Below are 72,089 nucleotides of genomic sequence, written 5' to 3'. Positions count from 1 at the left end.
CTATATTTTTGCCCTACTCATGTGTACTTACAGAAACATTTCAGGATGAAGTGACATCAACACAAAGATCCGCGAGCAGTGTGGCATGGCCGTTACCGAATGATTATGGATTGGAATTGGAATGTGCTGATGTTCTCAAGCATCAACTAGAGGTGGCAAGACAACGTGTACAGGATTGTCAACGTATAATCAACAAGTTGAAACTGGACATGCATGTATTAGATGTAGGAGTCAAAAAATGAAACAAGACACTGAGGTAACCATGAAGGAATTGGAGATTTTGCAGACTGAAATTTGTGCTATATGAATCCGGCCAATCCTATTTTCTGAAGAGATTATAGTTCAAATGGAGTTAAGTTGATGCGCGTCCATGATGTATGAGCTATATTTGCCCAGTGTATGTAATTTGATGTTTGTGTATGCTTTATTATCACCTGTGCCGAACCATAATGCCCAATGGTATCATCGGCTATAATTTCTTTATTGTATAGTGTAGGATTATTCTACCTTTCTATGCCTTGATCTCTTTGCAGTAATAGTGTAGGCTTCTTAGAGGTGATAGTATTGAGTAGGATAATTCTTTGAATATGCTATATCGTTCAAACGGGGGCCAATTCGCCCGACCATGGCCCTTCACGGGCCGTCAGATCCATGGGCCTTGTACGTCTCGTAGGATCCATGGGCCTTGTACGTCTCGTAGGATCCATGGGCCGCCGGCTCATTTATGGGTCTTGTACGGGCCTTTAATGGGCCATAGACGGGCCTTTAATGGAAATCATACATTTTAGGGCTGACCATAACGGGCCGTATTTGGTGATGCTATGAAAATGGCCCAACAGACTAACGGTCCACAAACGGGCCGACTGTAACGACGGGCTGAATTTGGCCCACAAACAGAAAATGACAGTAACGGGCCGTAAGTAACCGAATGCTGGAAATGGGGCCAAGAATAAATGGGCCCTTAGAAGGCCGAAAGTTAACCTGGGCTGGAAACGGCCCAACGGAATAACGCGCCGTTAATGGGTATAAAGTGATACACTGTTCATTACGGGCCAGTTTCACCAAGGGCCGTTAATGGGTGTAAAGTAATACACTATTCATTACGGGCCAGTTTCAGCACGGGCCGCTAATGGGCCAAGAGTTACAAATGGCCTCATATGGGCCGAAAGACGTCATGGGCTATACATGGGCCAGAAGTGAAAACAGGCAGGAATCATATTGGACGGCCCAGATGACGCTACTAGGCCTAATTCGGATAGGGCATAATGGGCCTTGGGTTAGCGGGCTATAAATGGGCTATATGCGAACAGGCCGTTAACAGGCTTTCCATGGGCCGGTCCGCCAGCTTTTGACCAAGTCAAATGGGCCGGCCTTTTCACAGGAATGGGCCACTGTTGGGTCGTGCCACGCGTCGACGTATCATAGGCGCCTTCTGTCCAGTGAGTGGATGACATCTGTCCCAACGATGAGCCGACACGTGTTTCCTCTAGCCAATGATGATTTTACATGTGGAAAATCCCCATTGGTCGGGGCTGTTAACGGGTTATCGGATCCAAAACCCGACCCGATAGCTTAACGGCGTTCCGTTACGGTGGATGCCACGTGTCGGTCACCCTTGACGAAAGCACTTCTGTGATGCGCGATTTATTGTCATGGAAGTGGACACTTCCGTGATGATAATTTTGGTAATGTCATGGAACACTTCTACGACAGCACAGGTATGACTATCTTGATTCTGTCATAAATTTGTCATGGATGTACATGCATGACCAAAAAAGTGACCTATTATGACTAACACGTATCATCACGAAAGTGTATTTTTTTGTAGTGTAAGTGACATGCTTTTCCATATACCATTTCATACGGAGACATACCCATAGGATTTTTATATGCAGTTCTATAGGCCCATAATGCATCATTAAGTTTCTTGGACCAATTCTTTCTGGACCTATTGACAGTCTTTTGCAAAATTAATTTGAGTTCTCTATTACTCAATTCTACTTGACCACTAGACCATGGGTGATACGGAGATGCAATTCTATGATTGATGTCATATTTAGCAAGCATTTTATGGAAAGAACCATGAATAAAATGTGAACCACCATCATTCATTAAATATCTAGGGACTCCAAACCTCGGAAAAATAACTTCTTTAAGCATTTTAATAGAAGTGTTATGATCAGCACTACTAGTGGGAATAACTTCTACCCACTTAGTAACTTAATCAACAACAACTAAAATATGTGTGTATCCATTAGAGGCAGGAAAAGGTCCCATAATATCAAAACCCCAAACATCAAATGGTTCAATAACAAGTGAATAATTTATAGGCATTTCTTGACGTCTACTAATATTACCAATTCTTTGACATTCATCACAAGATAGGACAAACTCACAGGCATCCTTGAAGAGAGTAGGCCAATAAAAACCGGATTGCAATACCTTATGTGTAGTTCTATCTCCCGCGTGGTGTCCTCCATAAGTTTTGGAGTGGCACTTGCATAGGATCTGTTCCTGTTCATGCTCAGGTACACAACGTCTAATAACACCATCTACTCCTTCTTTATAAAGATGTGGGTCATCCCAAAAGTAATGTCTCAAATCATAGAAGAACTTTTTCTTTTGTTGGTATGTGAAGCTAGGTGGTATGAATTTAGCAACAATGTAATTAGCATAATCAGCATACCAAGGAGTACTACAAGAAGTATTTATGACATTTAATTGTTCATCAGGAAAGCTATCATCAATAGGTAGTGGGTCATCAAGAACATTCTCTAACCTAGATAAGTTGTCTGCAACGAGGTTCTCAGCTCCTTTTCTATCAACAATATGCAAATCAAATTCTTGTAGCAAGAGAACCCATCTAATAAGTCTAGGTTTAGCATCTGTCTTCTCCATAAGATATTTAATAGCAGCATGATCAGTGTGGATAGTTACTTTAGAATCAACAATATAAGGTCTGAACTTATCACAAGCAAATACAACTGGTAAAAGTTCTTTTTCAGTAGTAGCATAATTTCTTTGAGCATTGTCTAGGGTCTTACTAGCATAATGGATAACATTTAATTTCTTATCAACTCTTTGCCCTAGAACAGCACCTATAGCATAATCGCTAGCATCACACATAATTTCAAAGGGTAAATTCCAATCAGGTGGCTGAACAATAGGTGCAGAGACTAATGCTTTCTTAAGTATTTCAAATGCTTCTACACAATCATCATCAAAGACAAATGGTATATCTTTTTGTAATAAATTAGTCAGAGGCCGAGAAATTTTTGAGAAGTCCTTAATGAACCTCCTATAAAATCTGGCGTGACCAAGGAAAATTCTTATACCTTTGATGTCCTTGGGACATGACATCTTTTCAATAGCATCAACCTTGGCTTTATCAACCTCTTCAATACCCCAAGACAATACCTTCATTAACCATAAAGTGGAACTTTTCCCAATTCAAGACAAGATTAGTTTCTTCACATCTCTGCAAAACTCGATCAAGATTGCTCAAGCAATCATCAAAACAAGATCCATAGACGAAAAAGTCGTCCATGAAAACCTCACAAATCTTTTCACAAAAGTCAGAGAATATAGCCATCATGCATCTTTGAAAGGTAGCAGGTGCATTACATAAACTAAAAGGCATACGTCTATAAGCAAAAGTACCAAAAGGGCATGTAAAAGTAGTCTTAAATTGATCTTTAGCCGACACAGGTATTTGAGAGAAACCAGAATAACCATCTAGAAAGCAGTAATGTGTATGTTTGCATAATCTTTCTAGCATTTGATTGATAAAAGGTAATGGGTAATGATCTTTCTTAGTGGCCTTATTTAATTTGCGGAAATCAATTAGCATCCTATAACCTGTAATAATTCTTTGTGGAATCAATTCATCTTTATCATTAGGAACAATAGTAATACCTCCCTTCTTAGGGACACAATGAACAGGACTTACCCACTGACTATCAGCAACGGGATAAATTATACCTGCCTCCAGAAGCTTTAGTATTTCTTTTCTTACCACTTCTTTCATTTCGGGATTCAAACGTCGTTGAGGATCACGAACTGGTTTGGCATATGCTTCGAAATTTATTTTATGTTGACATAGAGTGGGACTAATGCCCTTAAGATCATCAAGAGTATATCCAATAGCAGCATGGTGCTTCTTCAGAGTTTTCAATAATCTTTCTTCTTCATGCTCTGAAAGGTTAGCACTAATAATAACATGATATATCTTCTTTTCATCAAGATAAGCATATTTAAGATTATCAGGCAACGGTTTAAGCTCAAACACGGGATCACCCTTAGGTGGAGGGGGATCCCCTAGGATTTTAACAGGCAAATTGTGTTTCAGAATAGGTTCCTGTTTAAAGAATACTTCATCTATTTCCCTTCTTTCATTCATAAACAAATCATTCTCATGGTCTAGCAAATATTGTTCTAAAGGATCGCTAGGAGGTACGACAATAGAAGCAAGACCAATAATTTCATCCTTACTAGGCAATTATTCTTCACGGTGTTGTTTACTAAATTTAGAGAAATTAAACTCATGAGTCATATCATCTAAGCCGATAGTAACAACATCCCTTGTGCAATCTATGGTAGCATTAACAGTATTTAAGAAGGGTCTACCAAATATAATGGGACAAAAGCTATCTTGTGGGGAACTGTAATGCCCCGAGACCGATGTGCCAGGTGTCTTCCAGTTATTCGCTGTTGTTGCCTTGTCTTTTGCTTGTGTGTCATGCATCTCTTATCATGTCATCATGTGCATTTCATTTGCATAAATGTTCGTCTCATGCATCCAAACATTTTCCCCATTGTCCGTTTTGCAATCTGGCACTCCTATGTCATCCGGTGTCCCTTTCTATCTCTTTTCACGTGCGGGGGTTAAACGTTTTCGTATTGGACCGAGACTTGACATGCAGCCTTGGTTTACTACCGGTAGACCGCCTGTCAAGTTTCGTACCATTTGGACTTCGTTTGATACTCCAACGGTTAACCGAGGGACCGTAAAGGCCTCGTGTGTATTGCAGACCAACACCCTTCCAAAGTGGCCCAAAACCCACCTAAGACCTCTCCATCATCTAGGCCGTTCGATCACGATCGCTTGGCCGCAAACCGCACCTCATTTGGAGCTTCCTAGCTCCCTCTACCTCTATAAATAGGCCTCCTCTCGAAAATTCTGGGTCAAAACACCCCTAAACCCTAGATCCGCTCCTGTCCAGCCGCCGGACACGTCCGGAGCCTAGCCGGACACGTCGCGCCGCCACCGCTGACCAATCAAGTGTCGCCACATGGCGCCCGAGCCCCACATCGCCGTCCCGCACCCGCCGCGGCCCGCGGGGCCCGAGGCCGGCCCTTCCCGCCGCCGATCCGGGCCGCCGCCTCCTCACGCCCGCGCCGTCCATCGCCTCCAGCTCCGGCGACAGAGCCCCGCGCTGGCCACCACGCGCCATCGTCGGCGCCGCGCCCGACTCCGACGTCGCGCCCGCGTCCGCCCCTCGCCGGCGTCACGCCGCGCCACCGCGCCAGGCGCCAACTCCGCCCGCAGCTCCGGCCACCTCCAAGTCCAGCGACGAACCTCGCTGCTCCGGCCGCCTCTTCCGCCCCGGGTGAACAGTGATTCTGGCCGGCCATCCTCGTAACCCGTGCCGGATCCAGATCTGAGATTTCCCCCTCGGTTGACTTTTTCGTCCCTAACCCTAATAATTTTTGCACATATTCATCGCATCATAATTTCCTCATCGTGACTCCGATTCATGCGTGTAGCATATCAAAATGTTCGCCTCGACGAGTACATCATTTCATCTCATTGCATCATTCTCATTTGAGCGCATCTTGATGCCCGAAATGCTATTTGAAGAGGGCTATGTGATGATAGTTTCTGATCTGTTTCAGCAAATGCACTTTTGTCATTTTTGCCATGATTAATGTGTGCATGCTATGATCCTGAGCTCTACATGTGTTTTGAAGAATGCCATGCCATCTTTACATGGGTGTATGCCATGTATTTTTGTGATCTTTGTGGTGACTAGCACAAGCATGCAAAGTAGCTTACTCAATGTTGGTGATTTCAGGGACTTAGAATTTCACTAAGTCCTTGCCCTGTAATTATTTTTATGCCATATGTTCATGTTGTTTCCTAGTGATCCGTGCCTCTTTTGAGCATGATCAGTAAGGATGTTTTGTAGATAATGTTGTGCTCTATCCATCCATGTCTTTGTTTGAAATTATGGAGCACCCTAACTTGAGTCAATCGAGCTCTACTTTTGCTATAAAATGTTCCTGGCAGATTGTTAACATGTTTAGCAATTTTGCCGAGCTTGTTGTTGTTGATCCGTGAATGCTATGATGTTGTTCTTGCCATGTCTAGCTTCTATGCCATGTCTAGTTGCTGGGTGTATGCTTAGTTTATCATGCAATGCCTCATAGTGAGTGCATCGAGCTCGTAAACATGCCTACTTGTTATCTGTTTTGCCATGCTCCAGTTTTTCACTAAGTCTGAATCTGTTTTCATTAATTGCTATGTTCACATGCTTGCAATTGTATTTTCTGATCCCTTTTGGCTCATTGTCACTAAGGGATTTTTGTTATATGCTTTGAGTAGCTTCATTCCATGCCTTGATTTGCCATGTTATGTTCCTATAGCATGTAGTTATCATGCTCTGAACATTGCTTCCTGATGATAAATTCCTGACATGCTGTTAATTTCACTAAGTCTGTAACTTGTTATCATTTGCACTTTTGCCATGCTTGTTTGAACCTGTTATTGAGTGAATTAGCCGTAGCTCAGTGTTGATCTTTTGTTAAGCATTATGAGTGGATCCCTGCCATGTATTTTGTTGCCATGTTTGAGTGCAGTAGCTTATTTACCTTGATGCATTTAGGAGGCTACTTGCTGTTTATCGCAGACCGGTGCCATATTTGTTTTGCTTGTCATTTCCAAACCGTGCATCCGATTCCGGTGATCTTTATATCGATTTCGACCAAAATCAACTCCTCTTTCCAGTGGCACTCTTGGTTTTCCATGTTGAGGCCAGGTTCAATCATTCCTTTCCAAATCATGCATATGCATCACATACCGCATCCCGCATATCATGTCATGTTCACGTGTTGGTTGTTTACTATGTTGTGTGCTTCTTTCCGGTGTTGGTTCTTCGGGTTGGTTCCGATAACGTCGCATTTGTGAGGACCTGTTCGACTATGTCCATTTGTCTTCTTCATGGACTCATTCTTATTCCTTGCGGGATTTCAGGCAAGATGACCATACCCTCGAAATCACTTCTATCTTTGCTTGCTAGATGCTCGCTCTTTTACTATGCGTATGCTGCAATACCTACCACTTGCTTATCATGCCTCTCATATTGTTAAGCCAAGCCTCTAACCCACCTTGTCCTAGCAAACCGTTGTTTGGCTATGTTACCGCTTTGCTCAGCCCCTCTTATAGCGTTGTTAGTTGCAGGTGAAGATTGGAGTTTGTTCCATGTTGGAACATGGATATTTTGTTGGGATATCACAATATCTCTTATTTAATTAATGCATCTATATACTTGGTAAAGGGTGGAAGTCTCGGCCTTATGCCTAGTGTTTTGTTCCACTCTTGCCGCCCTAGTTTCCGTCATATCGGTGTTATGTTCCCGGATTTTGCGTTCCTTACACGGTTGGGTTATAATGGGAACCCCTTGACAGTTCGCTTTGAATAAAACTCCTCCAGCAAGGCCCAACCTTGGTTTTACCATTTGCACTAACAACCTAGTCTTTTCCCTTGGGTTTCGCGGACTCAAGGGTCATCTTTATTTTAACCCCCCGGGCCAGTGCTTCTCTAAGTGTTGGTCCGAACTGAGCTGCCTGCGGGGCCACCTCGGGGAAACTTGAGGGTTGGTTTTACTCGTAGCTAGTCTCATCTGAGTGTGCCCTGAGAACGAGATATGTGCAGCTCCTATCGGGATTTGTCGGCACATTCCGGCGGCTTTGCTGGACTTGTTTTACCATTGTCGAGGATGTCTTGTAACCGGGATGCCGAGTCTGATCGGATTGTCTTGGGAGAAGGAATATCCTTCGTTGACCGTGAGAGCTTGTGATGGGCTAAGTTGGGACACCCCTGCAGGGATTTGAACTTTCGAAAGCCGTGCCTGCGGTTATGGGCAGACGGGAATTTTTTAATGTCCGGTTGTAGAAAAACTGAAACTTAACTTAATTAAAATGCATCAACCGCGTGTGTAACCGTGATGGTCTCTTCTCGGCGGAGTCCGGGAAGTGAACACGGTGTTGGAGTTATGCTTGACGTAGGTTGTTCTAGGATCACTTCTTGATCATAGTTTCTTGACCGTGCTTTTGCCTTCTCTTCTCGCTCTCATTTGCGTATGATAGCCACCATATATGCTAGTCGCTTGCTGCATCTCCACCTCATACCTTTTCCCTACCTATAAGCTTAAATAGTCTTGATCGCGAGGGTGTGAGATTGTTGAGTCCCCGTGACTCACAGATACTTCCAAAAACCAGTTTGCAGGTGCCGATGATATCGTGCAGGTGACGCAACCGAGCTCGAGGAGGAGCTCGATGAAGATCGTGATTGTTATGTTGTTCATTTTCCAGTTGATCAGTAGTGGAGCCTAGTTGGGACGATCGGGGATCTGTGTAGCTTTCGGGGTAGTCTTCTTTTATTTTGGTTCCGTAGTCGGACCTTGATTGTATCTGGTTGATGTAACGCTTTATTCATGTATTGTGTGAAGTGGCGATTGTAAGCCAACTATGTATCTCTTTCCCTTATGTATTACATGGGTTGTGTGAAGATTACCTCACTTGCGACATTGCTTACAATGCGGTTATGCCTCTAAGTCATGCTTCGACACGTGGGAGATATAGCCGCATCGTGGGCGTTACAGGAACCAAGAACAAGAAAATCAGCAGGATATTTAGTTTTCCCACACAAGACTTCAACATCTCTAACAATTCCCATTGGTGAAATAGTATCTCTATTAGCAAGTTTAATAGTAACATCAGTTTCTTCTAACTCAACAGGTGCAATGTCATGCATAATTTCTTTGTATAAGTCAATAGGTATTGCACTAGCACTAGCACCCATATCACATAAGCCATGATAACAATGATCTCCTATTTTAACAGAAATAACGGGCATACCTACCACAGGTCTAGGTTTATCTGTATCACGTGGTTTAGAAATTCTAGCAGTTTCATCACAGAAATAAATAACATACCCATCTATATTATCAGACAAGAGATCTTTAACAATAGCAACATTAGGTTCAACTTTAACTTGTTCAGGAGGTATATAAGTTCTAATATTGCTTTTACGAACCACAGTTGAAGCTTTAGCATGATCCTTTATCCTAACAGGGAAAGGTGGTTTCTCAACATAAGAAGTAGGAACAATAGGATCATTATAAGTAATAGTCTTTTCTTCAACTTTAATAGGTGCAACTACTTTTTCTTCTATGGGAGGATGATATTTAAACCACTTCTCCTTAGGGAGATCAACATAAGTAGCAAAAGATTCATAGAAAGAAGCTACTATCTCAGAATCAAGTCCATATTTATTGCTAAACTTACGGAAAATATCGGTATCCATAAAAGATTTAACACAATCAAACTTAGGTGTCATACCTGACTCCTTACCTTTGTCGAGATCCCAATCTTCAGAGTTGCGTTTAATTCTATCCAATAAATCCCATCTAAATCCAATAGTCTTCATCATAAAAGAGCCAGCACAAGAAGTATCGAGCATGGTGCGATTGTTTTCAGAAAGCCGAGCATAATTTTTTTGAAGAATTGTTTCTCTTGGGGCATGAATATAACATTGATTTAAGCCTCCCCAAGCTTGAGCGATGCTTTCTCCTTTGTGAGGCCAAAAATTATATATATAATTGCGGTCACGATGAACAAGATGCATAGGGTAATACTTTTGATGAAATTCCAATTTCAATCTTCTATAGTTCCATGATCTCGTATCATCACATAGCCTATACCATATCAATGCGTCTCCCTTCAAAGATAAAGGGAAGACCTTCTTCTTGGCAACATCATAGGGTATACCTGTAAGCTTAAATAGTCCACAAACTTCATCCACATATATTAGGTGTTCATGAGGATGCTTTGTTCCATCTCCTGTAAAAGGATTAGCTAGCAGTTTTTCTATCATACCCGAAGGATACTCATAAGGAATTTCATTTTCAATAGGTTCAGTAGGTTGAGGAACAACTCTTTGCTCTACTGGTCGGGGTGAAGACACCCCGAACAAGCCCCTCAGAGGATTACTTTCCATAGTAACAAGTGACAGTAAATTTCAGCACACTATATAAATTTTTCCTTACCAAATTCCACCTACCAAAGGCGCTTCACTCCCCGGCAACGGCGCCAGAAAAGAGTCTTGATGGCCCACAAGTATAGGGGATCTATCGTAGTCCTTTCAATAAGTAAGAGTGTCGAACCCAACGAGGAGCAGAAGGAAATGATAAGCGGTTTCCAGCAAGGTATTCTCTGCAAGTACTGAAATAAGTGATAACAAATAGTTTTGTGATGAGATAATTTGTAACGAGCAACAAGTAACAAAAGTAAATAAAGTGCAGCAAGGTGGCCCAATCCTTTTTGTAGCAAAGGACAAGCCTGGAAAAACTCTTATATAAGGAAAATTGCCCCCGAGGACACATGGGAATATCGTCAAGCTAGTTTTCATCACGTTCATATGATTCGCGTTCGGTACTTTGATAATTTGACATGTGGGTGGACCGGTGCCTGGGTGCTGTTCTTACTTGAACAAGCATCCCACTTATGATTAAACTCTATTGCAAGCATCCGCAACTACAACAAAAGTATTAAGGTAAACCTAACCATAGCATGAAACATATGGATCCAAATCAGCCCCTTACGAAGCAACGCATAAACTAGGGTTTAAGCTTCTGTCACTCTAGCAACCCATCATCTACTTATTACTTCCCAATGACTTCCTCTAGGCCCAAATAATGGTGAAGTGTTATGTAGTCGACGTTCACATGACACCACCAGAGGCTAGACAACATACATCTCATCAAAATATCGAACGAATACCAAATTCACATGACTACTAATAGCAAGACTTCTCCCTTGTCCTCAGGAACAAACGTAACTACTCGCAAAGCATATTCATGTTCATAATCAGAGGGGTAATAATATGCATAAAGGATCTGAACATATGATCTTCCACCAATTAAACCAACTAGCATCAACTACAAGGAGTAATTAACACTACTAGCAACCTACTAGCACCAATCCCGGACTTAGAGACAAGAATTGGATACAAGAGATGAACTAGGGTTTTGAGATGACATGGTGCTGATGAAGATGTTGATGGAGATTGCCCTCTCCCGATGAGAGGAGCGTTGGTGATGACGATGGCGATGATTTCCCCCTCTGGGAGGGAAGTTTCCCCGGCAGAACAGCTCTGCCGGAGCTCTAGATTGGATCCGCCAAGGTTCCGCCTCGTGTCGGCGGAGTTTCGTCCTGAAAGGTTGCTTCTTATTTTTTTCTCGACGAAAGACTTCATATAGGAGAAGATGGTCATCAAAGAGCCACCAGGGGGCCCACGAGGTAGGGGGGCGCGCCCTAGGGGGCGCCCCTGTGACACCACAAAATTTTGACCTTGTTTTATTAAATAAAATTTTGCCAGGAAAACAAAATTTTTATTTTCTGGATTTTCTTTTGATTTCAGAACCATTCTTTTCTTTGTTATTATGGAGTTTTTACCCCAAGTGAAAACTTTCCAAATATATTGTTGGACTTGTATACCCTCTCTAGAAAACATTTCTTTTATCAGTGGAATTAATTATATAATTATTTTCCTGATCTTTATTTCTTTAAAAATGGTTTCCCATGGTTTTAGGGTCCCATTTGAACTACAACCCTTTGATAAATTTATTTAAAATTCCAACCAGAATTTGGGGATGTCATGTGATGTTTTTAAATAACTTTTATGCAAAAATATCTTCTTTTCATTGGAGATTTTGAGCTCTACACCAAATTTTCAAATCTGGCCCAGTTGGCAATTTTGCACTACAACCTATTTAAATATTTCTTTAAAGCTTCCACCAAAATTATGGGATGTTAGTAGTAGTATAGTATTCAACTTTATGCAAAAAACCCAGTGATGTTCTTTGATAAATTTGAGTAAATCAACCTCATCTTCATTCTGGTCCAGCTTGGTGGTTTGTACTGCAAACATAATTTAACTTGTCCTTTTAGCTATGATTCTATTTCCTGCTTATAGTCCACCCTACAAAACCCTTAAGTCCAGGAGAGTGGACCCATTGGAGGGTTTTAAGTACATGCAATCATGCCTTTTTCTTTCTGCCCAAAACTGAAGATTTGCAAAACTTGCACTAGCAAGTTTCTGGTTTTGCCCAAATGACCTTGCCAACCTCTTCATCATCTAAAGAGACTAGGATCTGGAGATTTTGGCCACCCCAAGAGTTACCTAGATGCCCTTGGCATTCTGTCAAACACCCTGTGTGCATAGCCAGTTTTGGCATGGCTTTTAGTTTGCATTATAAACTTGATCCCCTAACCTAACCACCATGTCCATTAATCTCCTTGCAAACTCTAACCTAGTCCTGTTAATTGCCAGCCTCGCTTAAACACTCTAGGCCACCCTGGCATTCTGTCGAGCATGTCGCGTGCGTGCTCTAGGTGCGCCCAGAGCGCACATTTTGGACGCGCGCGCGCAACCGAGCCGCCGCGTCCGCTACCGCCGCGCCCCGGCCTTTGCTCGCCTGTAGAGCCACGCCCCGCCCTCGACCACTCGCCAGAACACTCCAAGCCGCCCTGGCGCCCTACAGCGCCGCCGTCAGGGCCCTCTTGGCGGCACGCCGGCGTCCACAGTGCGCCTCTGCCATGGATGGTGCCGACCGAGCCACAACTCCTCGCCAGCTGCCCTCGTGAGCAAGCCATCCTTATCTCCAAGCCCGTCCGCTAGCACCGACCCTACTCCGGCCATCGCCACGTCGCCCTGCCGCAACAGAAGTGGTCAGCTGACGATCTTATCCCCAACAGCGGCGGAACCGACCTTCCCCGGCTATAAATGGACCTAGACCTCGCTTGAGCATCCTCGGGCAAGCCGTAGAGTGCACCCACCGCTCAAATTCTTCAGAAACCACCGTCTTCCCCGCCTCCGGCAACATCGGCCGTCGTCGTCCCTCGGTTAATTTCGCCGTAGCTGGAGCCCCCTAGTCCTTCCAGTGCCACCATACGACTTCCCTCGACCTTGCGAAGCCGCTCAGGCCCTCAAACACGATCGGGAACCACCATAGTCCCGACCCCCAAATCCACCCGAAGCCATCCCCGCCGCGGAGCTCGCCGCCAGCGACTCCCACCATCCCTGCCAACCTAGCAACTACCGGGAGGACCGCCCCAGACTGGCGGATCCATCCCCACCCTTATAACCCCGCGGGGAGTCACCGTTCGATGACGGCGATCGCCGGAACCCTACCCTTGCGCGGACAGAGGAGGAAGAAGGCGCGGGCAACTGGTCAAACCTGACCAGTGGACCCAAGGGACCCACTGTCAGTGACTAGCCCCGCCGCAACGTGTTTTAGTGGAGGCGTAAAACCCCTGAAGTACGTCTCCTCTACCTCGAAAGCGTATTCTCCCCGAAATGTTTTCTTTTTCTAGTTTTATTTAAAAACAGAATGTTGACTAAACTTTGACTGGCTATAACTTTTTAAATATAAGTCCAAATGACTTGATTCTTTTTCTATTGTTCCTCAAATTTGGTCTAGTTTATTTTCATATTTATTTGAAAATTTTCCTAACAACTTTTTGTACTATTTTGAAAACTATGTCTTAATTTCAAATTTTCTTAAAATAGGATTATGGAGAGAGAAGAAAACTTTCAAAAAAGTTTTGGAATGCACCCTGCCTCTCCACAACTTGAAGGCAAGCATTCTGAACCCGGGCATAATATTTTGTGTGTTGTTTGATACGGTTACAACACCATCGTGACACGGAGTATCCGTTATTTTATGTGAGGATATGATCATACTCATGAGTGCATATTGATGATCTCATGCTATTGGAGTTTGATATGTTTGCGATAGTAGTCATCCTCGCATGCCTTTCATGCCTACTGGAAGGCCGAGAAAGTCTCTGTCTTGGGTAGACACGAGCTTATCTTTGGTTCCTCATCGAGATGGTTGTGTCCGGTAGGGCATGATGAGGTATGAGGAGTGGTGATTCTGTCCGTTGGTTGAAACATATTCGGTATGCTAATCATGCAGGGAATACTTAAACCTCCTGAGTCGACCGTAGATCAAGTCTTGTTCCAGTAACCCCCATACCTGTTTCGTGCTACCACTTGTCCCTGCCATAGGTAGGGTACGGTTCAGTAAATTGTCAACCCCTATCCTAGCACACACTATACATAGAGGCCATGGTGGAAGATACCGGCTGCATCCGGTAGGCATACCACATGGTCCGGGGGCATGGGTGTTTCCGGTTGGGACCGAGAGGGGGGCAACCCCTTAGAGCGCGTGATATAAGTTTGATCCCATGCTAAACGAGGTTGTAGCTTCCCCACTTAGAGTTTTGCTTGACGGGTGTCGTGGATGATTCCAGACACCGGTAAGTTAGGCTGGTGTGTGCGGTCAGGTGTGTTTTCGAATGAAAGACCGTAGACGAAATTACTCCCGATGGACTAAAGGAATCCGTTGCTAGTGGGTAAAGAGTACACCCTCTGCAGAGGTTATATCTATTCGAATAGCCGTGTCCATGGTTAAGGACTACAGTCTGGGATGGGTCAAGTGTCGGTCTTAGTGTCGGTCTTCGGAGGAAAAACTACTAAACCAGAACCTTGATTATGACCTGTGACATATGATGATTATGATTACTATTATCGTGGACTAACCATTTGTATTATTTGAATTAATGAGTATCCCTAGGACGGTTCTACCTCCTGGACATTCACTGTGATTATTCTTAGATAAGCCCTTTATGTGGTGTCGCTCAGACGCCCGACTGTGGCCTGCTTGTCATTTCAATTACTTATAAGCCCTTTATGTGGTGTCACATAGACGCCCGACTGTGGCCTGCTTGTTATATCTTTTATATATAAGCCCTTTATGTGGTGTCACTCAGACGCCCGACTGAGGCATGCCTTATATTATTATCCTTTCGAGGCATCGCTTCAGACACCCGATCGGTGCATTCTATTTCTACTCTCTGATTGAATACTCATATTTGACATGATTAACCTACTTGCATGCATCATGATTTTTATTTATGACTTACATAGTGATCATGGCATATTTCAGAGCATGATTATCTTTTGTTATATTATACATGTGTTCATAATGTTTGTGAGTACATTCAAAGTACTCACTGGCTTGTCCCTGGCTATTGTGTTGGCCAGATTTCATGCGTGGAGAGGAGCATTGCGATGACAGCCCCGGAACCTACGCCATGGTGATAGCAGCCTCGCGAAGATAGGAGTTATCCAGGTTAGCTGTTCCTGTGGGAAATGGAGTCCCATAGACGTTGATGATCCACAAACCGCTTCCGCCATCAACCACTAGAGACTAATTGTTGTACTCATAGGCCAGAATGGTCTTGTACTACAAATCTTGTATTTTGCTTGGAGTTTCTGTATCAAGTAGGTGCCTCATCAGCTAACAGTAATCCTGGGGCTGGTGAGCACAAGGGCCATTTTCTGGGAAAATCATATCCCGAAAATCCGGTCTTGACAGCCCCCCACCCTCATGGGAAGGGTGTGGCCCCCCTGGTCTTCATCTATGGCGAGGATTTTTCATTATTTATTATAAGGTATTCCGTGGAGTTTCAGGACTTTTGGAGTTGTGCAGAATAGGTCTCTAATATTTGCTCCTTTTCCAGCCCAGAATTCCACCTGCCGGCATTCTCCCTCCTTATGTAAACCTTGTAAAATAAGAGAGAATAGCCATAAGTATTGTGACATAATGTGAAATAACAGCCCATAATGCAATAAATATCGATATAAAAGCATGATGCAAAATGGACGTATCAGCCATTGACCAGCTCATTTGCCAACACAATTGATGTTGTTCCTATCTCAACCATGCCATCAAAGGACCTTGTTCCTTTTGATGAAGAATATGTGATTCCAAGTGAATCCGATGAAGAGAATCCCTCTGCTGCTTCATCAGAGCAGTTGGATGAAGAAATTGAAGTGGATGAAATCCCTTCAACCCCAATTATCTCATCGCCCATGCCTCAGTTCACTGCTGAAGAGGACATCATTGAAGAAATCGATGAAGAAGTCGATGTGGACATTGGATGCACCACGCTAGTGCTGAATGATGACTTTTGGGAAAGTCAGCACCCCAACTCTCCTCTGTTCACACCTTTTCAACAAATTCCTCAGTCCCTAGTAACTATTGAAGTCCAAATTGAATCTGAAGAACCTCGTGCAACTCCGTCCATACATGAAGAAATTCCAGCCACTAGTGTTGATGAACATGTAAATGAAGAATTGAAGTCCCAGGCTGCCACTGAAGAAGTACCTGAAATTCCTCAGCCTGTGGAACCTGAGATTGAGATCCCTAAGGTTGTGATGCAATTGACTGACACTCCTCACCCCAAGCCAAAGGATCCCTTCTCGAAGAAACAAAAATTCAAGGCTGATGACTTCTTTGGTGAGCATGTATTCTTCACTGACTACAATCCTTATGACTCTGCTCGTCTTAGGAGGAAGCACTTCTGGACTGCCAGGCACGCCAATTTCTATTCTTTGCTGCTTTTCAACAAGGACAAAATCTTCTACCATGAGCATATTCCTCATGTGGACATGGAATCATTGCCTTGTTTCACTCCTGTGCTCAGTGTGCTTCATGACGCAGGCCTCCTCAACTTTTGCTCCGACATTGTTGATTGGAATGAAGAGCTTATTCTTCAGTTCTAAGCTACACTACATATCACAGGTGATCCTAAAGATATCAACTCCTGGGTCTTGGACTGGATGACTGATAATACTCATTATAAGGCACCAGCCTCTGAATTGCTTCACGTCCTGCCCATTAGTCCACCCTGTGAAGGAGCTCGCTGCCTGTACCAAGAACCTGAACTCACTGCTCATTACATGCAAGTGTTAATGAAGCCTCTGAAGCCCGGACAAGCCCCAAAGACCAAATTCCTCATAAAGGACTTACTCTATGTGCCCAGAATAGTCTATCGCATTCTGACGAGGACAATGAGTCCCATCAAAGGCCACGACTCATCTGATGAGGAAATAGTTGGCATCATGAAGAATCTACTATTCAACATCATTCATAGCATTCCAACCAATTATTATGATTTCTTCATGAGGACTCTGGCAAATGTTGCACTCTCTCCGTTTGAGTTGAAGCCTTATGCTCCTTGGATTATGAGATTCCTCAGAACAAGGTCTTCACTCAACTGCAAAGCTGATTTTCAGAATCACCTCAGCTACTTGCCCCCAATTCAAGTCCTCAAGGAGACTTTTACTTCAACTGATGAAAAGGGCAAGACACCTCTTGTCATTGATGAAGGCATTCGTCCATTGGATGGTCAGTTTCGCAAAGCTGCATCTTACTCCACCAATGATGACTCTGCCACTCATGATTCTGCTGCCAATGCACCCAAGTCTACTCCTCAAGCCACAGCTCCACGTGTGGGGACTGACCGTGAGCTGCTTCTTAGTCTTCACCAGAAGGTGGATCGAAATCATAAATGGGTTCAGCGTCAGTTTGGTTCTATTCTTCACAACATGACTGCTAACATAATGCAGTGAAGAAAAACCATTACTACCTCCATGAAGTCTTCGGTCGCACCTGGGCTGTCCTATCACATCTGTATGGTGAAGAAGATCTGAAGAAAATGGGTCTCAAGGAAGAATTTGACTGGTCTTCACCTCCTCCGAAGAAATTCAAGAAGGTCAAAGTTCCTACCTTGGTGGCCAGCTCATATTCTTCATCCCGCGACACCGACAAGTATGAAGACTTGGACGACACTGCTGCAGGCCCTACAACGACAAACGACCCCAACAACGCTGGCGCTCCTCCATCAACTTGATATTCTTCAGGGGCGTTAGTCCTCATTTTCAACCCTTTTGGTGATTCGATGACAAAGGGGGAGAAATTTGAGTTAGTCTTCAAGCGGGTGTACTTTTATGGACGTTTTTTTTCCGAAGTTACAACTCTCGTTCTTTTGAAGACTTTGCTGGATCGAGTTGTAATCTTAAACTCTATGGTGACCTGATACTTTTGCTGTGCTTTCCTGCATGCTTATTCCTTATTAATGTTAATGCACGCATGCTGGATTACATCAGTCACCATATTTCATCATGCATTTCAAATTCTTCATATTATATGTCAATGCATGTATGAATTACAAGATATAGGGGGAGATCTCCATGATTCTACTCTTCAAGTGTGCATTGCTTCAAAAGAAAATTCCTCACTATGCACATCTTCAGGGGGAGTTCTTCTATATCTTGCAATCAAATTCCTCAATTCCAGTATTTACACTTCATATGTTTATCCCTAAGGATGGCAATTTTACCCATGGGCATGGGTACCCGACCCGAATGGGCAGGGTATGGGCATGATTTTGTGCCCATGGGCAGCGCCCGAACCCGACCCGATTAATCATGGGTAGGGCATGGCCATAATTCTTTACCCGCGGGTATACCCGAACCTGACCCGATAGTCTGACAACCTTCCTTCCCTGCCCCATTAACTCTTTCCTTGTAGCCACGTAATCACATTTGTTACCTAAAGAGTATAAGGAAACTAGATCAAAAATAAAGGAAAAAGAAATTACTCTGCCGTAAATTACTCTACCAGCCCCGAGTATATGCTACAACATGATTTTTTCCATAGAATCGTTGACAAATTGACGTCCTCGTCTCCTCTTCTCCTGGTCGTCCTCCCAGAACCTTCCCTTTTTCTCCAAAATCTCCATCTGTCCCAGGCTCCCAGCAATGAGCCATCTAAGTCGCCGCCCGTGGTGACCATCCCTGCACGGGGCTGCGGCGAAGGCGAGGTAGGCCACAACGACGAGGCGGGCCGCGAGCCAGTACCATATGGCAGGGAGCAGGACTGCTCCGATGACGAGGCAAAACTGCAGATGTTTAGGGTATGAATCTTACCTATTCGTACAAAATGAGTATGAACTGATTCAGTACTAGTGTATATCGAATGAGTTCTTGTTCATTACTACTGTACGTCAAACTGATGGATATTCATATACTAGTGTACGCACTACATGGATGTATTCGTGTGTGTGCACTATTGTGTTTGCCCGTTTAATTAACAAGTTAATATCTATAAGCTTCCAGTTAAGATTCTTCTGTTGCATGTTTTTGGTGCGTAGAATGCTAAGTAGTTACTGGTAACTCTGATTTTAAATATTGCTATTTAGGGATCACAATATTTCAATTTTTACTGAAACTGAAAACTATCTTCTATATAGTTCAGAAACTTGGTTGTTTGTATTCTTGTTAAAAATAAAAGAAATTGAATACACAAAGCATGGCTGAACCACAAACATACTTTTATGATTTTAGATTCAAGTCATTATTAAGAAAACACATAATTCTCATTCTTGGACCGAACGCTATCAGATTCCTTAAACAGACTACTAAATATCAATTTCCATGCACGGCTTGCGAACCTGCACCTGCAGTTTTCATGGTCAGATGTATCATGCATGGCATGAGTGAATGGTACCTCAGTCATGGCCTCATGTGACCCTGAAGAATATATGTAGATGAAACCAAGTGAAATTTATTTGGCTAGTCTCTATCAAGTTCATGCTATACTGACAAAAAATGCCATGACTGAATTTCAGTGCATACTATCGTCCACCAAAATGCATTTTGAGCAAACTGTTAGCTTCAACGATCAGGGTAGGTGCGACAGAATAGAGTCTCACAATTATCTTAGTCCATGATTATAACTTCTATACATATTAATATAATCTCTATATGCTTTCTGCTCTAGGTAATAGTACGTGCATGCGTGGACAGTAGAAAAGGATTCCTATACTAGTGTATGCCAAACTGAATAATAGTCTTATACTAGTGTATGCAGTACATGTATGTATTCCTGTGTGCACTATTGTGTTTTCCCATTTGACTAATTAGTTAATATCTATAAACTTCCAATTAAGATTCTTCTGTTGCATGATTTTGGTGGAAAGAATGTTAATTAGTTACTGGTTATTCTCATTTTAAACATTGCTATTTAGCGATCACAATATTTCCGATTTTTACATTTTAAAGATTCTGTACCTTGGTTCATTTTTACTAAAACTGAAGACTATCTTCTATACAGTTTAGAAACTTGGTTGTTTTGTATTATGTATAGTTTACAGGCTTCTCAAGATGAAGCACAAGTCTCAGCCGTGGCAAACACTGAAAATGTGAACTCAGCTGGTGCCCCAGCATCTGATGCTCAGGCCACTCCAATATGTGAAGCTGCTCCATCTCAAATTGCTACTGCTGGTACAACAAGCAAAGTTGGTAGTAAGAGGAAGCTCACATCAGTAGTATGGGATGAGATGGAAAAGAAACTTATTGATGGAGTATGGAAAGCTGAATGCAATTATTGTCACACAAAACTTAGTGCTCTTGGTACACATGGAACCAAACATTTGCATGCTCATTTGGCCTCTTGTCCTGCTAGGCATGTACCTATGGGTACGAAGCAACAAAAAATAAAGTTGACAGCGGCTGAAGGTGGAAAAGTAAATGTTGAAAATTACACTTTCTATTAAGAGAAGGCTAGGAGAGAGCTTGCACTGATGATCTGCGAACATGAGTACCCTTTATCTATGGTGGATCACCATGGTTTTCATAGGTTTTGTTCTTATTTGCAACCATTGTTCAAGATGGTGAGCAGAAATACTATTAGGAATGACATTGTAGCTATGCATTCTACTCAGAAGGAGAAGATGGTGAATTTTTTTGCAAGCTTCAAACACCGAGTGGCTGTCACTACAGATTTGTGGACAACAGGCTATCAAAAGAGAGGTTACATGGCTGTTATGGCACACTACATAGATGATTCTTGGAACCTGAAGAGCTTTCTTATAAGGTAAAATTCTAAATATTCCAGAATTTAAATTATTACCATGGTTATGTAGCCACTCATGATTTATTTATGTTTATGGTGTCAGGTTTGCTTATGTGGCATGCCCACATACAGCTGAGGTCATATGTGAAGCCTTGTATGAGTGTCTTGTTGAGTGGCACCTAGAGAGGAAGATTTGCACTATCACATTGGACAACTGCACATCTAATGAGAAAGCTATGACCATATTGCCAGATAAGTTGGATACTAGCTCTCTTATGTTAGATGGCCAGTTTCTGCATATGCGTTGTGCTGCTCACATATTAAACCTGATTGTGAAAGATGGAATGAGTGTCTTAGAGGAAGGTGTATTGAGAGTACATGATAGTGTTGCATTTTGGTCGGCAATGCCTAAAAGGCATGAAAAGTTTGAAAAGATGGCAAAAACATTGAACATAGAGTATAACCGAAGGTTAAATCTTGACTGTAAGACTAGATGGAATTCAACTTACCTTATGATAAGCATTGCCCTACAATACATAGAGATATTTGAAAAATTGAAGGCACGTGAAACGAAATTTGATTGCTGCCCAACCAAAGATGATTGGAAGTTTGCAAATGAAATGTGTGATAGGTTGAAGCTCTTCTTTGATATCACTGAGTCATTTTCAGGAACTAAGTATGTAACAGCAAATCTCTTTTTCCCTAAAGTAGTTACCATTCGTTTGGCCATAGGAAATGGGGTAAAAGTGAAAATGAGCTTATACAAAAAATGTCAGAGGAAATGAAGGATAAATTTGAGAAGTATTCGAAAGATATACATGGTCTTATGGCAGTTGCAACAGTCCTTGATCCAAGGTACAAACTTCATATTCTCAATGCTCTATATGGTCCTCTGTACGGAAGACATCATGCATCCAAGGAAATAGAGAAAGTGAGGGGGTTAATGTTTGACTTGGTAAAGCAATACCAAGATAAAGCAGAATGTGAGGATACATGGGATGCTTCTGCTACTTCAATCCCATCTGGAGAAGAGGATGAAGCCATGAAACTCTTGGATCTTTATATGTCCAATCAAGTCATTACACTTTCTTCTTCTTCATCCCATACAGAATTGGAATTGTGTCGGATTTCGGGTTCCGGCAGACCCTTGAGGTTCGAACACTGGGGTGCGCACGGAGATCTCTCCCCTACCGATCTACGTCCGATCCTCTCGTGCGAACTAAGATGAAAATGATGGACAACACAAGAGACACGAGGTTTATACTGGTTCGGGCCACCGTTGTGCTGTAATACCCTACTCCAGTGTGTGGTGTGGTGGATTGCCTCTGGGGCTAATGATGGACAGTACAAGGGAAGAACAGCCTCGCGAGGGGTGTTCTTGAGCTGATGCGCTATGTTCTACTTGGTCTCTACTGGGTTTTCTCTCCCACTGCTAGGGTTCTACCAGATCTCTCGCCGTCCCTCTACTCTGTGGTGGCTAGCTCTATTTATAGAGGCCTTGGGTCTCTCCCCGAATAATTGAGCTGGAAGGGCGCCAACAATTGGCCATTTTGACGGGGAACATCTAGTACAAGTTATCCTGACCAAAGGTGGTCTTTGGCTACCAAAAGCACTGGTGATGACGCCGTCTTGGGATCCACGGTGACCTCCGTCCGGTCATCCTGCTGGTCTTGGTCTCGTTGCACCGGAATGGTAACCTTTGCCAGATACCTTGGCCTGTGCTTGCCCCCTTTGCACCAAAGGGGAAACAAGGACCCTGCGCAGGCCAGCGCCCGCCTGGCGCCCGCCTAGCCTTGATCATCATGGCTTGCATCATGGGATCCTCGCGAGGTACCCTTGCATTGATCTCTCCGACTCCTCGCGAGCCTTCCTGATGAGGCCGCTCTTGAGGAAGCCTCCTGTCGTCTGCCCTGCGAGGCTTGGCCCTTCGCGAGGGCCTTGAGCTTGGGCTGATGAAGATGGGCCGCGCTGGGCCCCCACCTGTGCCACGCCGCAGGCCACAGGCAAGCAAGTCTGGGGACCCCCGTTCCCAGAACGCTGACAGTAGCCCCCGGGCCCAAGGCGCGTGCGGGCTTGGCTTAGCAGAGAAGCGAAGGGGCAAGCGCGAAGCGCTGCGGGCCCTAACAGCCTGTGGCCTTGGGCGTCGTGTGGCGGTTGATTGGACGTGGGCATCTGCACTTCCCATGATGCCTCGGAAACTACACGGCTTGACAAGTTCCTGCATGCAGAGATATGGGTCATGATTACCTGAGGTCATGGTGCTCGGTGGTTGGCCTTCCCCGGCTATAAGTACGGGGCTGCGTGAGCTCCGCCAGTTCACCCCTTTTCGTTACTCCTCCTCTTCTTCTTCCTCATCCTTGCTTCCTCTTGCACCAATGGCACCGATCCGTCGGTTTTCAGCTGAGGAGAAAGGAAAGGCCCCCAGAGAGGGTCCTGACCCCCTCCCGCCAAAGAAGCGGCCAATCCTCTGTCACCGAGACGAAGGCGCCTGGCAGGAGGTGTTGAGGCCGTGGTACGAGTGGCCGTCGCCTGGGTTTCTGCTGCCCTTGTATGCCCGCGTCGTAGGCCCTGGGGTGGAGGGCGCCGAGCAACACCGACAGCGTCGCCGCCGATGTCGGCGAGTCACAGTGGTGCGTGTCGTCCCCCCTGGAGTCCACGCCGCCATGCCTCCAACTTCATGGATCCGCCTTCCTCCCTCCTTCGCCTTCGAGATGCCGCTGAGCGGGGCCCTGGAGCTCTGGCTGCAGCATGCCGACTGTGGGACCCCTGCAACCGGAGCGGAGGTTGCGGTCGTCGCTCCGGGCAAGGTCTTCATGACCCGGGGCTGGGGTGAGATTGCCCGGGTCTGTCACACGGACAGCGCCTTGGTGATCCATCTTGAATACGACGGCGCCTCCTTGATGTTCTTCAAGGTCTTTGATGCAGAAGGACGCCGGCTGGAATGCTGCCCTAAGGGAAGTGGCAGGGGTGACGAACTGGCGAGGACCAGCCCTACCCATTGGTCCTCCTGCAGCTCCTCAGGCAGCAGCGGAGGGACTAAGGGCTTCAGCGGCTCCCCGAACTCCTCGCGACCCCGGAGACGAGCGACGACAGCTACGAGACTCCGAGCTCGTGCCGCGCTCGGAGTGGGGCAGCTGCATCGAGCCGCCGATGCCACTTATCTGGATGGGATTGGCGCCGTCACTGGGCAGCCCACTGTTGATGATGGCGTCGCTTGGGGAGGTGCTAGCAAGTAGCGTCCCTTAGGGTTAACACCTTTTGTTCCCTGCGAGGAATTAAAGCAACACCCCGCGGGGGTATGTAAGGCGTCTGTCGTGCCTTTTGTAAATACTATATCCTTAATATGAATTGGCGTGAGGTGTCCATTCTGTTTCGGCTAAGCTCCCCCTTTCTATCCTCACGAGGACTTGGCGCTCTACGTTGACAGGTCCCAGTCCCCAGGCAAGCTTCAGCCGTCACTGGTATGCCAGGTCGCGATGCCGTGGTCAAGGCCAAGAGGTGAGCGGCCCAAGGTCCGGTAAGAGCCCCTGAGTCGCGATGCTCGGGAGGTCCCCTTTAGCGCTCAAGCAATCCTTGCTGGGCGAGAAAGGAAGGTAGCGTCGCCATGACAGAGTTGCACTGGGTGGGGATTTAGCGCTGCGTTGGTCTAACTCTTGCGAGGGCGCGACTTATCTTGTGCGTCTGACGTAGTTCCTCGGAGGGGCGCCCGGCCCGAGAGGTAGTGGCTGAGGTACTGCTGGGTGAGGCCCTCACGAGCTTCTTCCCACTCCCCCGCACTTTCCTTAATGCTCTACGTCCTCAGGTCCCGGCCCTAGAGCGAGCTCAGCCGCCGCTGGTATGACAGGTCGCGATGCCGTGGGTCAAGGCCAGGGGGTGAGGGCTGGAGAGCCAGTAGGAGCCCATGAGTCGCGATGCTCAGGTACCCCCCCCCTTTAACATGCAAGAGGTCCGTGCCGAAGATTGGGAGAGAGAGCTCACGATGCCCCCAACGTTGCTCCTGGAGTAGGTCCTGCACACCAATCATGAGGAGAAACAAGGCCTATTGTCGGTGTCAAAACCGGCGGATCTCGGGTAGGGGGTCCCGAACTGTGCGTCTAGGCCGGATGGTAACAGGAGGCAAGGGACACGAAGTTTTACGCAGGTTCGGGCCCTCTCGATGGAGGTAAAACCCTACGTCCTGCTTGATTAATATTGATGATATGGGTAGTACAAGAGTAGATCTACCACGAGATCAGAGAGGCTAAACCCTAGAAGCTAGCCTATGGTATGATTGTTGATGATTATGTTGTCCTACGGACTAAAACCCTCCGGTTTATATAGACACCGGATAGGGTTAGGGTTACATAGAGTCGGTTACAATGGTAGGAGATCTTCATATCCGTATCGCCAAGCTTGCCTTCCACGCCAAGGAAAGTCCCTTCCGAACACGGGACGGAGTCTTCAATCTTGTATCTTCATAGTCCAGGAGTCCGGCTGAAGGTATAGTTCGGCTATCCGAACACCCCCTAATCCAGGACTCCCTTAGTAGCCCCTAAACCAGGCTTCAATGACGATAAGTCTGGCGCGCAGATTGTCTTCGGCATTGCAAGGCGGGTTGTCCTCCAAATTTCGTGTACCTGTTTGAATAAAGTCCGGTTTCTTGTAGATGTTGCGCTCCTTGGCTTCTACGCCCAATAATGGTCGTTTCCCACGTGTCAAACGAATACGAAAAGTCTGAGTGTTTTTTCGTTCATACCCCTAGCCGCGTAAATGAGCTGCCCTATTTAAGGGGACGAGGATTTAGATCCAATCCACGCCTTCTCCCCTCCACGAGTGTTCATCAGAGCGCATCCGACAAAGGTCCATTCCACCATGGCCAGCTGCCGCAACTCCTCCGCTCGCCCTTCCAGCCCTAAGCCTGGATATTGGGAGAGATGTTCCACTCCGCATAGCGAGCTAGTGACGCTCCAGACCAAGGGATTTCTCCCCCCGGCCTATATGGTCCTGGTTCGAGCCGGTCTTGCCGTCTACAACGGCGGAGAGCAAGCAGAGAATGCCCCTAATCCATCCAAAGGAGAGCGGGTGTGCCTTGTCCCTTACTTAATAAGGGGGCTCGGATTTCCCATCCACCCATTTCTCCGGGGCTGCTGGAGTTCTGTGGCCTCCAGCTACATCATCTCACGCCTGCCTCAGTATTGCATATCGCAGGCTTTGTAGCTCTTTGCGAGCTGTTCTTGGGTATTGAAGCTCATTTCGGACTGTGGAAGGAGCTATTTTGCCTCGTGCCCCATTCCAAGAAAGGGTCAATGTATCAAGTGGGCGGAGCCGAAGTATGGCGCATCGCCGGGACCGGATATCTGTCCGAAACCCCAAAGAAGGCGTCCGAAGAATGGCCCTCGGAATGGTTCTATATAGAAGACATCCCGCTGCCGGATCCTATCCGGATCAGCCTCCCAGAATTCGATAGTGCTCCCTTAAAGAAGCGCCTAAGCTAGCATCCACGGAGCTCTCAAAGGGAAAGTGACAGGAACATCGTTTACTTGATGGGCCGAATAAGATTGTTGGCCCATTCCGGACTAACCATGATCGGAGTTATGGCCGAATGCATCATGCGGGGGGTGCAGCCGCTTCAGTATAGAAGCCACCCCATGTGGGATTTCAACAGGGAGGACGACGCCACCCGCTATGGCCATAATGGGCCAGATTCAGTTGCCGCTCTATTAAAGATCTTGTCCACTTTGTACAAGGGAGAAGAGGAGGAATTTCTCCGCGTCAACCCACATGGTGGATTATCTATGCACAATCCCCCAAGCTGGGTAAGTGGTCGCATCTACTTGCTCCTCCGTTTAGTGTTCCCATTATTAAATACTTAGTCTGATGACCTCAACGCAGGAACTGTGCCGGGCTGTTAAGGAAATAAGCAGCCCGCCTCCACAACCCGAGGACCCAGGACGGTGTCTCGACCCGGCCTCTCAAGAGGATCCGAACATATCTGTGGAGCTGATTGATGGAGTGTTCCATCAATTGAGCGAGGAAAACACCTTTGTGGCCATTATGGCCGATTACCCAGGGCTAATCCCGACACCCTAGGTACCTGAGATCGAAGTCCCAGTACCCCGGATAGGGGTCCGTCCATGCATGTTCAATTTCCTGATTGCAACCGAACTTTGCAGGGGAGGTTGTTGAGGCAGAAGGCCGAACCTGCGGCGACAAGCCAATGAGGGGTTGCAGGGCCCCGTGGGTAGAAAAGAGGTGCAGTCCGGACTGAGGCATCAGCGCAAAGGTATGGCGCGCCCCTCTATCCCAATTGTTATACCTTCGAGGCACATTTGACACTCGTGCCCTCTTCAGGACAAAGAGACCTCACCGGACTATATCTGGAGAGGCTGCCAATCGCGCCTCCACCAGCCAGGCTCCAAAGCCTGGTCCGGGGGCGGAGGCGAACGCAGGGCGCGTGCCGGACGTTCCTCCAACGGAGGATGCGGACGGGTTGTGTGCCACCAACTTTGAGGTGGAAAGTGCCATGAATCACAGGCGTCGCCGGACAATTCTTCGCGACGCTTGCTTCTCCCAAGAGGCGTTAGATGCCTTTAATTCGGGAGATGCGCACCTTCGTGCTGCTCAAAATGGTCTAGCCAGAGCCACGGAGAAATATGTAAAAGACATACGGGTAAGATAATTTTGGTAAATATATATGTAGCAGTAGCCCCCAAGACTTGAAACAATTAGAATAACTGGTTTAAGGATCATTTGATATGCAGGTTCTTACAGAAAAGAATTCCCTACTGTCCCAGGAGCTGGAAGAGTGCAAAGCCCAACTGGAGGCCGCACTAGCCACGGCAGGGGAGCCTAAGGAGGCCCCCTCTGGTAATATACATTTCGAAAGATAAGTATTTTGCGAAGCACGGCTTTGGTGCGAATCTGACAAATAAAATTGCAGATGGCGCCGGATTGAATCCGGAAAAGCAACATCTCCTACGCCAGCTAAAGGCTGGTGAGAGGGTGCTATTAAAGGTGATGGGGGAGAAGAACGTTCTCCAAGATGCCAACACCCGGCTGGGCGTCGAGCTGAAAGATGTTCGTGCCCAGCTATCAGACTCCGTGAAGGAGAATCAGCGGCTTCGGCGCGGTATATTTAGTAAGTGCTTGAATGAACCTTTTGAAAGAAAGTTCGGCGGGGAAGTCGACTGAGAGAGCAATGTCTGTAGGTGTGTTAACAAGTCATCCGGCGGAGGAGATGCCCGGTTCTACGGGTGACCTTCTTCCCGAGCTCTCGCAACTGCTCGATCGAGTTCAGCAGGCAATGCGAGGCGTCGCCCAGGCCCTGTGGCCATCCGTCTCCATGCCCGAAGGTATTGGAGAGCTTGCGGAGAAGCTAAAGGGAGCACGGCGGCACTTCCAATTGTGGAAGATATCAGCCTGCCGTCAAGGCGCTAGGGAGGCCTGGGCCATGGTGAAGACGCGGTACTCAAAGGCTGACCCCAACCACATGGCCGAGGTCGGTCCTATAGGGCCCGATGGGAAGGAGATCCCTGTAAGCTTAGTGTACGGCCAAGTAGAGTTGGCCGCAAAGTACTCCCAGCAGGACTATAAATTAGACAGCCTGTTAGATGGTATTGAAGAGGAATACAATCAGTCAAAATGACTATGTAATCGAATTGACATTTATAATGCCTTCTAGCCGGATTGTAGATCATTTGTCATGGCCGACCTTTTCGCTTCAACCTCGGGGCCTGACGGTCCGGAGTGTGTCTGAATTCCCATGCGGTTATATAGGAACCGGGGAATGCGTGGAGACCAGGCGTAGGGGTCATTAGTGCGTGAACAGACAAGTGCCCGACTAGTTATGTTATATTACACGGTTAGTAAGAAACATCTTCCAGGGAGAATAGTTCCATTAGGGGTTCCTTTCCCTGGGGGGCATGCCCTAAAGTGCATGTCCATGCTGCGAAAAGAAACGCAGGAAAAACGCCTGGGGGCACATAGATAAAGAAAAAGATCATCTTTAGTTCACCGACCGAATATTCTCTTAAGAACGCTAGCTTTCGGCTTCACCCAGTCTGAGGTACACGTCCAGCTGATCCGGCAGTAACAATCACAGAGGTGCTCCCTTTACCACCTAGCCGAATAATCGGGAACGTAGGGGTAAGCACAGGAGCCAGGCAACCCAGCTTGGCCAAAACTTAAGTCATATCGATGCATATAATGGTGAATAAAAGGTACATGCGGAAGTTTGACACATGTGTTAGGCATGAAGCCCGTATAAATAAGCTTCTGTTTAAAGAAGCCCCCAGGTTTACTGAGCGCGGATAGCGCGTCAGTTTGTGAGCCTTTAAAGGTTATAAGAGAGAGAAAAAGGGAGAAGGAGAGAAATGTAAGACGGACAGTATATAAAAAATGGACAAAGTAAGGAGACGAACACGGGATCCGGAGCTAGGCATAGAATCTTCTGAGACGGGCTGCGTTCCATGGGTTCGGCTCGAGTCGGTTATCCGATGCGTTTCGCAGGCAGTACGCTCCACCAGTCAGGACTTGGTCAATTATGAAGGGACCTTCCGACTTGGGCTTGAGTTTGTCCTTTTTCTTGTCCGGCAGGCGTAGAACTAATTCGCCAACGTTGTAATTTTTGGCCCGTACTTCTCTGCTTTGGTATCTTCGAGCTTGTTGTTGATAGAATGTGGAACGGGCTTTCGTCACGTCACACTCCTCCTCTAATGCGTCCAAACTGTTCTGCCGATCGAGCTTGGCTTCTCTTTCCTCGTACATGCGCACTCGAGGTGAGTCATGAATTATGTCGCAAGGCAGAACTGCCTCTGCGCCGTACACCATGAAGAATGTTGTGTATCCGGTGGTGCGATTCGGCGTGGTCCGCAGCCCCCAGAGTACGGAGTCGAGCTCCTCTACCCAGTGCGTGTTAGATTCCTTGAGGGACCGCACTAGTCTGGGTTTGATGCCGCTCATGATAAGACCATTTGCACGTTCGACCTGGCCGTTAGTTTGTGGGTGATAGATGGAAGCATAATCGAGCTTTATGCCCATGTTTTTGCACCAAAGTTTTACCTCGTCGGCCGTAAAGTTCGTGCCATTATCAGTGATGATGCTGTGGGGGACGCCGTAATGGTGTACAACCCTGGATTTGAAGTCTATCACAGGTCCAGATTTGGCCGTCTTAACAGGCTTGGCTTCTATCCATTTGGTGAACTTATCTACCATGACCAGTAAGTATTTGTTCTTGTGGGTTCCGCCTTTAAGGGGTCCAACCATATCAAGCCCCCAGACCGCAAAGGGCCAGGGATAGTTTGGAGGGCGGTGGGTGGCATATGGCTTTGGTTTGCAAAGAGCTGGCAGCCGGCACATCGTTGGGCTAAGTCCTAAGCGTCTGCCCGGGCCGTCGGCCAATAAAAGCCTGTACGGAAGGCCTTGCTTACCAGGGACCGGGCTGCAGCGTGATGAACGCTGAGTTCGGCATGAATTTTAGCCAGGAGATTCTGCCCCTCCTCTTCGGAGATGCACCTTTGAAGGACTCGGTAGTGCTTTTCTTATAAAGCTCTCCCTCGTGGACTCTGTAGGCTTTGGATCGCCGCACTATGCAGCGTGCCTCATTTTGGTCCTCGGGGAGTTCCTGCCTTAGTAAGGTAGGCGAGGAATGGTTCTGTCCACGGGGCGATGATGGCCATTATTACGTGGGCTGAAGGTGTTGTTTCAATGGCAGAGCCTCCGATTGTGTCAGAATGTTCGGTGTTGGGCAGTGTGGTTGGGTCCGGGCTGTTATTGTTCAGCTCCCCTTCCCATGCCACGGATGGCTTGAAAAGCCTTTCCAAGAAGATGTTGGGGGGACTATATCGTGTTTTGCGCCGATGCGTGCCAGGACATCTGCTGCCTGATTATTTTCCCGGGCTATATGGTGAAATTCCAGTCCCTCGAACCGAGCTGACATTTTTAGGATGGTGTTGCAGTAAGCTGCCATTTTCGGATCCTTGGCATCGAAGTCTCCATTTATTTGGGAGATTGCGAGGTTCGAGTCCCCGCGCACCTCTAGGCGTTGGATGCCCATGGATACTGCCATCCGGAGACCATGTAGAAGGGCCTCATATTCGGCTGCATTGTTGGAGTCCGTGTACAGAATCTGTAGTACGTATTGAACTGTGTCTCCTGTGGGGGACGTCAAAACGACGCCAGCCCCTAGTTCAGCCAACATTTTGGAGCCGTCGAAATGCATGATCCAATTTGAATATGTGTCGTACTCTCTAGGGAGTTCGGCCTCCATCCATTCTGCGACGAAGTCGGCCAAAACTTGTGACTTGATGGCTCGTCGTGGCTTATAAGTTATGTCGAACGGGAGGAGCTCGATGGCCCATTTCGCAATCCGGCCCATTGCATCACGGTTGTTTATAATGTCGTTAAGTGGTACTTCTAAGGCTACTGTTATTGAACACTCTTGAAAGTAGTGTCGTAGCTTCCGGGATGCCATGAATACCGCGTACGCAATCTTTTGATAATGCGGGTACCGTGATTTGCAGGGAGTGAGGACAGTGGACACATAATAGACCGGCCTTTGAAGGGGGAATTTGTGTCCGTCCGCTCCTCGTTCGATGACGAGCACTATGCTTACAACCTGATGTGTTGCTGCGATGTACAATAGCATTGGTTCGCCGGTGTTTGGCGCGGCCAGGACTGGGTTTGTTGCCAGTATGGCTTTTATTTCGTCGAGTCCGGCTGTGGCTGCGTCCGTCCATTTGAAGTGTTCGGTGCGCCGAAGGAGGCGGTAAAGGGGAAGGTCCTTTTCTCCCAAGCGTGAGATAAAGCGGCGTAGAGCCGCCACACATCCGGTTAACTTTTGTATTTGTTAGAGGTCCTTTGGGATATCCAGTTGCGACAGAGCTCGGATCTTGGCTGGATTTGCTTCAATTCCTCTACTGGATACAATGAAGCCCAAGAGCTTTCTGGCTAGAACACCGAAAACGCATTTTTCCGGGTTGAGCTTGATGTCGTATGTTCGGAGACTATCAAATGTGAGCCTCAAGTCGTTTACTAGAGATTCAACATGTCTTGTTTTGACGACCACATCATCTACGTATGCCTCCACTGTTTTACCGGTCTGGCTTGCCAAACATGTCTGAATCATGCGCTGATATGTTGCGCCGATGTTTTTGAGCCCGAAGGGCATCATGTTGAAGTAGAATGGCCCGTATGGTGTGATAAATCCCGTTGCGGCTTGGTCTGGTTCTGCCATCTTGATTTGATGGTAGCCAGAATATGCGTCGAGGAAACACAACGAATCGTGTCCTGCGGTAGCATCGATAATTTGATCGATGCGGGGGAGGGGGAAGGGATCCTTTGGGAAAGCCTTGTTAAGGTCTTTAAAATCAACACACAGGCACCAGGATTTGTCCTTCTTTGGTACCATCACCAGGTTTTCTAGCCAGTCCGGATGTTTTATATCTCTGATGAATTCGGCCTCTAATAGCTTTGCTAGCTCCTCTCCCATAGCCTGTCTCTTAGGTTCGGAAAAACGCCGGAGAGCCTGTTTGACATGTTTGAATCCTGTTTGGATATTTAAGCTGTGCTCGGCCAACCTGCGTGGGATTCCTGGCATGTCTGAAGGGTGCCAGGCGAAAATGTCCCAGTTCTCTCGTAGGAACTCTCGCAATGCGGCGTCGACATCAAGGTTTAACTGTGCCCCGATGGAAGCTGTTTTATTGGGGTCCGTTGGATGGACTTGGAATTTGACTATTTCGTCCGCTGGTTTAAAGGAGGTGGATTTGGATCTTTTGTTGAGTACCACATCGTCCCTATTCACCGTAGAGCGCAGCACAGTCAGCTCCTCAGCCGCTAGGGCTTCGGATAGTGCCTCGAGGGCCAGTGCGGCTGTCTTGTTTTCGGCACGGAGTGCTATGTACGGATCACTAGCAAGAGTGATGATCCCGTTAGGCCCGGGCATCTTGAGCTTCATGTACCCGTAATGGGGTATTGCTTGGAAGATTGTGAATGCCTCCCACCATAGCAAAGCGTGATAACCGCTGCTGAATGGGGCCACATGGAACGTGACCTCTCCGGACCTGTAATTGTACGGCGTGCCGAACACCACATCTAGGGTGATTTTTCCTGTACAACGCGCTTCTCGACTGGGGATTATTCCTCTAAAGGTTGTGCTGCTTCGCATGATGTGGTTCTAGTCTATATCCATTTTTTGAAGAGTTTCCTCATAGATGAGGTTCAATCCGCTGCCGCCGTCCATGAGTACCTTGGTAAGACGAAAGCTGTCCACTATTGGACTGAGGACCAATGCAGCTGGTGCTCGGGCTGTTCGGAATTTAGGTTCATCACTGGCGTTAAAGGTAATGGCCGTGTCACTCCATGGGTTTATTGTTGCTACTTGGTAGACTTCGGCAAGGCTGTGGAGTGTCCTTTTTCGCATATTATTTGATGCGAAGGTGTCGAAGACTGTTAATACCGTATTGGTGTCTTTGGGGTGGCTTTCTGTGGCCTCCGGAATTAGGAGGTTTTCGCCAATTTTGGCCACTTGCCGGAGTATCCAACATGCTCTAAGGCTGTGAGTTGGTGTGGCGTCCTCTGTACTATGAATTTTATAGGGTCCATTAAGCCATCCTTCCAGTACGGTTCCATGCCCTGTAGAGGGTTTTTGCCTTTTGGTGTTTGACCCGGGTGTCTGGTGATGATGCACCCTTTTATTTTGGACTGGGCTTGCCTTAAGGGCCGGATTGTCCCAAAATTTTGTTTCGGTTTTCCGGGTGCTTTCCATCGCATAGTACTTTCGTACTATGGACGCTAAGTCAGCGAAGCATATTATATCACGGCGACTTATGGCGTTGAGTATTCCCTTGTCCGTGCAATTATTGCAGAAGAATGAAATTGCGTATTCCTCGCGGCAGCCCTTTATCCTGTTCATAACCAGGAGGAATCTGGCCCAGTAATGATGTACTGTTTCTTTGGGCTCTTGCCTGATTTGGGATAGATCGCTAATGTTTGGGTGGGTGGGTGGAATTTAATCCGAAGCCTTACCCCTTGTGAGGCTCAGAGGCCGAGGAATTTCCGAACTCGAAAATTTGGATTCCTGGATGTCGTCCAATGAATCCAGTCCGTCGCCTGATTCTAGGTTCAAGTCTTGAGTGATATCCTCCCCTCCGCGGACAGCCGGCTTGGAGGGATCGGGAATCCGGACATAGCGAGTCCTTAAGATAGATGAAGGGTCACCGCACTGTCCCTCTACCATGGAAACATGATGGGTAGCTTGGGGAGAGTTAATCTCTCTCAGATCGGTTTTAGGCCCAATCTGGTCGTAATCCGTAGCGACTCCCAGGGTAGCGAAGCGATCCAAGAGCTCGTTTATGGAGGAAAGCTCTATTGGATCTAACTGCTCGGCAAGTTCTGAGTTGACATGAAGATTGTTTTCGATGGCTCGAGAGGTCATCATCGGCGCAGAAGCCGAACAGGTGGTCATAAGAAAACCACCTAGCCAGAGGGTTTGGCCGACAGCCAAAGCTCCCTTAGCAACGGTGCCGCCTTTAAAGACGGGGCGAGGCATCCTTCCTGATGGCGACGACACAGAGGAACTCTCAATGAAAGCACCAATGTCGGTGTCAAAACCGGTGGATCTCGGGTAGGGGGTCCCGAACTGTGTGTCTAGGCCGGATGGTAACAGGAGGCAAGGGACACGAAGTTTTACCCAGGTTCGGGCCCTCTTGATGGAGGTAAAACCCTATGTCCTGCTTGATTAATATTGATGATATGGGTAGTAGAAGAGTAGATCTACCACGAGATCAGAGAGGCTAAACCCTAGAAGTTAGCCTATGGTATGATTGTTGATGTGTATGTTGTCCTACGGACTAAAACCCTCCGGTTTATATAGACACCGGATAGGGTTAGGGTTACATAGAGTCGGTTACAATGGTAGGAGATCTTCATATCCGTATCGCCAAACTTGCCTTCCACGCCAAGGAAAGTCCCTTCCGAACACGGGACGGAGTCTTCAATCTTGTATCTTCATAGTCCAGGAGTCCGGCTGAAGGTATAGTTCGGCTATCCGAACACCCCCTAATCCAGGACTCCCTCACCTATCGTTACGGTCGCCGGCCAACCTATGGTCACTCCAAGGGAGCGGTCAGGGCATTGAGGGCCTGGTGAGGTGGCGTCGTGCGGGGCTGCCGCGGCCAGAGCTCGACCACTCAGGTTTATCAACGCTGCAGGGACGGACCCGTGCGCACGCACCGTTCCAGAGCGAGCGGCTCTTCAGATAGGCGTCGATCGAGCAGGTGATTAGGTCAGGCATGTTAAGCACATAGGAGGAAATCCAATTTCAAGCAAGCGCAGGTAAAAGCAACCGCCGCTGGGTCGGGCCCGAGCGGCGTGGGGATGATGCAGCCCGAGGGGCGCCCCCAACAAGGTAAATAAAGAGCATAACCAAAATGGATACATGCCGCGGGGACGGACCCACATGGCCTGGGAATGGTGCAGCCCTGTGGGCGCTCCCAGCTGAAAGTAGAACTCTGAAAGATGTCACCTGGTGCTATTGAAGATGAAGTGATGCTGAGGAAGTAAGCGATGCGCGGTGAAGACGTTGGCCCTCATGAGCCCCCGGGCCCAGGGGCCTCGGGAGGCTCCGGTGGCACGTGCAACTCTTCGGGGACCATCGCCACCTCCGCCAGGACCGCGCGATGCCTGACCTCCTGAGCCTCCAGAATGCTCCTAAACAGGCGCTGATGTGCGGCGACCGCGCCCGGCAGGCCGAAGGGCATGCGAACGTAGCTGTGAGGTGGTCCCTCGCAGCACCCTATGGCCGAAGGCCATAGGCGCTCCTGGGACGCAGCTCAGTTGAGCCCTGGTACATCGACGCAGACGCGCAGCCCTCCATCCTCGCCTGGATGTGGGGCCACAGCAGGTAAGCAGCGGCTGCCGCGCATGACTCTGGACTCTTGTAGCTCATGGGTGTTCCTTGCGATGAACTCCTGAGGGTTTGGTCTCCTTTGACTTGTACCTTCCTGAGGGAAGCGTGCTTGAAAGCACTCCTTCAAGTGGTGCCCGAGCGCCTCCCCCGCGACCTTTGCAAGGTCGGTGGCTCTCCAAGAGAGAGCCCCCGAGCCCTGCCTGAGCAGGGCGCCGGGCGCCCCTTCCTATGCGCGAGAGGGTGGCGCTCCCTGATCAGGCGCAAATCCTGATGCAATACCTCCGGAGGTGCCTGCTTCCCTGTGGCTCGGGCCAGGTGAGGTCTTCTTCTTCTTGAGGGTCGCCTCGGGAGGCCTCCCGCTCCCGTGATCTGGGTCTTCGATTGCTGCGGCTTGGAAGCATGCTCAAGCATGCACATTGCGTCCCTTTCTTCATAGGGTATGGTGATGACTCCACTGCTTCCTGGCATCTTGAGGACATTGTAACCATGGTGAGTCACTGCCATAAACTTGGCTAGGGCTGGGTACCCGAGGATAGCGTTGTACGGCAGGCGGATGTGAGCGACGTCGAAGTCGATGAGCTCGGTGCGGTAGTTGTTGTGTTGCCCGAAGGTGACCGGAAGGCGAACCTGCCCTATTGGAACAGTGGAACCATCGGTGACTCCTGAGAAAGGCTTGGTCGGCTGAAGCAGGTCGTACAACACTTGGAGATTGTCGAACGTCTCGACGGACAGGACGTTGAGTCCTGCCCCACCATTGATGAGGGTCCTGGTGACCTGCGCGTTGCTGATGACTGGGGAGCAAAGCATCGGGAGGATTCCGGCCGTTGCCGCACACTTGAGCTGGTTTGCGGAACTGAACGTGATCGCGCATGAAGACCACCTGAGAGGGCGCGTGGCCTCAAGCTTGGGAATGACTGCATTCACCTCGCGAGCAAACTGCTTGAAGATGCGTTGTGAGGCTGGGGCCTGGGCACCACCCAAGATGCAAGCAATTGCACGCGGCTCTTGGAAGCCCCCAGCCCCATCGTCTTGGTGTTGGTCTTCATTCCTCCTTGGTGGTGGCGGCAGAGGAGGGAGGCCTGCATTGCCGTGCGGGTGGCCCTCATGAGGCTGGTCCCTCCAGCCTCCCTCGCGAGGCTGGTCCTGCCAGCGGTCCTCACGAGGGCGGTCACGCCATCCCTGGCGAAGGCCACGGTCTTCCCATCGTCCGCCACCTCTTCCTCCTCCTCGGCCATAGCCCCTGTCATTGCACTCTGGGCGTCGGCCAATTCGCCCATCTCGCACGGCTCTGAGCTCTTGACATTCGTTGGTGTTGTGGGTGTGGAGGTCGTGGTACACGCAGTATCGTCCGCCCTTGGATGACTCAGGCTGATCCCTGCCTTGCTTGGTGTCCGGTTCCGCTGCTAGCATGGCAGCCCCCTTGCGCTTCACGTCTTTGGCCTTGAGCTTCTTTTCTTCTGGGTCGGCTGCCGGGAGCTCGAGGAGGGAGAGGCACCCTTCCTCAGCCCTGGCGCACTTGGTCGCCAAGTTGAACAGCTCCAGGGATGTGCACAGGTCTTCATGGATTGCTAGCTCTTCCTTAATCTTGACGTCGCGCACGCCGTCGGAGAAGGCTGAGATGATAGCTTCTTCAGTCACCTTGGGGATCTTGAGGCGAGCGTAGTTGAAGCGCTGGATGTACTTCTGTAGGGTTTCTCCCAGCTGTTGCTTGATGCGGCGCAGGTCGCTCACGGCCGAGGGCCGGTCGCGAGTGCCCTAGAAGTTCGTGATTAATCGGGTGCGCATCTCGCTCCAGGAGGAGATCGTGCCGGGAGCCAGGTGCGGGCGCCATCCTTGAGCGCCATGGGAAACCAATTCGCCATGACCTTTTCGTCTCCGTTGGTGGCTGCAGGAACTCCGTGGGGTCCGCTATGCCATCGTAGCAGGGAGGGAGGTCAGGCTTGAACTTGCCTGGCCATGTGATGCTGCGCATCTCGGGGGTGAAGGCGAGGCAGCCCGCCGTGGCCACCGGCGCCCTTTGCTGGTGCTGGACTTGTTCTTGCGGGTCACCTCGCGCCGCTACTGGGAGCAGCGCGGGGTCTCGTTGTGGAGGCGCTAGGGCGCGATCTCGGCGCGCTAGCGCTGGGAGCGCGCGAGCACCTTCCCGGGGACGTGGGATCTCTTGGCAGCTCCCTTCTTGCTGCACAGGCGCCGGACGTGGAGGGTCCCGCCCTGGGGCTGCGCGCCTTGGAGCCAAGGCACCTTCCGAGGGAGGAGGTGGCGGAGGCGCCTCCTGATCCTCGCCCCCTGCACGTGACGGAGGGCGAAGCAGTGAGAGGGACCGCAAGGGGGAGCCCCCTGCGGCACTGACGAGCTCGGTGATGTGGGAGAGCCAGTCCTCGTAGAGGTCGTCGACGGGGCAATAGTGCAGGAGCTCCCGCGCCAAGAGCAGTGAGGCGTGCGCAGCCATGGGTGCGCGACGGGCGTGGGATGACGAGCCAGCTGGAGTTAGCGACGGGGTGGCGGTGCGGCCATCCCGCCGCACCGAAGGATGCTGGGACGAGGCCTGCTGCTCGTTCCCCGCCGGGCCGGTGGCGGCGTTGGCAGCAGGTGATGGGGAACGACGAGGGGGGCCGCCGACGGGCGCCGTCTGGGCGACGCGAGTGGCGCGAGCAGCCCGGCGCTTGGCGCGAGCCCGACGAGGGTCAGCCATGGACACAACGAAAGATCACATGCGAACAATGAAAGAAAGATTCCGGCGCAATCCTAGCTGGCGCGCCAAATGTCGGATTTCGGGTTCCGGTAGACCCTTGAGGTTCGATCTCTCCCCTACCGATCTACGTCCGATCCTCTCGTGCGAACTAAGATGAAAATGATGAACAACACAAGAGACACGAGGTTTATACTGGTTCAGGCCACCGTTGTGGTGTAATACCCTACTCCAGTGTGTGGTGTGGTGGATTGCCTCTGGGCTGATGATGGACAGTACAAGGGAAGAACAGCCTCCCGAGGGGTGTTCTTGAGCTGATGCGGTGTGTTCTACTTGGTCTCCACTGGGTTTTCTCTCCCTCTGCTAGGGTTCTACCAGATCTCTCGCCGTCCCTCTACTCTGTGGTGTCTAGCTCTATTTATAGAGGCCCTCGGCCTCTCCCCGAATAATTGAGCGGGAAGGGCGCCAACAATTGGCCATTTTGAAGGGGAACATCTAGTACAAGTTATCCTGACCAAAGGTGGTCTTCGGCTGCCAAAAGCACTGGTGATGACGCCGTCTTGGGATCCACGGTGACCTCCGTCCGGCCGTCCGGCTGGTCTTGGTCTCATTTCACCGGAATGGTAACCTTTGCCTGATACCTTGGCCTATGCTTGCCCCCTTTGCACCAAAGGGGAAACAAGGACCCTACGCAGGCCGGCGCCTGCCTGGCGCCCGCCTGGCCTTGATCGTCATGGCTTGCGTCATGGGATCCTCGCGAGGTACCCCTGCATTGATCTCTCCGCCTCCTCACGAGCCTGCGTGATGAGGCCGCTCTTGAGGAAGCCTCCTGTCGTCCGCCCCGCAAGGCTTGGCCCCTCGCGAGGGTCTTGAGCTTGGGCTGATGAAGATGGGCCACGTTGGGCCCCCACCTATGCCATGCCGCAGGCCGCAGGTAGGCAAGTCTGGGGATCCCCGTTCCCAGAACACCGACAAATTGTATTTGGAAGAAGCTCCTCTGCCTAGAACACAAGACCTGGACATCATTGATTGGTGGAAGGTTGGGGGCGTCAAGTATCCTACCTTACAGAAACTTGCTCATGATATATTGCCTATTCCTATAACATTTGTTGCTTCAGAATGTGCATTCAGTACTAGTGGTAGAATTCTTAGTGCACACCGTAGTAGACTTACTCCTAATGAGGCTGAAGCTCTCATGTGCATGCAAGCTTTGTCTCGTGCTGATCTATTAGGTACTCAATGTTTGAACTTGCATCTTATTCTTATTTTCGAAAAACCTTGTTGTTTACATATTAACTGTTGGTTATTTCATTAGGTGGCTGGAATTCCACTCTCTTTGCAACATTTCAAAGTGTTCTTGAGGACAATGAAGAAGAGATGGTACTACTTTTGTTGCAACCTTGTTGTTTGCACTTCAAGATTTTGCTGTTAAATTGTAAGATTATTGCTGCATAACTAAATCATGTTCTTTTGATCTGCATCATGTGAAGGATGAATCTACTTCAATTATCACTCAAGGATGAAGACATGGAGCTACTGGTTGGCGGCTATGATAGAAAGCACATTTGTTATTTAATAAAATCATCTTTCAAGATGTGGAGATATACTTTTTTGTTTTACATAATTTTGCACTGCTATTATTGGCTACTCATGTAATAAGGATATTTACTTCTGCGTGTGATTGTTCGACCATTGGTCTTGCGAACATAGTCAGATTATTTACTTATGCTTGTTAACTGTGAATTGAGATAATTAATTATTTTTGTTATATTTTGTATTGGTGATGGCATAATATATGTATTATTGAGCTGCCAGATGGGTGCCCGGTGGGTATGGGTACCCGATGGGTATGGGTATGGGCACTGTTTTATGCCCGTGGGCATGGGTATGGGTGTGGTTTTGTGCCCATGAGCAATATGAGCATGGGTATGGGATTGTTGTGCCCGCCCTATACCCTACCCATTGCCATCCTTATTTATCCCTGTTGAAAACTTAACCTATATTGTCATCAATCACCAAAAGGGGGGAGATTGTAAGTGCATCTAGTGCCCCTTAGTGATTTTGGTTTATTGAAGACTTATAGGTTAACGGACTAATGTGTTTATGAGTGTACACAGGCCCATAAGTCTATGAGGAGTTTGATATTTACAGAGAAAGTCGACCCCTAAAAATGAAGTTCTTCAACTGAAGACTTTGGCTTTCTGAAGACTTTGAAAGTGAAGAAATTGGTGCAATCCTGAAGACTTGATATTCATACGAGGAACATGAAGCATGAAGACTTTTGTTTTCGTAGTTTCATTTTCTCTTTCTTGAGTCATAGGAAACACCGTACTATTAAAGGGGGTCGAGGAAATACTAAGGAAAAGTTTCCATGTGATGCTCAACTCAAATCCCACCTACCAATCCCTTCGAGTGAAGCCATTGGAAATCTCATACAGTTCAGTCAAATTTCTTCAGTGATAGAGACGAAGTTCTTCTGGTCTTTGAGGAATTTGTTCTGACTGAGGAGTTAGGAATTCGCCAGTGCGGAATGCCTACACAGTGAGGAACATGATAGCCCTGAGGAATTTGATACTCAAAATTCTGACCGTTGATGTGCTATGCGCTAGCTGTCCCAAAATATCTACCCACTTAACGGTCACATCATTGAAGGGCATTTATGTCTTATCATGTCGGGCTGCTCCGTAGGCTATAAATAGCCGCCCCCTACAACCACTAGCTGGTTGGCTGCTCCGAGAGAAACTTACACTTGTCATTTGAGAGCATCCCATCCTCCGAGGACTTTGAGTGAAAATCATCAAGTGAGGAAAACCCAAACCCAAACACCTACAAACCCAAAGTGATTGAGCATCACTGAAGAGATTGATCCTGCGTGGATCCGACGCTTGTTACCTTTGAAGACTGTGCATCTTCCAGACGGTTAGGCATCATGGTCTAGAGCATCCAAGAGGAAATTATGGATCGCCGAGTGACCAAGTCTATGAAGGTTTGGAAGTCACCTAAAGACTTACCACGAGTGATTGGGCGAGGTCTGTGTGACCTTAGCTCAAGGGGAATACGGTGAGGACTGAGTGTTCTGAACTGCGTGTTCAGAACTAGGTGTCCGGGACTGTGTGTCCTCTGGTTTAAATGCCTAGCCGCCCTAACCAGACGTACAACTGTCACAATAGTTGGAACTGGTCTACCAAATCATTGTCTTCACCAAGCTACCTGGTTCCATTTCGTCAACCCTTCCATTTCCTCTTTTATGTGTTGAGTGCTTGTTCATATCTGTTTGAAGACTTTGACTGAAGACTTTCTCAATTTCCTCAGTTCAATTTCTTCAGTGTGTTTGCGTTATCCTGTGCTATCATGTGTTTACGCTTTCTGTACTCTGTACTTGTTTTCATTTCATCATGGAGACCACGCTCATGCACTGCTATGTTTACTTCTGAGTACTTATTCCACTGCAAGTAGTTCTTCACTCAGGAATTTCCTCACCTGCAAATTCCTCAGTGAAGAATTCATAAAAATCTCCTATTCACCCCCTCTCTAGTCGATATAACGCACTTTCATCAAGCTGAGTTGCTCACTAGTTGAGCTGACTAGTTTATGTTAATAATAGGGAGTGTGCAAACTTAAGAATCCCATCGGTCGGATTTATTGGGCCCATGAACCCAAAACGGGAAGACCATAAAAAACACACAGAAGAAATCAGAAATAAATCTCTGTTAATCACCGCTATTAATTAGGCCTATAAACTAACCTTGTGCATCAGTGCATGCAATGGCTACTGCCTGATCCAATCAAGGAGACCCATGCACTAGCTTCGATGGAGAAACGACAGAATAAAGTGACGTGCTTAAATGCAGCAGCCTAATTATTATTATTTTGATAAACTATGCAGCAACCTAGTAAACATGGTACACATGTTTTGGTGGCTTTCGGACCCAATAAACCCGTATGCAGGTTGTAACACCAAGGAAATTCTGAATGAATTTTAGAAAAATGAATAATGTTTTATAATCCAACTTGTTTTGAACCACTTGAACACATTTTGAAAAAGTCCTTTTTCATAAAATCATGAACATTTTAAAAAATGAATAACATTTTTTACATGCATGAACATTTCAAAAAATTTAAGGAAATATGGTAGTTCAAAATGTTGAGAACATTTTTCCGAGCAACATTTTGAACACTTCTAAAGAAATATGATGAGCGTGCAAACTTCAGAACTAACATTTTGAACAAATTTTGTTTGAACACTTCCTTTCTTTTTAGCTTCTTATGTGGCTAATGTAACTTTGTGAATTTTTAGGAAACAAATCATGTGTTTTTAAATAGGCTTTTGTTATGTTCCATGGTTTGAACACATTTTGACACTATATGCAAGTTGCATAACGTGTGAGCATGTATCAGCCATTTAACGGATGTTGAGAAACAACATGCTCTCAACGGAGCTTTCTCGCCTATCTGGACACCCTAGGTTGAACATGGCTTTTTGTGGACATTCAAAAAAAGGGCATCTACTTTGGTCAACTGGTGGGCATCCACATGTTGAAGGTGTGAACACTTTTTCAAATTTGCTAGCATTTTTTCATATTTGCGAATATTTTATGATTTTTTTATTTTCTAGGGCCTAAACATTTTTTTCTTCTCTAAATTTTCATTATTTTTCTCTTTTTTTGTTAATTGATTTTCCCCTTCTTGAACTTTATTATTCATTTTGAAACCTGTTCGAAAAATTCTTTAGAATATCATATTCTTTTTCAATACAAATTAAAAAATGATGTCGGGGAAACTGATCCACGAACACCTATGGGGCCGGCGGACCGGGCCCCTTTCGGTTCGGCGGGGGGCGGAGACCACACGAAGAGTAGATCGAGGCGAAGCACACGAGAAGTTTACCCAGCTTCGGAGCTCTCCGGAGAGATAACACTCGTACTGCTGCTTGTTTGATTATCTGGTGTTCTTGCTCCAGAGAGAGAGCGTAGTGTTTTTCTGGGTTCCGAGCCAGTCGAACCTCGCCAACCTGTCCCAACCCCCCTCTACGTTGCGCATGGGCCTCCTTTTATACGCTAAAGGGGTCACAGACAGGTGGCAACGCAGAGAAGGGTACAAATGTAAAAAGTGAGGTGGTTGGTACAGTTACTTGTACAGTGCACCCTACCTAACCCTGACGGCAGGGGACAAGGGCATTAAATGCCTGTCTGAGTCACCCAAACAGTGCAGAAAAGGACCGTTAGGGGCGCCACCGTTCGCCACGATGGCGATCTTGTCAGCTTCGCATGCCACTGCGCACCGCTGGCTGCACAGCCTCCCGCCACGCGTGCCTGGAGAGGCCCCCAGAGCGACACGTTGGTGGATGCACTAGAGCGTGGGCACAGAGTGGCCGCCTGCCGCGGCAAGCGCCTTGCCGCTGCTGTTATCTTGTCGGGTCCGGAAGCTTGTCGCTCACCGGGCCTCGAGGTACCTTGGTTGGTCTTCCCGGCAAGCTCCTCTTGCCGGGGCCTTGTTGCCTTGCCGGAGCGCGTCGCGGCAAGTTCCTTGGAGTGCCTTGGTTGGCCTTCCCGACAAGCTCCTCTTGCAGGGGCCTTGTCTCTTGAGCTTAAATACTTTGTTCTTGAATGGCTCCAAGGGAACCACGGAGGATCTTGGCGTTCTCCCGGCAAGCCTTGCCGCGGGGTGCTGCAACTGCCCGTGCACAAGTTCGGGGTACTAGGGTACCGCTATTCTAGTACACCGACAGGAGCCCCCGGGCCTAGGCCAGACACGGTGCCGAGCGCTATTGGGCGAGGCCCAAGACAGGGCACGGGCACACGCGGACTGGGCCACGCCGAATCTCGCTCCGTATCCACCGCGCTCTCCCCTAACGGCACGCGTTGAATGCGGCGTCATGGGAGAGATCGTGGGTGGTTCTTTATTCGGAAGGGCGAAACGTCCGCCCCGTCCCTCTTTATAAGCAGAGGAAACAGGGGCAGTTCGTTCCCCCTTGCTGGTTGCTACTACTCCATCTTCACGAACCTCCGCCGCTCCCCCCTTCTTCTCGAAGCCGAGAGAGCAGCGCTCTGCCCCCCATTGCCACCAGCATCACCAACGCCGTCGACCTCCCCCACCACCTCCGCCATGGCTCCGAAAGCCGACAAGGGAAAGGGCGTGAAGTCGGCCGAGGCGCAGCGGCTCGCGGCGCTGCGGAAGGAGCGGGCGATCTTCTCCCCCCAGCTCGGCGCGAAGGAGCTGAGGGAGTACTTCTACCTCTTTTGGGCGATGGAGACGCGGGCGCATCCGCGCACGAGGGTACTCCCAGCCGCTGCTTCGGGACTGGCTCCAAATGGGTACCCATTCTTTGTGTTGTTCTTCTATTGCGGGCTCTGCCCGCCCTTCTCGGAGTTCTTCTGCGATATCATGAACACCTACGGCCTCCGCCTCCTTGATTTCACCCCCAACGCCGTTCTGACCATGGAAGTGTTCGCACATTTGTGCGAAAACTTTGTCGGAGTCCACCCCAATGTTGCCCTTTTCCGCCACTTCTTCATGCCTCGGGTAGAGAGAGGAGAGCCGCTTGCCGAAGGGATCGCCTGGATCTCGAGAGTCGGCAAGAAGGAGGCGTACTTGGAGGGTGAGCTCCGCAGCAAGTGGGAGGAGTGGAGAGCGGAGTGGTGCTGGATCGTCGAGGAGAATCCGCAGCCCTTCACCATCGTGCGCCAAGCTCCAATAGTGTGCGGCAGAGGCGGCAAACCTCGCCGAGCGCGCGGAGTTCATTGGCGAGGAAGAGCCTGCCGGTTCTGAAGCTGAGCCGAGCGAGGCCGGCGAGGAAGAGCCCGAGCCTTCAGAAAGCTTGCCGCAGGCGGAGCCCCCGGCCCCGCCAAGAAGGCGTCTTCGCAGGGCCGCGGACGTAGCGGGGCGGCAGCCGGGTCAACAGCCGCCGAGCCGTGCGACACGCTCTACCGCGGCAAGCAATGTTGCCGCGGGAGCGCCTCACGTAGCAGCGGCAACTGGAGCGGGATCTTCCCGGGCCACCGCCACCGCCCCTGCCAAGTGGGCAAGGGATCCTACTCCTCCGCCTCGCCGCACCGGAGGGGAGCCGGACTTCAATCTTTCCGCGCTCAGCTCCGACAAGGAGGAAGAAGAGTAAGTTTCTTTGGTGCTCTTGTAGTTCTTCAATTTTGCTGTTTTTATCTTGTATCTGACTTGCTTCAATCTGGACTCCTTTCTTTTCAGGACGCTGGCCCAGAGAGCAGCGAAGAGGGCCAAGGCCGCGGTGATTGTCATCGAAGATGACCCCACCGTGTCAGCAGGGGGTGGGTCCGAGACCACCTTCACGGACCCGGCAACCACTCCTCAAAGCAGCCCCCAGCGCAGCCCCCAGCGTAAGTTCATAGTTAGCTTTCTGCTGTCAGGCGCGCATGAGTGCTTTTTCCTTTGTTGATATCTTGCTTGTTGATTTGTGTAGGAGCAGAGCAGCCACATCAGGAGCGCCCGAAAGCTGGTCCCGAAGTGTCATCTGCTTCGACTATGCCGCCAAGGGAGGAGTCCCCGGCAAGGGAGCGCTCTCCGGCAAGGGACAGCACCGTCGATCCTGCGGCGGCCGAGACTGCAACTGCAGATCTTGGCACAGGTAATTCACTTGTCCAGAAACTTTCCCTTGGGTTCTTCTTCTTCTGATTTTCTTCTCTTGGATTTTTGATTGATTTTTCTCCCTTCTTCGTTCTTCAGACCCATCTGCTGCTGAGCCAATGGAGACAGAGGGCGCCGGCGAGGAAGGGGCCGGTGCTGATGAGACCGCCGGCGAGGAGGCCGCCAAGGCTGCCGCCGCAGAAGCTGGCGAGGGTCGGGCGATCGCACTGACGGCCCTGAGGCCGCAGGAGCGCCAGGCGCTGCGCCGACCGCTGATCCCTCTGCCGCTGCTGCGGAGCCGGGCTCCGAGGAGCCCCAGCCTAGCGCCTACTTGAAGGCCGGCGACGATATCTTCATCAAGCTACCCTGGGCATCGAGCTCCAGGGCGCCGGTCGAGGGGGAAACTTTCGATGAGGAGGTGCTCGCCTCCGCTGGACTGTCGTTGGTCGACGCGCCCAGCAGCAGCAGTGGCGAGCCTGAGGAGGAGCAGCTGCTGCGGAAGCTGCTGTCACTCTACTGCGCACGGCAAGCCAAGCTGGCTTCCCGGGAAGCGCTTGTCGCAAAGGCGGGAGTTGATATGGAGAAGCGCGCGGAGGAGCTCCGGGGCCACAATCAAGAAGCTCTCCGGTCCCTGGCACAGGAGCGGGAGCGACTCGTCGAGGAGCGCACGGCCTTCCTTCTCGAGAAGGCCGAAGCTGAGGAGGAACAAAGGCTGGCCGCCGAGAAGCAGTCCGCGCGAGAAGGCGAATTGGTGCAGCGGAAGGCCAACCTCGACAGCTACGAGGAGGAGCTCGCCGAGCGTGAGCAAGCACTTGGCGGGGTGCTCAAGGAAGCAAAGGACGCTGCCGCAATCGCAGAGGCCGCCAAGAAAGAGTTGGAGGAGAAGGTGGCGCAGCTGGAGGCCAACATTGGGAAGAGCGGCGAGGAGCTTGCCGCGCTCAAGCGTGAGCGTGAGAAGGATGCTGCCGCCCACGGTGAGCTGCAAGGTCTTCTCGCTGAGAGGGGCAAGGAGCTCAGCGCCGCCAAGGATTCCAATGCAGACCTGGAGTTGAAGCTGGCCACGCTGACGCAGATGCTGGAGACCGCCAAGGAGCGGGAGAAGACCTTGTCGGAGAAGGTCAAGGCTGACACGGCGCTGCTGGAGAGCATCGCAGTTACCCAGAACTCATTCAGAGATACTGTGGAGCACTGGACCGAGGGTCTGGTGAATATTGCCGCAGTCATCGATGAGGAGCTGGCACAGCTGGGGATGGAGGACTTTGGGTATCCCTCCGACGAGAATCTCCAACCCAGCGCCAAGCTCAGCCTGTTCTTCAAGGGCGTGGCGACGACACTCCAGCGGCTCCGGGAGAGGATCCCAAAGCAGCTGGCCGACGAGTCGCGCAAAATCTGCGCCGGGGTTCTCCAGAAGGTGCTGATGAAGGTGGCCTTCTGCAATCCAGGCCTCAGCTTCACCAACGTCCTCAAGTCCTTGCCGCCAGACGCTGATCGGGACGCACTCAAGGCCCTTGTCGCACCCATTGTGGACAAGGTGAGAGAGATAAAGAGGGTTGAGGGCGATCGCGTAGACTAGGCCGCCCATTTCTTCTTTTCCCTTGTCGCTGCTAATCATGTTATGGAAACAGTCTGTTAGATTTGCGACAAGTTATCTTGTAATATAACTTTATTTCTGTTATCAATTGCTATGTTACTTCCTCTACTAGATTCCTTCCTTTGTATGTTTTTACCCTACACTTCTAGGGAAGTTGTCGGCGCAGGCACCCGAGCCGCGAGCGCTGAGTGCGGAATGTCAGCAGCCTGCTGGCGGCGCTGCTTCCGACAAGAAACCTTGTCGCGACTAGATGCAGCACACTTAAGTTGTTGAGCGGACTCGAAACAAAGTAAGGGCGCAACTAGCCACGAGTTGGTTCCTCCGCGCACAGGTTTTCCATACAAAGCAGGGTCGTTCGAGGAAGATAACTCAAAAATTTAAAAACTGATTGCTCAAACTTTGGCAACTTAGCTTTTCTATCGTTTGCTTCCCGGCAAGGCAAAACTTTGCTTGAACGATGCCTGGTCCATACCACGATCTTCTCCTTCCCCCCCGGCAAACTTGTGTGCGAGGGAACCTTCTTTTCCTTTGTTGAAAAGAAGAAAGAAGAGAAAATAAACATATGGAGCCCTTCGGCTCGTAATTGCTTACCGGATGTAGGTGCTGCACAAAGTGTCAGATAACGCATGCAAGAAATAAACTAATGCATGAAATGGACAAGTTGTGCTGAGCACATGGGGTTTTACTTATGCACTGGATCTGCGCCCGGTTTTGTACAAAGGATTATATGCAACAGCGGCAAGACTTGTACAAAAGGTGGTTGCCGGAATGGGTTCCGGCAACCGCGCCCTACGGGAAAACTTACGAAGATGTTCTATGTTCCAGGAGTTGCTCACCGGAATGCCATCTTCGGTCTCAAGGCGGACAGCGCCGGGCCTTGTGACTCGTTTCACCCGATAAGGGCCTTCCCACTTTGGCGTCAACTTGTTGGAATTCTTGGCGGACTGAACGCGCCGAAGAACAAGGTCGCCTTCCTCGAAGCTTCTGGCCTTAACTTTGCGGCTATGGTAGCGGCACAAAGCTTGCTGGTATCGAGCAGCTCGTACAGCAGCCTAAAGACGATCTTCCTCAAGGAGCAGCGTCTCGTCTTGTCGCAGCTGTTCTTGCTCAAGCTCATCATAAGCGAGCACTCGAGGCGATCCGTATACGAGTTCCGTGGGGAGAACTGCCTCTGCTCCATAGACTAGAGCGAAAGGCGTCTGGCGAGTGGCTCGATTTGGCGTCGTTCTGATCGACCAAAGAACCACCGGCAGCTCCTCGATCCAGTTTCTTCCGCACTTGCGCAGCTTGTCGAAAGTTCTGGTCTTGAGCCCGCGCATCACTTCAGCATTTGCCCTCTCTGCTTGACCGTTGCTTCTCGGATGAGCAACAGAAGCGAAGCAGACCTTGGCGCCAAGGTCTTGGACATACTGCATGAAGGTGCGGCTCATGAATTGCGTGCCGTTGTCGGTGATGATCCTGTTAGGGATCCCGAAACGGCAAACAATTGACCTGAAGAACTTGACTGCTGACTGTGCTGTCACCTTCCTCACTGGGTGCACTTCCGGCCACTTGTGAACTTGTCGATTGCGACGTACAAGTACTCAAAGCCCCCGACAGCTTGGGGGAAAGGGCCGAGGATATCGAGCCCCCAGACCGAAAATGGCCAGGATAAAGGGATCGTCTGGAGAGCTTGAGCTGGCTGGTGTATCTGTTTGGAGTGGAACTAGCACGCTTCACACTTGGTTACTTGTGCAGTTGCATCCTGGAGGGCTGTCGGCCAAAAGAAACCTTGCCGTAAAGCTTTGCCGGCAAGTGCTCTTGCGCCAATGTGGTGGCCACATATGCCTCCATGTATCTCTGCCAACAGCTTTTGTCCATCTTCCCGGCAAATACACTTCAATTTCACACCGTTGAGTCTTCTTCTGTACAGTATGCTATCGACAAACTGGTACATACTTGACTGCCGGGCTACTTTTTCCGCTTCTTCTTGCTCTTCGGGAAGTTCTCCTGTCTGAAGGAAATGGACAATCTGCTGTGCCCATGCTGGAGCTTGTGGCTCAACAACAAGGACTAAAGGCACATCTGCTGCTGTGGGAACATCCGCTTCTATGGCAAGGACTTGCGGCCCTGCCGGAGCTTGATGTTCCCCAGCAAGCTTGCCGGAGCAAAACTTGTCGGGAGCGTCTGCTTCAACGGAACAAACCATAAGGCTTGCCGGAGCAGACTGCCCCTCAGCATCCTTGGTGTTGATCTTGGGGACTTTCTTGGCGGCGGCTTCGGGGAGGTCTGCCGGAAAGTAGTCACCAGAAACCAACTTCCTCTTCTTGCTTTGTCCAGTTGATGGTGTTACGGATGGTTGAGTCAACTTGAGCACAAAGATCCCTGGTTCCACAGGTAACTTTAGTGCGGCGCACTTTGACAGGCCATCAGCAATGTCATTCTGAGCTCTTGGGATATGCTCCATCTGTAGGCCGTCAAAGTGCTCTTCTAGCTTCCTCACTTCATCAACATATGCTTCCATCAATGGACTCTGGTAGTTCTTGTTCACTTGGCGGACGACAAGCTGTGAGTCACCCCTGACAATGAGCTTCTTGATCCCAAGGTCTGCTGCGATTCTGAGACCGGCAAGCAATCCTTCGTACTCTGCAGTATTGTTGGTTGCTTGCTCCTTGGGAAAGTGCATCTGGACTATGTACTTGAGGTGCTCTCCGGTGGGCGCGACAAGCAGCACGCCCGCACCGGCGCCTTGCAGCGAAAAGGCACCATCAAAGTACATCAGCCACTTTTGCTTGCCTCTTTGACGGGGATGCTCGTCTCTGGAATTTCTTCATCTGGTGTTGGCGTCCATTCTGCTATGAACTCTGCCAACGCTCTGCTTTGGATAGTTGAAGTGCTCTCAAACTTGAGGCCAAAGCTTGACAGTTCCAGTGCCCACTCGACAATCCTGCCTGTCGCTTCTGGATTTTGCAGTATCCTCTTCAGCGGAAAGCGAGTGACGACTGTGATCTCATGTGCTTGGAAGTAATGGCGCAGCTTTCTCGAGGCCATGAGGAGGCCGAAAAGCAACTTCTGCACACCAGAGTACCTTGATCTAGCCCCCTGTAGAAGGGAACTGACAAAGTAAACTAGACGCTGCACCATTCTCTTCTGCATCTTATCATGCTCCTGCGCAGATCCATCTCTGTCGGGACCAGAGCTTGTCGACGAAGCCCCCTGCTTGTCGCTGGATGCATCTGCCGTGGTTGCTGGCTCATCATCTGCCTCCCTCTCCGCCACTAACGCAGCACTAACCACTTGATTGGTTGCCGCTATATACAGCAGCAACTTCTCTTGCGGCTTAGGTGCGACAAGTGTTGGAGTGGAAGACAGGTATCTCTTCAAGTCCTGCAGCGCAGCCTCCGCCTCCGGAGTCCATTTTATTGGACCTGTCTTTTTCAAAATTTTGAAAAATGGCAGGGCGCGCTCAGCAGATCTAGAGATAAACCTGCTGAGAGCAGCCACGCAACCGGCAAGCCTTCGTACATCCTTGACGCGCTTTGGTGCTTCGATCTGCTCAATGGCCTTGATCTTGTCGGGATTGGCTTCAATTCCCCGCTGAGACACGAAGAACCCGAGAAGCTTGCCGGAAGGGACTCCAAACACACACTTCTCGGGGTTAAGCTTGAGCTTGATCTTGCGCAGATTTGCAAATGTCTCATCTAAATCTTGAATCAGGGTCGCCATGTTCTTGCTCTTGACCACTATGTCATCCATGTAGGCTTCCACATTTCTGTGCATCTGTGGCTCAAAAGCGTGGTGGACTACCCTTGCGAATGTTGAACTAGCATTCTTCAAACCGAAAGGCATCCGTACGAAGCAGTACATGCCACACGGGGTGATAAATGCGGTTTTCTCTTCATCCTCTTCTGCCATGAAGATCTGATGGTATCCTGAGTATGCATCAAGAAATGAAAGCAAATCACATCCGGCTGTGGAGTCCACAATCTGGTCAATGCGCGGCAAGGGAAATGGGTCTTTGGGACAAGCTTTATTAACATCAATGAAGTCAATACAAAGCCTCCATTTCTCGTTAGCCTTGCGCACGACAACAGGATTGGCCAACCACGTGGGATGGAGCACTCCTCTGACAAGGCCTGCTGCTTCCAACTTCTTGATTTCTTCTGTGATGAATTTTTGGCGCTCCACTGCCTGTTTCCTGACTTTCTGCTTGACGGGCCGCACATGAGGACAGACAGCAAGGTGGTGCTCAATTACTTTCCTGGGAACACCGGGGATATCAGACGGTTGCCACGCAAACACGTCGACATTCGCCCGCAGGAAAGCAACGAGCGCGCTTTCCTATTTGGGGTCAAGAGTGGCGCTGATGGTGAAGGTACCACCAGTGCCGTCCTCCTTGGCGGACACCTTCTTGGTCTCAGGTGGAGCTGCCATTGCCTTCTTACACTTGCCGGTGGAGCTCGATGGTGCGTCCTCGACGGTAGCGCAGCACTCCGAAGAGGTGCGCTTGCCGGAGTGGGCATCAGAGCTCTTGCCGGACTTGGTCTTCTTCTTCCCCCCGGGAGCTTCAGCGGCAAGTGTCTTGTGTTCTGCTGCGGCTGCTGCTTCCTGGTAGATCTTGTCGGCACAGATAAGAGCATCCTTCTTGTCGCTAGGGACAGAGATGACACTTATCGGGCCTGGCATTTTCAGTACGTTGTACGCATAGTGAGAGGCTGCCATGAACTTGGCGAGTGCCAGACGGCCAAGGATTCCATTGTAAGGTAATGGAAAGTCAGCAACATCAAACGTGACCCTCTCAGTCCTGAAGTTCAGCTCGCTGCCAAATGTTACCGGCAACGTGATCTTTCCCTTCGGCTTGCTCCTTCCTGGGTTGATTCCTTGAAATGTACCAGTCTCTTCGAGCTCGCTGTCAGGGATCTGGAGTTTCTGGAGCACCACGGAGGAGATCAGGTTCAAGCCGGCCCCGCCGTCAACTAGCATCTTAGTGACCTTGAGGTTGCGGATTGTTGGTGAAACCAACATCGGCAAGCACCCGACCGCAGTTATGCGATCAGGGTGGTCCTCAATATCAAAGATGATAGGCGTGCTAGACCATTTCAGAGGCTTGCGTGACTCGACGGGTGGTTCTACTGCATTAACTTCCCACACCCACTGCTTGAGCTGACGGTGCGAGGTATGCAGAGAAGCACCACCGTCAACGCACAGGACCTCTGTGGCTTTCTGGAACTCCTGCTCATCAGTCTCCTCATCATCCATGTCTTCATCGTCGTCGTCATCTTCATCCTTGTCGCAGCCGCGAGGAGGTCTGTCTCCTTGCCGCTGCTTGGCCTTGCCGCGGCGTCCTCCTCGGCCGGGACGTTTCTTGCCGGATCCCCCAGCACCTTCCTGGGCCTTCTCCTTGTCGCACCGCTCGTATTCAGCTTTCTGTTGCTCAACAAGCTGCTCGACTTTCTTGCAGCTCTGGAGATCATGGCCATTGGTGCGGTGGATCTTGCAATACTGCTTGTTGGTGCCGTCCTGCTTGTCGGTGACCGCCACCTCCGCGGCAACCTCCTTGCCGGAGTCACCAGCTTTGGCTTTCTTGCCGTTACCACCGTTGCCGGACTGCTCAACAACTAGCACCTCTTTGCCTTTCCTCCTCCTGTTGTTCCGCCGCCGGTTTTTCCTTGCCGGGGTAGCATCTTCGCTGTCAGATTCTCCTGCTCCTACATTCTCTCCGGGGAGTCTCCTCCCTTCCTCAGCACGTGCACACTTGTCGGCCAGTGCATATAACTCACTGACGTCCCTGATCTTGCACATCGCCATTTCCTCCCGCATCCTGCGGTTTCGCACGTTCTGATGGAACGCGCTGATCACCGCGGCAGGGTGGACGTCTGGGATGTTGTGCTGCACACTGTTGAATCTCTGAATGTACTTGCGCAGGGGCTCTCCTTCCTTCTGGGCGAGCAGATGAAGATCACTCTCCTGGCCATGAGGCTTGTGTCCGCCTGTGAAGGCGCCGACAAACTGATGGCACAGATCAGCCCAAGAGGATATGGAGTTGTCCGGCAAGTGCATGAGCCAGGATCTGACGTTGGGCTTGAGCACCAGCGGGAAGTAGTTGGAAAGGATCTTGTCATCCCGTCCCCTGGCAGCCTGCACCGCAATGGTGTAGATGCTGAGGAACTCCGACGGATGCATCTTGCCGTCGTACTTCTCCGGTACGTCTGGCTTGAAGTTCTTCGTGCTGGGCCACTGGACTTGCCGCAGCTCACGAGTGAACGCAGGGCAACCTACCGCATACGGCAGATCGCCTAGTTCCCCTGGCGCATGCATGTCAATAGAGGGCTCAGCGTGCTTGTCGGATTGGCGTCGCGCTTCTCTTCGGTGCTCGATGCGAGTTCGAGCGTCTTCTTGTTGTCGATCATGAAGAACTTGGCGCTGATCGCGACGAGCTCGTGGATCCGATGATGCGGTGGAGTCGCTGTCGAGGTGGATCCGGCGAGTCGGCGATCTTGGCCTTCGGGGTGGTGATTGCATGGTAGTTGCACCTCCACCCGTTTCATCGCCACCGGCTCGCACCCGGCAACCCTGCCGCGGTGGCGACGCGCTCAGCCGCCGTGGAGTGTCGCCGTTGGCGTAGCCGATGAGACTCTGAATGGTGGCCCTCCATTCGTCGATCTTGTCCGACGTTGGAGGGTAATCTAGGAGTAGTTGAGCTCGCGCCAAAGCTTCCGCTGGAGTGGTGGGTGGCAGTGGCGGACGGCGCGAGGAGCGGGACGTGCTCGGACTTCTAACTATGTTAGAAGGAGCAGTATCCCGTCCAGGCGACCGTGCCCCGCTCGTGCCAGCACACTGACGTGCATGCTGATCTTGAGTGCCCCGAGATCCACCAGCTTGGTCTTGGCCTATCATGCGTATGGCACTGCAAGTGCCATGACGCTGTTGGTCTTGCGCCTCCTGAGAGTGGCGCAGAACATGTACAGTCGCCGAGGTTTGTGCAGCCTTGTCCTTGGACTTGGCAGCGTCATAAGCTTCCTCGTTGACGTCCATTCTTCCGCCGGCGTCCATTCCACCACCCGTTTGCTCCAACGGTGGCGGAAGTGACGTGGACGGAGCGGCTGCCGCCGAAGTCATCTTCTTTGGTGGCATGTTGATGAAGGGAATGAAGATCTAGCTCGTGTGAACGCCGGATCAGGTTCACACAATCTCGATGCCCCCTACCTGGCGCGCCAAAGATGTCGGGGAAACTGATCCACAAACACCTATGGGGCCGGCGGACCGGGCCCCTTTTGGTTCGGCGGGGGGCGGAGATCACACGAAGAGCAGATCAAGGCGAAGCACACGAGCTGTGTACCCAGCTTCGAAGCTCTCCAGAGAGATAACACTCCTACTGCTGCTTGTTTGATTATCTGGTGTTCTTGCTCCAGAGAGAGAGCGTAGTGTTTTTCTAGGTTCCGAGCCAGTCGAACCTCGCCAACCTGTCCCAACCCCCCTCTACGTTGCGCATGGGCCTCCTTTTATACGCTAAAGGGGTCACCAACAGGTGGCAACGCAGAGAAGGGTACAAATGTAAAAAGTGAGGTGGTTGGTACAGTTACTTGTACAGTGCACCCTACCTAACCCTGACGGCAGGGGACAAGGGCATTAAATGCCCGTCTGAGTCGCCCAAACAGTGCAGAAAAGGACCGTTAGGGGCGCCACCGTTCGCCATGATGGCGATCTTGTCAGCTTCGCATGCCACTGTGCACCGCTGGCTGCACAGCCTCCCACCACGCGTGCCTGGAGAGGCCCCCAGAGCGACACGTTGGTGGATGCGCTGGAGCGTGGGCACAGAGTGGCCACCTGCTGCGGCAAGCGCCTTGCCGCTGCTGTTATCTTGTCGGGTCCGGAAGCTTGTCGCTCACCGGGCCTCGAGGTACCTTGGTTGGTCTTCCTGGCAATCTCCTCTTGCCGGGGCCTTGTTGCCTTGCGGGAGCGCGTGGCGCGTCGCGGGAAGTTCCTTGGAGTGCCTTGGTTGGCCTTCTCGGCAAGCTCCTCTTGCTGGGGCCTTGTCTCCTGAGCTTAAATACTTTGTTCTTGAATGGCTCCAAGGGAACCACGGAGGATCTTGGCGTTCTCCTGGCAGGCCTTGCCACGGGGTGCTGCAACTGCCCGTGCACAAGTTCGGGGTACTAGGGTACCCCTATTCTAGTACACCGACAAATGACCTGGAATTTCACGAAATGTCCCCGTACTCTCATACGGTCCCTTCTCACCTGCTTGAACAATCTATGTTGAAAATGATTTATTTTTGGACATGCATGAAATGACGTAACTTTTGCCAGCACGTGGGAATGCTCATGGTAGTCATCCATGTCAGATTTGAACGATTTCTGACATCGTATGCAAGTTATGTCACGTTGGCTATTTATCGGGCATTGTTCACTCAAAAAACTCCAGGAAATGCAAAAAATGTCGAAAACTCAAATAACTGGGCATGGTTCCTTGAATTGGTCATATATGCTCACGGAAAAATTGAGGTTATTTGAAGATGCCGAAAAAACATGCTCTCATATGGACCCTCCTGACTTTTTAATTGATTCATGTTTCCTTTTCCATTTCTTGTTTTCTGTTCAAATTTATTTACATTTTTTAGAAATGTTTGTGATTTCAAATTTTTTGGAAAATTCAAAATTGGTTCATGGTTTTAAAAAGTTATTCAGCATTTCGAAAATTGCATTTTCAATTGTTTGTATAAATTCAAAAAAAGAACAGGATTTTTTAAAAATGTTCCTTTTTCCAGAAATTGTTCTGAATGTTAAAATTCTTGCTGTTTACAATTTTTTCCATCAAAACACCAATAATGTTCATGTTTTCCCATAATGTTTGTAACTTTCAAAAAGTTCGGTTTTTCTAAACATTGTTTGCAGTTTCCCAAAATGTTTGAATTTTTTAGAAAATTTTAAAAATACTCGTGTTTTCAGTTTTTTTTCGTAAATTCCAAAATATACGAAGATTTCAGAAAAAGGTTATTATTTTCTGTAAACTATTCAGAATGTTAAAAATGCTCATGTTTTCAAATTGTTCTCAAAACTCATGAAATATTTGAGAATTACTTAAAATGTTCGCATTTTTGATAAATTGTTCAGAATTTCCAAAATGTTCCGATTAACAAGTTTTGTTCTCTAAGTTCAAAAAATGTCCGCATTTTTTCATTAAATATTTAGGATTTCGAAGATGGTTCCTGTCAAAAAGGCAAGCTTTGAAGAAAAAATGATTTATCAAAGTTTGTTAGAGTTGTTGAAACAATTGCTGGATTTTCAAACATTATTCGCTTTTAAAAAATATTCATAATTTCTAAGAAAAGATATAAAATCCAAAAACTGCCCGGATTCTGTGTTGTAGTTAGTTCTTAAAGTGGTACGCTCCTTATTAGTCATTAACCTCCCATGCGTTGACTGGTTAGTAGCGGCACTTTGTAAGGTGGGGGTGGAGAGTTCGAATCCATGCTAGGTCACTCGTAATTCCATGTCAAAAGTCCATATTGCCCTTTATACGTTTTGTGTGGGGGGTTGTACCGAAGCGTTGTTTTTTTACAGGATATTTGGATCGGAAGAATCCTGCCCTCACCATCTTAGAGATGTTTCTGTTGAAATTCTCAAAAATGTGGTGGTTTGCCTCTTGCACTTATTAGTATATCTAGCATGCTAGCTAGTGAAGGTACCATGCAAAAGGAGAGGTGGGAGCATGTAAGGAAATCTTTGGGCTCAGGAACAAACTACACCTTGAATGAAATGAGGCAAATCATAAATTTGAGCTACAAAGATCTTCCTTGTCATCTGAAGACATGCTTGTTGTATCTTGGTATGTACCCAAAGGACTACACAATAGAGAGGTATAATCTGGAACATCAATGGATAGCTGAAGGGTTTATCAGTAAGGAAAATGGGCAAGATATTGACAAGGTTGCAAGAAATTATTTCAATGAGATTGTGAATAGAAGCCTTATTCAACCCGTAGGTTCTGACAATGGATGGTCAGCTACATGTTTTAGAGTACATGATATGATGCTTGATCTTATCTTGGTGAAGTCTGTGGAAGAGAATTTTTTTCACAATAATTGACGACCCATGAGCCAATATGAGGCTCGATTACAAGGCCCGTCGGCTTTCTATCCGCTGTAATGGTCGGAAAATATTGAAGAAGATCAACATGTCCAAAGTTCGGTCGTATGTTATTTGGGAGTTCTGATTATACACATCCTCTGTCTGAGTTCAAATTCCTCCGTGTCCTTTTTATTGACACCAATAATGGTAAAGTTGACCTCACTCGACTGTGTAAACTGCATCAGCTAAGGTATTTATGCATTACTAGCACTAGTTCATGCCAGCTTCCAACGCATATTAGAATGCTACAACACTTGGAAACACTTGATCTGCATAGTTGTGGCAATCTTCCATCTAATATAGTTCATCCGCCACACTTGATGTATCTGAGTGTTCCAACCAGGCTACCTAATGGCATTTGCAACCTGAAATCGCTACAATACTTTTTTTGATAAGGGGCATTTCATTGAATTGAATTATTGAGACGATACAATCACATCGAAAGAAGGCACGTCCTCTGCATAGCTAGATGCACACAGCCAACAAGTCCAAAGGTTTGAAACTAAAAAAATAAATTATAGAAAAGTTTAGCACATCCTATGACGTGGCAGATCCTATCCGGATATCACACCGCCATCCATGGGGTAGAAAACCCCCCTAACCGTATGCTCCAGCCGTATAGACGCCATCATAAAAAGATCCATGTCCTCTGGCCTCTGCAGGATAGACCAAGTACGGAACCATCACGTACATAACATCATTCCTGGTAAGCCACAATGCCCAGCATAAGGCCGCCGCCCCCGCAAGAATGTGTGTAGAAAATTATTTATCGATTCCCCGCAACCAGTTGCCGAACATGTTACGTGCACTACATGGGGTACAAGTTTGAAGCTACTTGAACTATGGCCCAAACTGTCCGAGCAAACTTACACTCAAAAAGTAAGTGTTTAATAGACTCATTATGTTGGAAAAAGGCACATTGCTTGCTACCTTGCCAGTTGCGTCGTGCCAAATTATCTCTAATTAAAATGACCCCTCTATTTAGGAACCAGAGGAATATCTTCACCCTTAGAGGAATCTTGAGCTTCCACAATTTTCTGTTATCAACCGGAACCTCACTATGAACCATTACATCATACATGGACTTGACTCAAAACTTGTCATTCTGGTGCAACTTCCATCGAAAGATATCCGGTTCTCCTGACAGCCAAATAGCCTCCAGACGTATGAGTAATTCATTCCATGCTGCCAGGAGAGGTCCTAAAAGATCCCTATGGAAAGAAATATCAGGGTTTTCTTGTCCAAAAACTTGTTTGACCATGACAAATTTATGTCTTACAATCCTGTACAAGCTAGGGTATTGCACCATGAGAGGGGTGGTCCCTAGCCAGGTGTCTTCCCAGAATCGAACCTAAGAACCGTCCCTAACCGAGAATGTTCCAAATTGGAAAAAGAATTCCTTGGCCTTCATTACCCCACTCCAAAAATGTGAATCACCAAGTTTCCGATAGACTTGAGAAATAGCATTGGATCCCATGTACTTGTTACGAATGATTTCCTGCCATACTCCATTCTCAGTGAGTGGTTTGTACACCCATTTGCTGAGAAGAGAGATGTTTTTAATCTCAAGGTCTTGAATTGCAAGTCCCCCTTGACTTTTAGATCGACATAATACAGTCCACCTAGCCAGTTGATATTTCTTGGATTTGTTACCACACTACCAAAAAAATCTAAATCTAAAGTAATCGAGACGCTGAAGAACCCCTTTTGGGAGGTGAAAGAATGACAACATGTATAAAACCATGTTGCTGAGGACATAGTTGATCAAGACTAATCGCCCCCCATAAGACAAGCGCTTCGCCTTCCAGCTGGCTAGTCGTTTCTCAAGTCTCTCTTCCACATGCTTCCACTCAGCGATAGTTAAGCGCCAATAGTGAATGGGAATACCCAGATACCGATTCGGGAATTGCCCAAGCTGGCATACAAAAATCTCAGCATACTTAGGTGCAGATTCTATAGCATTGCCGAAGCAAAATAGTTCACTCTTATGAAAATTAACTTTGAGACCAGAAAGTTCCTCAAAAGCACATAAAAGCAACTTGAGATTTCATGCTTTCTCTAAATCATGATCCAAGAAAAAAATAGTGTCATCCGCGTATTGTAGAATAGATAGACCATCTTCTACCAAATGAGGAATAACAGATCTGACTTGACTGACCAATTTAGCCCGCTCAACAAGGGTAGCTAACATGTCGGCCACTATGTTAAACAAAATAGGGGATGCGGGTCCCCTCGGCGAAGCCCCTTCCTAGTCTGAAAATATTTGCCAACATCATCATTAACCTTGATGGCCACACTACCTCCAGACACAAAACTCTCTACCAATCGATACCATTTTTGTGAAAACCCCTTCATGTGTAAAGTTTGCAACAGAAATGGCCATTTAAGTTTATCATAGGCTTTTTCGAAATCTATTTTAAAGATGACTCCATTCAACTTTTTGTGATGAAGCTCGTGCACAGTTTCATGCAGCACAACAACTCCATCTAGTATGTTGCGTCCTTGAATAAATGTTGTTTGGGTGGGTTTGACAACATGGTCAGCCACCGCATTCAAACGATTAGTTACAACCTTCGTAAAGATTTTAAAACTTACGTTTTGGAGGCAAATTGGTCGATATTGTTGAATACCACTAGCCTCCTTAGACTTGGGCAGTAGGATAATTTCCCCAAAGTTTAAATGAGAGATATCAAGGTCCTTAGTATGCAGTTCATTAAACAACCGAACCAAATCCGCCTTAATCACATCCCAAAAACATTGATAAAACTCTGTCAGAAAACCATCCGGTCTCGGAGCCTTGTTGTGTTCCATCTGAAACACAACGGTTCGAATTTCCTCCTCGGAGAACTAGGTGGTTAGGAATTCATTTTCCGCTTCCGAAACTTGAGGGATGTCATGGGTAATAGACTCGTCCATCTCAAAATTTGTTTCAGCTAAAGGTCCGAAAAGCTCTTTGTAATACTTAATAATAAAATTTCTGAGTGGTGCCTCCCACTCGATACGGCCTTCCTCCTGGTCTGGAGCGAATATACTTTTCTTTCTATGTCTGCCATTGGCCAGCATTTGAAAGTATTTCGTATTATCATCACCTAGAACGAGCGAGTCAACCTTGCAACGTTGGTACCATTTAATCTCTTCCTCGCGTAATAAGCGGGAAATCTGCTCGTTTAGATGGCATTTTTGCTCAATCTCCGCAGCAGAAAGAGGCCTCACCTCCGCAATTTTATCAAGGGAATCAATTAAGATAGATAGTCGCAACTTTTCTTTTTTGTATATGCCAGCAATATGCTTAGCCCATCCACAAAGGAATCGACGCTAGGCACAGATTCGATTGTTCCATCATTGGATGTGCGTGTTACCACAAGGTTGACGCGCCCACACTTTCTTGACCAGGTCATGGAATCCCACTCCAGTGAGCCATCCCAGTTCAAATATAAACTGATGACAGCTAGAACTTGGAGCTGATTGTCCAAAATCGGTTAGCAATGGAGCATGATCCGATAAGGCCTCAATTCTTTCTAGTGTGTGTACCGAGGCTAGGGGATATTTATATTCCAGTTGGTAGTAACTAGCACCCGGTCTAGTTGAAAGTGCAACTAATTCCCGGGTGGTTTTAGTAATTCATAACAACATATAGCTCATTGAACTAATATCCATTCAAGTTAAATATATCAGAAAGTTCAATGATTGGCATGGCATGGACTAGAGACGTGGACCCCTCAAAATGCGAAGGAAAAGATTGGCAAAGGATCAAGACTCTTCATTTTCATTTTAGTGATCCAAGATCACATTGTGTCCATAGGAAAGCCTATACTATTAAAAGGGGATGAGGTGTTGCTTAATGGTCTACTTGCTCAAAGTTCTTAGTGATGTTGCTCCAAAACCCTCAACCATTTTCTCATTTCCACATATGTCCAAAAGCTAAAAGTCAAACTCGGCCCCCAATTTGATCTATCTGGCCCCACCGAGTTCATTTGACCTAGCCACTACTAGAAACCCCAAAAAATTTGGTCTCACCGATCAGGATCTCGGTCTCACCAAGATGGATTTGCAAACTCTCTGTTGCCTGTTGTAATTATTTTAGTCTCACCAAAATATGCAACCAATCCCACCGAGTTTGCTTGACCAACTCTCTGTTTGCTCACTGCTGAAATTGGTCTCACCAAGATGAGGTTTTGCCCTAACCCTAGCACATCGGTCCCACCAAGTTGATCATGTCGGTCCCACCGAGATTCCTAAAGTTCACATTTTGAACTGAATTGGTCCAATGAGTTCTTCTATTCGGTCTGACCGAGTGGGGTCAAATGTGTGCAATGGTTGGATTTTGTGTGGAAGCTATATATACCCCTCCCCCTTCTCCATTTGTGAGAGAGCCATCAGAACGTGCTTACACTTCCACTACTCATTTTCTGAGAGAGAACGACCTACTCATGTGTTGAGACCAAGACATTCCAATCCAACCACAAGAATCTTGATCTCTAGTCTTCTCCAAGTTGCTTTCCACTCAAATCATCTTTCCACCATAGCCAAATCTGCGAGAGAGAGAGAGAGAGAGAGTTGAGTGTTGGGGAGACTATCATTTGAAGCACAAGAGCAAGGAGTTCATCGTCATCACACCATCTATTACCTTTTGGAGAGTGGTGTCTCCTAGATTGGTTAGGTGTCACTTGGGAGCCTCCGACAAGATTGTGGAGTTGAACCAAGGAATTTGTAAGGGCAAGGAAATCGCCTACTACATGAAGATCTACCCGAGTGAGGTAAGTCCTTCATGGGCGATGGCCATGGTGGGATAGACAAGATTGCTTCTTTGTGGACCCTTCGTGGGTGGATCCCTCCCGGGACTCGCGTAATCGTTACCCTTCGTGGGTTGAAGTCTCCATCAACATGGACGTCCGATAGCACCACCTATCGGAACCACACCAAAAATCTCTGTGTCTACATTGCGTTTGCCTTCTCCAAACCCTTCCCTTTACCTTCATATGTAATGTTCTACTTTCCGCTGCTACACTCTTAGAATTGCATGTGTAGGTTGATTGCTTGACTTGTGATAGTTGCTAAAATCTGCCAGCACTTAAAATTGGGAAAATGTTAGATTTTTATTTGGTCAGGTAGCACTAGTACGCGTCAGTGCTATACAAACTGTTTTTAACCCCTTTCCGCGACGGCATTTGGAACCGTCGCCTAGTGAGTGACGGAGATAGGGGGGTCCTTCCCACACGACCCAAAAACCGTCGGGGATATGGCCCTCTGGCACACACGCTCGGCAAAATGAGTTCGTGTGCGACCGGCGAGTGCTCAAATACGAAAATACGTACAGTATATCTAAAAAATATAATTATACAGGCGAAATTGTTTCCGGTCGCAAGTACATCCCACACAGTCAGTCCCCGCTAAACGTTTCCATTCGTATGTACATCCCAGATAGTCGCTCCAAGGAAAACATTTCCGTTCACAGGTACATCACACACAATATTTCCCGTTAAATCGTTTGTGATAGTGTTGCCATTGCACGCGATATTAACAATTTTATCGTTTGCGTTATTGAATGCATCACACACGGTCCGTAGAAAAACTGTGTGGCAAAGGCTGTCCATCACACATAGTTTTTATGTGGTCAACATTTGCGCAAGGTGGCCTAACGCAAACAGTTTTCAAGAGAAAGTCATGTGTGATTGTTCATTGATCCAACACGGTTTATTCCTAGAAACTTTGTGCATTGTTTGAGGTCATCGCTCATGGTATTTTTTCAATAACCGTTTGCAATAGGAAAACCCAATTAGCAGGCTAATTGTCCCATTACTAATAATCCATTTATTAATCTAATTGACATTCATATTAAGCACATAATATATTTCATTTCTATATTAAGGAAGTAGGATTTCATAATTGAAATACATCAAAGTACAACATGATATAGCTTCAGCACTCAGCTACCCCATTACACAACTGCACCAGCACCAAGTTTCACATGCAACATGTAGAACCTTTCGAAATTAACATCATAGACGGTATATAGACATATGAATCTCATCTAGAAAACTGCTGAAGCGGAAGGCGAATATTGAGCATTCATTCAAGTTGAAGCTCTTTGCCACTTTAGGCCAGTGCCTATGGATGATTGACCGTCTGTCCTTCATCCTCTTCAGGAACACTTCAATATTGAACCGTGGGTGTTGTATGAAAACCTTCCTCGCCTCCTGACCATAGAGGTGGTTTGAGAGGTAATCATCAGTGAACTGTTGTGGAAAGGCCTAAAAACAAGGATGCACATAAATATCTTCTCTATATTGGAAATGGGCAAATGAATAAAAAAGGTATGGTATAATAGTTAGTACCATCTTGTAGTGAACTGATGTCTTCTTCATTGTGCAGACAAAGATCTTATTGTTTTTTGTCGCTAATTTTTTTATCTAACAATCTTTCTGAGTTTCTTGATTTGATTGATATTCATGGGAAAATCATTTCCCCATATGCAAAAAGGGTCGAACAGCGGGTCAAAACCTCTGACAGCAGGACCTACATGTGCAAGGCCAAATTGTTAAAAACCTAAATATTAGAATGGTTCCTACAATTGCACAATAATGTGCTATTAGACAACGTACCATGCACGTGCTAACCTCGATTGTAAACCTCAGTGTCTCCCATTGTTTCCCTGCAACACATATACAGTCGTTAGTCATCAGGTTAAGTAAGGGTTCGCATGCTATCAGTAAAATATGTTGATGAAAAATAAGCACATTGTAGATTCATCAGATTATTTCTCATTTATTTACTACAGCCAAATTCAATTTATTCCTCACATGGTATATAATAACAGAATGCACCCACAGCTATTGAACATCACATTGCAAAATTAAACCAAGCAGTTAACTAAACACCACAACACAAATGAACCAAACGTTAACTGAGCACCACATTGCACAATGTATAACCAAACCAAGCATGTTTGACAACTTGGAAATATAGCAATTGTATTTGTTTCTCATGTATTTTGTAAAGATAATTTCGATTTATTTCTCACATGGAAGACAATACAAAATTGTGGCTTGAAGAATTGAACATCACATTTGCAGAATTGAACCAAACAGTTAACTAAAGACGACAACTAATTAACAAAACAGTTAATAAGTGAGCACCACACTTCACGACATATAAAACATATACACTAGAGCAACATATTGCATGGTAAAATTAGATAGCACAATTCACTAGAATTTGTGAAGAAAAGGCAGAAGCAGCACACACAACGGGTAAACCGAACATGCTTAAGCGGTGTAGCTAGCAAATGGCAAGGTGCTCCTCCAAGATCCGGGGGTCAGCACGAATGGCAGCCATCGCGACCTCATCCACGCATGCGGCCACAATTTGCTTCTCCACTGCCAAATGCTCCTTGAGATCTTGGCTATACTACGTGCACCATGGTTTATGGTGGCGCTTATTTGATGGAGGGGTCGGTGATTTGGTTGGAAGGTGTCACGCTCGCGCCGGCGGTCGAGGCATGTGGTATGTGGAAGGAGGAGGAGGATGGGGGTCGGGTGTGGATTACCTGCCTGGATAGACGAGGCCGAGCAGCGTGAAGGAGGGTCGCCAGCGTGGAGACGGTGCTACAAGCAAGGAGTGAAGGTTTCAACTTGGAAAGGAAGGTGGAAACAGGGGAAATGTGGGTTTTGGTAAGGGGGAGGGGGCGGGGAGGTAGATATTTCCATGGAAGCCGAAAATTTGGAATCGCTTCAGCGAAAAAACTGGCGCACAAAGTGTCATCAGACACGGTCCCTTATTCAGAACTGTGTACAGTATGTGAACATCACAAACGATTCAGATAGCTTAACCCGTGTGTCATGAGTTTGAACATCAAAAATTTTGGTTCAAATTTCCATGGTTACAATGCCATCCACGTCATTGCATAATTTGGGTACACAAAGGAGACTACAGCACACCCACACTTCTTAATCGAGCCAGTTCAGCAATTAAACAGAGCTAGCTGACCTAAACATTACTCTAACAAATTAAAGACAGGCTCTCTTAATTAAACAAAACAAAGAGTACTACTACAACTGGTGCTCGTTGATCTTCGCCGCCGCCTCCATGTCCAGCTCACGCCCGACGGTCTCCTGGGGAAGGGGCTCCATGGCATCCATCGCACCATACTCGACAAGCATCTCGCCATCCACGTCCGCCATCTCTTTGGAAAAGGCTGCCACGCATTGGGCGTGTGCGGCTTCGATCTGGGCTTGGACGGGCTCCATCGTTGCAAGGTATGCGGCAGAGGAAAGGATGGTCGCTCGAACGCTCTCGGCAATTGCCAGCTCTTTGGCCGTAGGTTGCCCACCATTGTCGGAGAAGCTTCGTTCGATTTGTGTGGTGACCGCCAGGAGCTGGGCGTGGGCGGCCTCCATTAGGGCTAAGGCCGCCGCTGCGGAACGTGCAACTGCTGTGCCGCTCTCGCTAGTTGCTATCCCCGAGGCAGATGTTGCTGCCGCCACCTGAGAAGCAACAACGGCCGTTTGGGCTGCCCTAGGTGCCCGCTCACAGAATGCGGCCACGATCATGCACCTTGTTAGCACGCGCATGGCGGCTGCGCCCGCGCTCTCGCTGGAGTGGGCCACCGAAGTTGTCCTCACGATGCGGGTACAGGTGGCCATCTTTCACTGGCAACGATTGGATAGTGAAATGATACTTAGGGAGCGAGCTAGTGTGCTTGAGACGCTGGCTGTGGACTATAGCTGATGCACCTTCTCACGTAAGCCATAGGCATACTATACACCGACGATTCTCTAGGATATCTTGTGCTGCATCTCACACAGTTGGTGATAATAAACCGTGTGTGATCTACTTGATTTTTCATCTTATTTGAATTACATAATGGGGTCACAACGGCGATGGACGGTGTTTGAATGGCTATACCTTTTATCTGCAGTGAACATGCAACTCATGTGTGTCATAAAAAAATGGAATTATTCAGGGTTCGTTTGAACATTTTATACATTAAATTGGTTTTCTAGCCATTTCAGGTGCATAATTTAAAATTAAATTACATGCACATGCTCCGGTGCACCAACATGGGTTGTAAAATCATATATGTGTCCATGGGTTTATGCTTATGTCCCATGCAAGAAATGGGGATGAAATTTGAACACCACGACACCGTGGCTCTCCAGCAAACGTCGACGTACTTGCTTTTGTAATTCTAGTAAATCCAACATTCGTCCGAAATTCATGAAACTTGGCATGCTATCATGGAGTGGCATCAACATGCCGTGGTAAAATTTTTTGACCCATTTGAGGCAGGTTTGGGTATATACTTCTCACAAACCAGAGCTTCTCACAACAAACCTGATGGTTTCGGTAGGGAACGTTTCACCTTTCTGGATGAAACGATATCCATTGCCTCTTCTCGATTTCAATTTTTTCCCTAGTGTCAACATAGAACAACATGAGTGTTGTGTTAATTTTTTGGATTTTTCGGGGTTCTTTTGGACATTTTTATGCATTACTTGAGTTTTCAATGCATTTATGTGCATAATTCAAATTTGAACTACATGCACATGCTCTAATGCATATAAATTGGTTAAAAATTCAAATATGTGTTCTTGGTTGCATGCTTAGGTCCCATGCAGGAAATGTGAATGAATGTCAAACACCAGGGCACCATTGATTGCCGGCAAAATGTTGAGATACCTGATTTTTAAATTCTAGTAAATCCAAAACTCGTCTGAAATTCATGAAACTTGGCATGCTATCATGGAGCGGCATCAACATATCATGGTAATTTTTTATCCCATTTGGGGCAGGTTTGGGTATATGCTTCTCACAAACTAGAGCTTCTCACAACAAGCATGATAGTTTTGGTAGGGAACGTCCCACCTTTGGGATGAAACAATATCCATTGCCTCTTATTGTTTTCAAATTTTTTCTCATGTCAACATAGAACAACAGGAGTGTTGTGTCAATTTTTGTGAATTTTCGGGGTTCGTTTGGATATTTTTATGCATTAACCGAGTTTTCAATGCATTTATGTGCATAGTTCAAATTTGAACTACATGCAGATGCTCCAGTGCATGTAAATTGGTTGAAAAATCAAATCTGTGTCCTTGGGCGCATGCTTAGGTCCCATGCAAGAATGATAATGAATTTCAAACACAGGGCATCGTTGATTGCCGGCAAAACATTGCAATACCTGGTTTTTAAAATCTAGTAAATCCAAAACTCATCTGAAATTTATGAAACTTGGCATGTTATTATGGAGCGGCATCAACATGTTGTGGTTAATGTTTTGTCCCATTTGGGGCAGGTTTGGATATATGCTTCTCACAAACCAGAGCTTCTCACAACAAGCATGATGGTTTCGGTAGGGAACGTCCCACCTTTGGGGACGAAATGATATCCATTCCCTCTTATTGCTTTCAAAAAATTTCTCGTGTCAACATAGAAGAACAGGAGTGTTGTGTCAATTTTTGTGACTTTTTGAGGTTCGTTTGGACATTTTTATGCGTTAACCGAGTTTTCAGTGCATTTCTGTTCATAGTTCAAATTTGAACTACATGCACATGCTCCAGTGCATATAAATTGGTTAAAAAATCAAATATGTGTCCTTGGGTGCATGCTTAGGTCCCATGCAAGAAATGGGAATGAATTTCAAACACTAGGGCACTGTTGATTGCCGGCAAAACGTTGAGATACTTTATTTTTAAATTCTAGTAAATCCAAAACTCGTTTGAAATTCATGAAACTTGGCATGCTATCACCGAATGGCCCCCAACATGTTGTGGTATTTTTGGTGTCCATTTTGAGAGAAGGCACACTCGAATAATGACAACCAACAAAGGCACATTTTGAAAAAAATAGCTGCCACTTTAATATCTCAAATATTTGTATAATCCAAACCGTGTGTGTTCTGTTAACCATTCACATGATGCCACGTGTCTTGGTTTTAATGGATGTAGGAGGCGCCGTGCTGACAGCTGCTTGACCTTGACTGAACGGGAGGCGTGCGAGCGCAGTCCGGTGCGCAGGCTGACCGAGAGGCGTGCAAGCTGTCCTCGAATCCGTAGGCTCACCAGGAAGGATGCGAGTTATACGCTGCACATGCTCACTGGGAAGCGAGCCCTTTGACTTCCATGGCCGCCCACATTCCTCTCCATTAATGGCGCCCGAGCCGCTATTTAATATGAGCGGCCTTACTATTCGCCTCCCATTCCCCTCTGAGGGAGTCCTGGATTAGGGGGTCTCCGGACAGCCGGACTATATCCTTTGACTGGACTGTTGGATTATGAAGATACAAGATTAAAGACTTCGTCTCGTGTCCGGATGGGACTTTTACTTGGCGTAAAGGGCAAGCTAGGAAATACGGATATCTATATCTCCTCCTTTGTAACCGACCTTGTGTAACCCTAGCCCCCTCTAGTGTCTATATAAACCGGAGGGTTTTAGTCCATAGGACAACAACAATCATACCATAGGCTAGCTTTTAGGGTTTAGCCTCTCAGATCTCGTGGTAGATCAACTCTTGTAACACTCATATCATCAAGAATAATCAAGTAGGACGTAGGGTTTTACCTCCATCAAGAGGGCCCGAACCTGGGTAAACATCGTGTCCCCTGTCTCCTGTTACCATCCGCCTTAGACGCACAGTTCGGGACCCCCTACCCGAGATCCGCCGGTTTTGACACCGACATTGGTGCTTTCATTGAGAGTTCCACTGTGCCGTCACCGTAAGGAAGGATGCCTCATCTCGTTGTTAAAAACGACATTACCGCCGAGGGAGCCCTGGCTGTCGGCCAAACTCTCCGGCTAGGCAGTTTCATCCTGACCGCCCGTTCGGCTACTGCACCGACGATGACTTCTCGGGTCATCGAGAACAGCCTCCACGTCGGCTCGGAATTTGCCGAGCAGATGGATGCAATGGAGCTCTCATCCCTAAACGAGCTCTTGGATCGCATCGCTGCCTTGGGAGTCACTACGGACTATGATCGGATTGGGCTTAAACCCGATCAAAGGGAGATTAACTCTCCACCGGTCACCCATCATATTGCGGTGGTGGAGGAACAATGTGGCGATTCTTCCTCTATCTCGAGGACTAACTATGTCCGGATTCCTTAGCTCTCCGAGCCAGATACCCGTTTACGGGAGAAGTTCACCCAAGCCCTGAACCTAGAATCAGGCGGCGGGCCAGACTTATCGGGCAACATCTCGAAACCCGAACTTCCAAGATTGGAAACTCCTCGGCCCCTGGGTCTCAGATCGGGTAAGGGTTCGGACTCAAATCCACCCACCCACCCAAGCATAAACGATTTTTCCCACATTAGGCAAGCGCCCCAGGAAACAGTACATCATTATTGGGCCAGATTCCTCCTTGTGATGAACAAGGTTAAGGACTGTCGCGAGGAAGACGCAGTCTCATTTTTCTGCAATAATTGCACGGACAAGGGAATCATTAATGCCATAAGTCGCCGTGACATATCACCCTTCGCCAACTTGGCGTCCATAGTACAAAAGTACTGTGCGATGGAAAGCACCTGGAAAACCGAAACAAAATTTTGGGATAATCCGGCTCCGAATATACACCCAGTCCGAAGTAAAAGGGTGCACTATCATAAGACACCCGAGTTAATTACAAAGAAGCAAAAACCCTCTATAGGGCGTGGAACCATATTGGAGGGATGGCTCAACGGACCCTGCAAAATTCATAGCACAACGGATACCATACCAACACACATCCTTAGAGCATGTTGGGTACTCCGGCAGGTGGCCAAAAGTGGTGAGGATCTTCTCATCCCAGATGCAACAAAGCACCATCCCGGGGATAACAATATGGTATTAACAGTCTTTGAAACCTTCGCATCAAATAATAGGCGCAAGCGAACACTCCGTAGCCTTGCCGAAATCTGCCACGTGGCAACAATAAATCCATGGAGTGACACGACTATTACCTTCAATGCTAGTAACGAATCTAAATTCCGAACAGCGTGAGCACCAGCTACACTGGTCCTCAGTCCAATTGTGGACGACTTTCGACTCACCAAAGTACTCATGGACGGAGGCAGTGGATTAAACCTCATCTATGAGGAAACTCTTCAAAAAATGGAAATAGGCTGGAACCGCATTGAGCAAAGCAGCACAACCTTCAGAGGAATCATCCCCAGTCGGGAAGCACGCTGTGCTGGGAAAATCACACTAGATGTGGTATTCGGCACGCCGGAGAACTATAGGTCCGAAGAAATCACTTTCCAAGTGGCCCCATTCAGTAGCGGATACCACGCCCTTTTAGGGCGGGAGGCATTCACGATCTTCCAAGCTATACCCCATTACGGGTACATGAAGCTCAAAATGCCCGGGCCCAATGGAATCATCACTCTCGCTAGTGATCCGGACACAACACTCCGCGCCGAAAACAAAACAGCCGCATTGTCCCTCGAGGCATTATCCGAAGCCCTTGCGGCCGAGGAATTAACTGCGCTGCGCTCTACAGTGGACAGGGACGACGTGATACTTGACAAGAGATCCAAGTCCACCTCTTTTAAACCAACAGATGAAATAGTCAAATTCTAGGTCCACCCAACGGACCCTACAAAAACAGCCTCCATCGGGGCACAGTTAAACCCCACCGTGGACGCCGCACTACGAGAGTTCCTGCGCGAGAATTGGGACATATTCGCCTGGCACCCCTCAGACATGCCAGGAATCCCACGTAGACTGGCCGAACACAGCCTTAATATTCTAAAGGGATTCAAGCCGGTCAAGCAAACTCTTCGGCGTTTCTCTGAACCTAAGAGACCAGCTATGGGAGATGAACTAGCCAAGTTATTGGAGGCCGGATTCATTAGAGAAATAAAACACCTGGACTGGCTAGCGAACCTGGTGATGGTACCAAAGAAGGAAAAATCCTGGCGCCTATGTGTCGATTTCAAGGACCTCAACAAGGCTTGCCCAAAGGATCCCTTCCCCCTCCCTCGCATCGATCAAATTATCGATGCTACCGCAGGACACGATTCATTGTGTTTCCTCGACGCATACTCCGCCTACCACCGAATCAAGATGGCGGAGTCCGACCAAGCTGCAATGGCATTTATCACACCATACGGCCCCTTCTCTTTCAACACAATGCCTTTTGGGATCAAAAATGCCAGCGGAACATATCAGCGCATGATTCAGACATGTCTGGAGAAACAGA

The sequence above is a fragment of the Triticum aestivum genome, chromosome 4A, assembly GCF_018294505.1.
Source record: "Triticum aestivum cultivar Chinese Spring chromosome 4A, IWGSC CS RefSeq v2.1, whole genome shotgun sequence".
Classification (NCBI taxonomy): domain Eukaryota; kingdom Viridiplantae; phylum Streptophyta; class Magnoliopsida; order Poales; family Poaceae; genus Triticum; species Triticum aestivum.
Note: the sequence above shows the minus strand (reverse complement) of the source record.